Genomic DNA, 72,089 nt, shown 5'->3' with positions numbered 1-72,089 from the left:
TCCTTAATCTATTTTGAGTTCACTCCCTTTACTGCTTAATCATATAACATTATACAGATATACCATATTTTGCTTATCCATTTACCAAGTGAAAGACATTTAACTGTTTACAGGTTTGGCAACTGTGAAAAAAGCTATTGTGGAACTCTTATACAAGACTTTGTAAAAACCTGGAGTAGAATTGCTGGGTTAAATGGTAAGTGTACTTTCAATTTTGTAAGAAATTGTTAAACTGTTTTTTAAAGTGCACCACTGTGCATTCCCAATAGCAAAATACGCGAGCTCCCATTTGTTTCGATCCTCTTCAACACTCGGCTTTGGGGTCTTCTCCACTTTAGCTTTTCTATTATTTAGGGAATTGTTTCTGTTTCTGTTTTTCATTTTCATCTTCATTTTTCTAATGCAAATATCTTTTTATGTTAAAGTGCCCATTCAAATCTTCCACAAATATTTTAACTCAGATTGTATGTCTTTTATGTAGTCTGGATACAAGTGCTTTATCAGATATATTTTTCTCCCAGTCTGAACCTTGCCTTTTCAGTATTTTTAAAGAGTATCTTTGAAAGGGTAAAGTACTTTAATTTTGAAGAAAGCCCAATTATCAATTATCTCTGTTATGATTTGTTCTTTTGGTATCGTATCTAGTTTATCTTTCCCAACAAGGTCACAAAGATTTACTCCTACTTTTTCGTGCAGAAGTTTTACAGCTTTATGTTAAAATTTACATCTATGATGCATTTCCAATTAATTTTTTTTTACTATATGGTGTGAAATAAAGGTAAATATTGTTTTTATCCATATAAACATTCAATATTTTCAATAATATATGTCAAAAAGATAATCTTTTCTCTGTAAAATTACCTTAGCTCCTTTGTCAAAAATAAATTATGTGGATTTACTTCTGGTCTGTATAGCTATCCTTATACTAAAATCTCATTGTCTTGATTAGTATAATTTTATTATGCACTTTTAAGTCATGTATTTTAAGTTCTCCAAATTTGAAATTTGTCAAAATTGTTTTGGCTGTCTGCATCTTTTAAACTAATGTGAAATTTTATAATCAACTTATAAAATTATACAAAATACTCACTCTCTTGGAACTTTGACTGGAGTCTTGTTGAATCTTAAAATCACTTTGAAGATAACTGACATTTTTTCACAATAAGACTTTCAAAGAATTGACATGGTATCTCTATTTATTTAAGTCTTCTTTAAATTCTTTCAGTAATGTCTGCTGTTTTCAGTGTATGGATATTGTCATACTTCGTTAAACCTGTCCTTGTGTAGTTTGTTTTACTATGCTATTACATTTGATGTTATCATTTCTATTTTAATTTCCAATTGTTTATTGCTAGTATGTAAATACCAGAGAAGGCGATGGCACCCCACTCCAGTACTCTTGCCTGGAAAATCCCATGGACAGAGGAGCCCAGTAGGCTGCAGTCCATGGGGTCGCTAAGAGTCGGACACGACTGAGCGACTTCACTTTCACTTTTCACTTTCAGGCATTGGAGAAGGAAATGGCAACCCACTCCAGTGTTCTTGCCTGGAGAATCCCAGGGACGGGGGAGCCTGGTGGGCTGTGTCGATGGGGTTGCACAGAGTTGGACACGACTGAAGTGACTTAGCAGCAGTATGTAAATACACAATTAATTTTTGAATATTGACCTTGTACCCTAAGACATTCCTTAACTTACTTTTTAATTATATTAACTTTTAAAGTTGATTTTTTAAGATATACTAGATACAGAGTTTTTATTTTTATATACAGCTCACGGGGTCCTCACAGCTAGCACACTGGAGCGGTTCGCCATTCCCGTGGATCACGTTTTGTCAGAACTCTCCGTTATGACCCATCTGTCTTGGGTGGCCCTACGGGGCATGGTTCATAGCTTCACTGAGTTACGCGAGCCCCTTCACCACAGTGCAGGGCACATCATGCGAAACGTTGGGCTGGATGAACTACAAGCTGAAATCAAGATTGTTGGGAGAAATATCAACAACCTCAGGTAATGCAGATGATACCACTCTAATGGCAGAAAGTGAAGAAGAACTAAAGGGCCTCTTGATGAGGGTAAAGGAGGAGAGTGAAAAAAAACAGCTTAAAATTCAATATTGAAAAAACTAAGATCATGGTATCCAGTCCCATGACTTCATGGCAAATAGAAGGGGAAAGGAGGGAGTAGTGACAGATTCCCTTATCTTGTCTCTATAATCACTGCCGAAGGTGGCTGCAGCCATGAAATTAGAAGACAATTGCTCCTTGGAAGAAAAGCTATGACAAACCCAGACAGAGTGTTAAAAAGTAAAGACATCACTTTGCTGACAAAGGTCCGTATAATTAAGGCTATAGTCTTCCCAGGAGTCACATACAGATGTGAGAGCTGGACAATAGAGAAGGCAGAGTGCTGAAGAACTGATGCTTTCGAACTGTGGTGCTGGAGAAGACTCTTAAGAGTCCCTCGGAAAGCAAGGACATCAAACCAGTCCATCTTAAAGGAAATCAACCCTGAATACTCTTTGGAAGGACTGATGCTGAAGCTGAAGCTTAAATACTCTGGCCACCTGATGCAAAGAGCCAGCTCATTGGAAAAGACCCTGATGCTGGGAAAGATTGAAGGCAGAAGGAGAAGGGGACGACAGAGGATGAGATGGTTGGATGGAATCACTGATTCAATGGACATGAACTTGGGCAAACTCTGGGAGATGGTGAGGGACCGGGAAGCCTGGCGTGCTTACAGTCCATGGGGTAGCAGAGAGTCAGACACAACTTGGTGACTGAATAACAATGGATAGACAGTTAGGTTGTTTGTGAAAAAAGTCAGTTCAGCTAATTTCTTTTGAATCTGTATGGGTTAATTTTTTCCCCCTTAATGCTCTGGAAAGGGTCGCCGTGCAATACTGAATAGAAGTGGTAACAACGGTGATTAAATTGCCTTGCTGCTGAGTCACTTCAGTCGTGTCCGACTCTGTGCAATCCCATAGACGGCAGCCCACCAGGCTCCCCCATCCCTGGGATTCTCCAGGCAAGAACACTGGAGTGGGTTGCCATTTCCTTAGTCCTGACATTAAAGGGAAAATAATTATCTATCACTGCTCAGTAGAGTGTTAGCTGTAGATGTTTCAAAAATTTCCTTCTACGTATGATTAGCTACATTGCACTGATGTTGAATTTTATGAAAAACAATGTTATCTGTGCCTTTTCATTCTATTGTGTGTTTTGTTTTTTTCCTTTTAGTATCTCAATATGGTGAACTACTTTCCCTGAGCTTTGGCTGTTGAAACAAACTTGCATAACTCGGGAAGGCTCTAGTTAGTCATAGCAAATTCTCCCTTTTATGTACTGCTTATTCCCTTTGCTTACATTTTGGTGAGGACTTTCTACTTATGTTCATGAGAGGTATTGTTTTCTATAGTTTCTAGTCATGCTTCAATTTGCTTTTGGTTTTAGGATAATGCTATTCTCACAAAGCAGTAGTTAAGTGTTCTTTCCTCTTCCTTTTTCTGGAAGGGTTTGTGTAGAAGGGTTTTTATGTTTTTGTTTTTTTTCCAATGTTTGGTAGCGTTTACTAGGGACTGGAATGGGGTTTTTCTTTTTTATAATATTGTACCATGAATTCAATTTTCTCTAATTTTAATAGATAGTGGGATATCAAAGTCATACATTGAGCAAATTTTAGTACTTTATGTTTTTCAGAGTGTGTCCACTTGCAATCAAATGTCTTAGCATCCACAGTGCCCTTTGTTAATCCTCTATATATACAGCATCTGCAGTGTTGTCCTGTCTGTTCCCCAGCGGGTAATCTATGCTTTTTGGTTGCTTTTCCTTACCCGTGAGGCTAGAGGTTTATTACTTTTATTGCTCATTTCAAAGAGTCAAATTTTGTTAACTTTCTCTTTTATTTCTACCTCACTGATTTCTACTATTTTAATTTTTTTCTTTCTCTGATTAGTGTGTGTTTAATTTCTCTTATTTTTTAAGTTTCTCATGGTTGGAGAATTTTTTTTTACCACATTTATTTGTCATTTAAGTTATTTTAGATTTTGCTGCACATATTCTGAAGCTTCATTGTTTGGTGAATGCATATCTAGGATGGATATTCTATATGAAATGATTTATTTGTCATTATGAAATATCTCACTTTATACCTGACAGTATTCTCTTTTCTGAAGTCCACTTTGATATTGAAATAGTTGATTCAGATTGCTTTTGATTAGTGTTTGTATGGTATACTTTTTACTTTTTTATTTTAAAAAAGACATGAAATTTTCCTTTTTGCAGAGCATTTTAAAAATTGAGTTATAATAATTAAAATTCACCCATTTAAGTGTACATTTCTTTGAACTGTGACAGGTACACATGCCAAGTAACCACTATCAGTGTCAGATGTAGAACATCCCCATCAAAAACTGCAGGAACATCTCCAAGATCCCGTCATGGTCCTTTGCAGCAGCACCTCCCGTACCCCTAGCCCCTGGTCCACACTAGCACCTCCCGTACCCCTAGCCCCCGGTCCACACTCAGCACCTCCCATACCCCTAGCCCCCGGTCCACACTCAGCACCTCCCATACCCCTAGCCCCGGTCCACACTCAGACCTCCCGTACCCCTAGCCCCTGGTCCACACTCAGACCTCCCATACCCCTAGCCCCGGTCCACACTCAGCACCTCCCGTACCCCTAGCCCCCGGTCCACACTCAGCACCTCCCATACCCCTAGCCCTGGTCCACACTCAGCACCTCCCGTACCCCTAGCCCCGGTCCACACTCAGCACCGCCCGTACCCCTAGCCCCCGACCACACTCAGCACCTCCCGCAGCCCTAGCCCCAGTCTATACTCATCAGCCTCTGTTTGGTGATTTGCCTACTGCAGGTGTCCTATTAGAGGTATTACAGAAAACCGAGCCTTAATCTGACTTCTTTCATCTAGAGCGGAGCATCTAAAATTCACCCATGCTGTTCGCACTCTGGGTGCTTCTTGCTGAATCCCGTGCGTGCTTTGGACCTCCTCCACCAGCGTCCTTGCTGCTTCCCAGGCTGGCAACTCCCAGTTCTGTTAGACTTCCCTCTTGGGCAACCTGCTACCACCCTTTCACAGTAGTTTCACTATACCTGACGCACCATAGAAAAAGCTGCTTACTTACCTGCGTGTCCCCCTCACTAGGCTGTGTTCTGTGAGTGTAGCTCTGCTATTTGTTCATCTTTGCAACCAGAAGGCATGACTAGTGCCCGGTTGTATTAGTTACGGTGATGCTGGGCACTATTACAAATAAACCACAAAATGTCAGCACTTTAAAACAATGAAATTTTCTTTTTAACTGAATTAACAGATAATTAAGTGGGTCCCTGGCCATCAGGAAGAGGGTGTCTTTAACATGCAGCTCAGTCACTCAATTGTGTCTGACTCTTTGCCACCCCATGGACTGCAGCACGCCAGGCTTCCCTGTCCATCACCAACTCCTGGAGCTTGCTCAAACTCATGTCCATTGAGTCGGTGGTGCCATCCAACCATCTCATCTTCTGCCATCCCCTTCACCTCCTGCCTTCAATCTTTCCCAGCATCAGGGTTTTTTCCAATGAGTCAGTTCTTCTCATTGGGTGGCCAAAGTATTAGAGTTTCAGCTTCAGCATCAGTCCTTCCAATGAATATTCAGGGCTGATTTCCTTTAGGATGGACTGGTTGGATCTCCTTGCAGTCCAAGGGACTCTCAAGAGTCTTCTCCAACACCACTGTTCAGAAGCATCAATTCTTCTGCACTCAACCTTTTTTATAGTCCAACTATCACATCCATACATGACTACTTGAAAAACCATAGGACTAGACAGCCTTTTGTCGACAAAGTAATGTCTCTGCTTTTTAATATGCTGTCTAGGTTGGTTATAGGTTTTCTTCCAAGGAGCAAGCATTTTTTAATTTCATGGCTGCAGTCACCATCTGCAGTGATTTTTGAGCTCCAAAAAATAGTCTCATTGTTTCCCCATCTATTTGCCAGGAAGTGATGGGACCGGATGCCATGATCTTAGTTTTCTGAATGTTGAGTTTTAAGCCAACTTTTTCACTCTCCTCTTTCACTTTCATCAAGAGGCTCTTTAGATATTCTTTGCTTTTTGCCATAAGGGTGGTGTCATCTGTGTGTCTGAGGTGATTGATATTTCTCCTGGCAATCTTGATTCCAGCTTGTGCTTGGTCCAGCCCGGCATGTCCCATGATGCACTCTAACATTTAACATGCAGTTAATCATGTGAAGAATCAGCTCGAAGACTGAGCAGTGGGCACTCTGCCACCTCAGCTTCCTTAACACTTGGCTTCCAACGTTGCCCACAGTGTTGACGTTTGGCCATTAGAAGGAAAAAGAACACGGAGCCCCACAGGTGGGAGGTTCAGAGTAGTAAAGACTACTCCTTCCATGTTTGCTCCTGAGAACTAGCTCACACGGCCAGACCAGGGGCAGCCAAGGACTATATCCTGTTCTCAGAGTGGCCGTGTGGGGCAGCTTCTGCCACCGCGCAACCATGGAAGAAAGAGTGTAAACTGAGGCCTACGACCGTCCCTGCACCGGAAGCCCGCTGCATTCTAGCTCAGTTACTTTCTGTGTCCCAAGGCTGGGTGCCTGTTTCTGGTTCTTTCTACAGCACACAATGGCTGTGGGAGGCTTAAGTGCTGACTACCCCAGCTCTTCCTGCTGGAGGGCACGCACACTGGCTGAGGCTGCCCACATGGGGAATGAACACTCCCAGAGTCCTGAGGGGGGTGGAGCACATGTCCTGAAGCATCTGGCTTTATCCACAACCTCTCTGGTTCCCTCCCCTAGCTTCTGGCATTTCAACTTGAACTGAGTGGGAAACAGAAGCCAAGATGCTTGCTGACTTTGTGCTCCTCCTCCTCCATTTCAGCCAGAGGCCCTGCTTTCTTCCTCTTCAGGCCGAGAGGCATTTCTCTGCCTGTCTCCTTCTCCCCAGAGCATGTGTGTACCTTCCTTCCCTAATTCCATGAAAACAGAATGACATCTGGAGGACAGTCTTTGTGGAAGAGAAGAGGTTTCAAAAAGACTATCAGTGTAATATTTTCAAAATATTAATATGCAACACATGTGATAGTGTTAAATGAATTATAAAGCTTGCAAAAAATATAAGGTGGTGTAAAATTATTAACAATTCTTTGGAGAAGTGAAAGTGGAGAGAAAACATTGAAAGTGGATTTGCCTCTTGCCCAAGTCAGCTCTGGGCTCAGTCAGGATCCCAGGCTGACTGGGAGACCCCAAGCCCACTGTCCAGTGCCCTGCAAAGTGCTAAGAGTGGCCACATGTCATCTGGAGGCAGAGGCCTGTGTGCCTGTGTGGCGGTCGTCAGCATCACAGGAGCTGGGAGCTGTCTCTCTCCATTGCAAACTTGTTTACAGACTTCTCATGCCCGAGGCCTAGGGCCTGCCAGGGATAGTGCTGAATGTTTATGCTTTGAGATGTCCAAACTCAAGAGTCGGAATGAGTCTCCTTGTCCCTGTTTATCACTCAGACAAAGCAGTTCTCCCATGTCTGCCAAGTCTGAATGCAGGTCTGTCCCCAGCATCTCCTGTCTCATTGCGGAATCACCAAAGCCAAAAAGCCATAGCGAAAAAAGTGCCTAAGCAAACAGAGATTTGGGCCAAAATGCCCTCTGGAGCCAAAACTCAAGTTTCTGAAGAAATAAATTTATTTCTAAAATTAGCATCTTTCCAAATGAGATCACAGTCTGTAAAGCATTTGCGGTTGCAGTCCAAGAAAAGAGGACCAGAATGAACTTGTGTGCTCACTGAGAGGTGGTCAGCTCTTCTCAAAAGTCAACTAACGGTCCCCAGGGTCAAGGGGATTTGGAGAGACCTTCCTCACGTAATAACTTCTAAAAAAAGAAGACTCTGAAAGGTCTCAAACACATTCTCAATTAGCACGCGAGTCTGGCAGCCACCTGACTATTTAGTCATCCTTTGATTAATGAGCTCAAATACCTACCGAGTTTGAGAACGTGCCAGGCACGAGGAACGCGAAGATGAGTAAAGCGGCCCCGCTTTGGAACGTCCAGGTCTGAGGCTAAACAGAGCGATGCTTGGACGCAGTGCTGCCTGGGTCAGGGCGCCAGCTCTTTCCGGGACCAGCTTCCAGGCTCTTACGTAACACTCAAGACTGAAATCCTCATTCGGCTCAAACTCCGCAGAAACAGAGCATTTCATCCTCCCCACTCCACCCAGCAGAAGTCACAGCAGTAAACAAAGTCCAGCTGACGTCCTGCAGTTTGTTTATTTGGTGCTTTGTCTGGGTGGACATTCCTCTATTTGGGGGCACAGACAAATTTTGAAAACATTCTAGCTGGTCGAGTCAAATCCAGAGGCTGAATCTGAAGGTGGTGTGGAGCAGCCCCACCTACTGGGGGCCAGGCTGCCACAGCCCTGGGGTCGAGGCCACAGCCCGGGTCCTGGGCCCACCCAAGGACCACGAGGGCTGCTGCTGTCTCCACAGAGCCCCTAAAACCCTTGGTGGCAGCCGGTACCCTCTCACCGCCCCTCCACGCGGTTCTCAGGCTCAGAGCCTGCTTCCCCCAGCCAGGAAGCCCTCCCCTGGGAAGGTTTGTCTTCATCTACAGTCCTCAGGACGAAGTCACTCTGTCTGCTCTGGTCTGCAGCCTGAGGCCTCAGATTCTCGTCTGTCCCTCCTTAGCAGCGCCTGCTCCACACCCACGAGCCCAAACAGAGAAGGAGGACGTCCTGCACCACCCGCCATGTCATCTGTGTCCCAGCCTCTGGGGTGTTTATGGCTGGTTTTAAAACTGGGGCCACTTCCCCAGGCAGTAAGGATGGGGACCCTCTGTGTTGGGGGAGTGGTAATGACTGTCTTCCAAAAGCCTGAGAAGCTGACGCCCACCCCTGTCTTCATTCCTCTGACTAGCCCATTATAAGAACTTCAGAAGGAGTCCGAGTAACCCAGAAAACTTTGCAAATCGCCCATCACTAAGTTTTGTGACTCCTCACCTGTGTTCTGTGCTTTTTGTCTTCTGATTCCTTGCCAAAGTCTTACTGGTCATACAAGATAGATTTTACACCTAAACATAAATCTATAAGCTCTAAATCTTCTAGAAGAAAACAAAGAAAAAATGTCTTTCTGAACTTGAGGTAGGCAAAAATTTATCTAGATGTGAAACAAAAACAAAATAAAACAACAATAAAAAAATACCTATCAACCACAAAATGAAATATGATAAACTCAGCTTCATCAAAGTCAACAACTTCTGCTCATAAAAATGCACTTTAAGAGAATGAAAAGATAAAACAGACTGGAAGAAAATATTTACAATGCATATAGCTAACAAAGTACTCTAAAATATATAAGAAACTGTAATCAATCTGTAACAAAAAGACAAACAATCGGACTAAAATGAGTAAAAATTTGAGCAGACATTTCACAAAATACGGTATATGAATGGCCAGTAAGCATGTAACAACTTGCTTGTCACCATTAGTTATCAAAGACAATCAAAAATCACAATGCAGTGTCACTTCACAGCCATAACAATAGGTAATAATCTAAAAATCAAGCGTGCCTTGCGCTGAGAAGTGAGGCATCTAGAACTTTCACACATTGCTCATGAAGTGAAAGATTCTGGAGATGGTTTTAGAAGAAGGGCAGCAGTTTCTTATAAAATTAAAAGCATAACTTATCCAGTGATTTAGGCACCCCCCTGCTGGTATTGAAGAAAGAGAACTCAAAAGCTATGTCCACAACAAGACTTATTTGAATCTCACATCTTTATTCATAGTATAATATCCCATTGTATGTATGTTCTACATGTTGTTTATCTGTCATCGACTGATGGGCACATGAGTTGCTTCCACATTTTGGCTACTGTGAATAATGCTGCTATGAACATAGGTGTTCAAATAGCTGTTCTGGTCTCTGCTTTCATTTCTTTGGGCTATAACGCCAGGATTGGAACTGTTGGATCATATGATAATTCTATGTTGAATTATTTGAGGAATTGCCATATCATTTTCCATGGGGGCTTCCCAGGTGGTAAAGAATCCATCTGCCAATGCAGGAGATGCAAAAGACGTGGGTTTGATCCCCAGGTTGGAAAGATCCCCTGGAGTAGGAAATGGCAACCCACTCCAGTAGTCTTGCCTGGATAATCCCATGCACAGAGGAGCCTGGTGGCCTGCAGTCCACGGGGGCACAGAGTCAGATGCGACTGAGCGTGTGGGTGTGCACGTCATCTTCTGCAGCAGCTCACCATCTTACGTTCCCACAGTAATGCCCCAGACTTTGCATTTCTCCTCATCCTTCCCGACACTTGCATTTTCCGGTTTTTGATTATACCTATCGAAATGGTGTAAGGTGTTGTCTCACTGAGGCTTTGACTTGCACTTCCCCAGAGACTAGTGATGTTGAACATCTTTTTATGTACTTAAAGGCCATTTGTATACCTTCATTGGGGAAATTTTTATTCAAATCCTTTCTCTGTTTTTAAACTTTCTATTGTACAAGTTCTTTATATATTTTGGATATCAATTCCTTTTTAGAAAAATAATTTGCAAATATTTTCTCCCTTTCTGGGGGTTGCCTTTTTACTCTGCTGATCATGTCCTTTGATGTATATAAGTTTTTAATTTTGTCTATTTTTCTTTAGTTGCTTGTACCTTTGCTGTCCAAAGAATCATTGTCAAATCAAATGTCATGACTCTTTCTCCCTATGTTTCCCTCTGAGAGTTTTATAGTTTGGGCACTTACATTTAATATTTTGATCCATTCGGAGTTAATTTTTTTCTGTTGTATGCTGTAGGGGTCAAGCTTCATTGTTTTTTGCATGTGTATATCAGGTCTTCCCAACACAATTTGTTGAAAGAACATTCCCAACTGAATGGTCTTGACACTCTAGTTGAACAGCTCATGATTCAAAAAGAGGAATTTCTCCCATCCTCCTGTGTTGATATGCCACACAGTTTTAGATTAACTAATGCTGCTCAAGACCTTATTAGCTAGTTATAGTTAGGGTGTCGGGGTTCACTGTGGGGAATCCAAGGAAAATTGCTATATCTACATATCTGTATTTATATCTTCATTCCCTGTGTTGTTAGAATCTTCTGAACGTTTCTTATTATGTTGTATATTTTCATCAATTTCTCACATTCGAATTTCCTGCCTTCAAACATTGATCCATTTTTCCAGTTTAAAGTTCAACTAGATGAGGCAAATGAAAATTGACCATAAAGTTCCTACCCCATATTTTCAGTCTTTTGGTATCAGGAAACTCCTTGCAAACAGAAGTAAAATTAGACATAATATTTGTTTACAAACAAATTATTTGATGGAACACAGCTGTGGCAGGAAGTTGAACTGCTAACATTTTGTGTAATTTTAATTCTATTAATTCATTCAGTGTATGTCTATCAAACATGTGGTGCATGCTGGAAATGTTCTGAGGATAGAGTAGTGAAACAAAACAGACAAGTTTATGCTTTCAGGGAGATAATATTCCAGTGGGAGCCAATGTTTAATAAAAGAAGAAAGTCCCACTCTTCTGCAAGAGGAAAACATGACACTTTTGAGAAAATAAACATTTAATTTTGGCCAAACTTGCCAAGAATTTCAGTTTATGCTCATGTATTTCAGTGGACTGACTATTCAACAAGTCTTTCTAACCTCTTGAACATGCTCTTACCACAGCTACTACGAAATTAATTAACAAACTGAAAAAGCCAACTTTGTGACTGCTGAACATAAAATTTTCAATCCCCTGAGTCTTACTAGACAAAATGTGATTGAGCCACCTGTCAAGGCAAGAGTTGTGATTTTGCTTTCATCTTATTTGACAACTTTTTCAAGAGTTCAAGGCTTCCCTCGTAGCTCAGATGGTAAAGAATCTGCCTGCAGTGCAGGAGACCTGGCTTCAGTTCCTGGGTGGGGAAGATCCCCTGGAGAAGGAAATGGCAACCCACTGCAGTATCCTTGCCTGAAAAGTCCCATGGACAAAGGAGCCTGGTGGGCTGCAGTCCATGGGGTCGCAGAGAGTCAGGCACGACTGAGCGACTAACTTGCAACACTTGCACTTTCAGCTCAGTTCAGTCGCTCAGTCGTGTCCGACTCTTTGCGACCCCACGAATTGCAGCACGCCAGGCCTCCCTGTCCATCACCAACTCCCGGAGTTCACTCAGACTCATGTCATCGAGTCAGCGATGCCAGCCAGCCATCTCATCCTCTGTCGTCCAATCTCCTCCTGCCCCCAATCCCTCCCAGCGTCAGGGTCTTTTCCAGTGAGTCAACTCTTCTCATAAAGAGTTGGAGCCAAAGTATTGGAGGTTCAGCTTTAGTATCAGTCCTTCCAATGAACACCCAGGACTGATCTCCTTTAGAATGGACTGGTTGGATCTCCTTGCACTTTAAGAGCTCAAAAATTCAAAACCTTTTCACCAAATCCTTCAAGAGAATTGCCCTTTCAAGAAGATGTACCTGCCTTAATGCACAGCCCCTGTACATCATTGCTTGCCCCTGGCCCCTACACAACAGCAAACATATAGAGAGAAAACAGTGACCTTTGGAGTCAGGCCAGCCACAGTCTGAATTCCAGAGTTCTATTTATTCTGTCCCTGACGTGGGGATGATGATGTCTACCTCTTATAATTATTGTAGGAAATAAATGGGACAGATGGTGCAAGAAAAGTATCTGGCATGGTATCTTGCACACGGTAAGGGCTCAGTAAATATTACCCATCACTTTTGTATTATTACTCAGCAATGTTCATTACTCTTCTTCATATAAACAATGGGATAAGTCATGGGAATGCTAATTTCTCTATGAAGTGGGATTTTCTAAGAAGGTCTCTTTGAGAGCTTATGCAATTAGAGACAGTAGCAGAAAAGCTGAAAGAGAAATTTCCTCTCCTCTGACACTTCCAAGTAGGTGTAGAAAAATTTGGTTCTACTCTTAACTCCGTATTTTTTTCAATTAGTGTATTTCTTCATCTTTTGGCCCACCTTTTCCTTCTCCCTCCCCTCACTCAACATGTTTACACTTTGTCTCAGACAACTCTAGAACCACTTACACAGGACGTTGCGTGCTGGGATTAATTCAACACTGAGAAGTGGGACCACGGCCATCCCAGGGAGGAATCAGTTCACACCTGGCAGAAGCAGAATACAGATCCCCACAAGCGGCGGAAGGACTGATCCTGCTATTTAGCAGGAGGCTGCAAGTTCTTTCAAGATAAGCCTTTAAGAAGGGACACTCACAGCCTCTTACGGGGATTTTGGACTGCTCTCCACATGTGTGGTCATCATCACGAGTTTTAGCTGCTTGATCTGCTTAAATGATTTTGTTTACAGTTTTTCTCTGTATTTCTAATCATCGTTTAAGGGAAGAAAAAGTCACTTCTTTAAGGTAACTGGCTCTCATATTACTCTCTAGGCTTAGCTTGATTGCTGGCTATGAACACAAAAGATCCCTTTCTTTAAAAAAAAAAAAAATGTTCTTAAATATACACAGTAGAAAATGTAGATACTCATGTTCCTTCATTAACGTGAATTAGAAATAATGACTGTAAGAAAAAAGTCAGTGTAGGAATTCTTTATTTTAAAAGTTAAGAGATGTTTCCAGGAGACATCTCACTATTGACCTCGTATTTTAGTGAGAGGAATTCATTCAACTCCGTAACATTCAACTTCAATTATTAGAAACCACAGTAGGCTGGACCAGGAATTTAAAACCAGGGTCCTACTCCCATGCAGTGCCTCAGTGGCGAGTTTTTGGTTGGTTCTAGTAATTTGTTCCTGCTCTTCTTCTGAAAGATGGAAATGGGAGTTCCCTTGTGGCTCAGCTGAAAGATGGAAATAGAGCTTCAGCCACTTCACAGGTTTGCTAAGGGTCAAATCATACAATGCAGACTTCTCAAAGGAGTAAGAGAGAATGTTTGGGGGAAAATGAGTTGCTTTGTCTCCTGCTTTGATTTGTTTTTAGTTATATTGTTAGTTTAGAAATGTAAAACATCATTAAGAAAGTTCATAAATTGTGGCATTTGTCAAAGTGGCACATTGTTTTATAAGTTTGAGAAATACAGTCAGGATTTGTGTTTTGTGTAAATGTTCTTTTGCTAAAACACATAAACATTCTCTTTAGTGAATAAAACTATTTCTCAAAAATAAAGCACAATTCAAATATGTTATACTTTTAAAATTAAGGCAGGGAAGCAATCAGTTAAACTTTTTAAGATTTTGGTTGGAGTGCAAAAGCTTCTGGGTTCCCTGAGTTAAAACAAGAACTCCTTCAAACTCCTGCTGACTTGGAGTACAGGGGTAACTTTACCATATTGCGCTGTAACCTGGGTGATTCGGTGATCTGGGGAGTGAAGGGTGATTGCCCTGTGAGCAAATACGAGGTCAGAGGGCTCATCATGTGGGGTGGGTGGGGCACGTGTGTGACCGTGAGCCTGAGAACAGACGAGCACTCCAGGAGCAGTTGCTGCGGTCAGTTCCCCGCTTCCAGACCTCCGCTCCTGTCCCCTCAGACCAAAGCAATCTCCTCGCTTATTTTTATTGGATATCCATGGTTATTCGTCCCAGCCCTGTGCCTCTTCAGGAAAGACTGAGTTGAAAGGGAACCTGAGAAGCTGTGAAAGACCCTCTCCCCACTTCGCCTCGCCTGCCCACGACAGGGCCTTCCGCCTGGCCTTTGTGCCCAGCTCCTCACCCAAGAAATGCTGCGTATTCCGGGAACCGAGCCGGCCTCTGGGAACATGATTCTGAGCAAAGCAAACGAAGTTTACAATTTAGCGGGGAAATGCAATCTACTGAAAAGATGATTTTCCATAGAATGTGACGTGGATCTGCTAAAACAGAGAGAGTCTCTTTCCTCGTTGAGCGTGCTGTCAGTTCCACTACTGTTCAGATCTGCCGCTTCCCGTCCACTCCAGGCACAGCCCAAGCTCCACCTCCTGCTCACACCCACGCTCACTGGCTACTGGGAACAGCACAAAATTTTCAAGGGCATAAACAGTTGCTTAACTCATAAGTGTTTTCCAAGGTTACTTAAAAATCACATCCATAAGTGATAATGTGAGACCAGATTCTCTGCCAAATTACCAGTTCCTCAGTCACAGCCTGGACTCCATCAAACTTGCTTTATTTATTAATCACTTAACATCTGGAAGGACTTGGTTGTCCCACTGAGCTTGGACGCAGTCCACGCAGAATCATCTGACTTCTTTTAATTCCCCTGCGTGGTCTCTTGAGATGGTATTATCTCGTTCATGTCGGTGGTGCCTCATGAGTGCTGCTGATATTTCAATCTATCCTGCTTCCTTTATCATCATCAGAGAGTGGTGAAGTCATGGGAAGGGTGACATGATGATTCAGCTCAGACCAGTGCTTGGGCAGGACGAATCCTGCAGCTTCTCCGCAGTGGGACCCGCTAGTGCATTTCCCAGCTAAGTGACCTTGCCACCTTCTAGCACTTGTTCCAATTAAGAATCCACAATTATTTTTTAAACCCCAATTCTTCATATTGGTCTATTGATTTGTACGCACCACAGACAGCAGCTCTCCGGAGAAAGGTGTGCTTGTTCAAGATGAAATGGGACAGGTCCACCCAGCACAAGACAGAGTAGGAAGCCCAGCCTCCCTCGGGGCCGTCAGCTTCTCAAAAGCTGCTTTTTGTCGTCAGAGTGTCGGCAGCTTAGGACCTAAAGACTTGCAGTATCTACAAATGTTTAAGATCCAAAAGAATGAGGCCAGAAAGGATGGAATTTCAGACACCATGTCAGATGGTGCGCTTGGTGAGAAATCTTACATCTGCAAAAAGTGCTCAGACATGCAAGTAGATGGTTATTCTCACTCTACAAACAGCAAGTAAAATTGTTTATGGAGCCTCCACAGGACTTGCAGAATCAGCCCTATCTACAGGCAAATGCACAGGTACATCATTCAACCAAATGGAATTTTAAAATGTACCCATGTTCCTGCCCCTGTCCATCAGTAGAACACTGAAGTGGTGAGACTATGTGCCTTCAGACCGACAGTGAGTACGATAGCCGTCTACTGCTGGAGCAGAAATCACAAATGCACTCGATGCATTGAGCCACGGCTCCACACCGCCGCCTCCTCTACATGTGCGCTCTCTGCCGGGGCCTTTGCAGCTCCTTATGCTAGAGGCAGCTGTACTTTCCCCACATTGGTGCTGGGCTTGGCCAGTGCCTCCTGCTGGCCAGTGGGACTGCAGCAGAGATGATGGTACCAGAGGCTGGATGCGCGGCTTGTCCTCCACGCTTCGGTCATCACCACCCAGCTCACGGCAGATGGAGAGACGGCTAGAGCAGAGCTGGACCCACCTGTATCTCAGAACCCACTGAACAGCCAAGATCTATTGACTTTTAGTCAATCATATGCTACAGGAAGTGAACATTTCTGTTTCAAACACCAGTTGCTAACTGGTAAAAAGGCATATAAGTTATCGGTGGTTCTCCATAGTTTGCCTAGTTACTGAATATTGTTTTCTAAATTTGCTGCAATTATGTCAATAAATAAGATGCTACTGTGAGTTTAAGTGACTTGAAACTGAGACAGTCACTGAAAAACAGTAGAGGTTTTCCTTGTGCTGCTCCCGAGGGCCCTGCTGTATTCTAGAACTCAACCTTTGAACACGTGTGAAACTCCAGATGTTTTTACTATTTCCATATTTATAGTATTTTCTCAGATTCGATAGCCATGGTCATAAATTAGTTTCACTATTTTTAAGCCCGAAACATGTACCCATTCTTTAACTTTGATTCCAAGAGGTATTTTTAGTGCTCACTTAAGAGGCAGAGGAACAGGTGGAAGTGGTCTTTCAGAGAAAGACTAGAACCCTAATAAAGATTTTCAAAAACACCTCAGGCTTACACTCAACATCTTATAGAACTTACTGCCTCTCTCAACACCAACAACAGTTAAATGCAATTTCTAAGAGCTACAGATATAATTGCAATAAAACTATGAGCTATCTAGGAATAAATCTAACAAATTATGTGTAAAATTCTTATGGAAAAAATGATATAATTTAATCAAAATTCATTAAAAGGACCCCAAAATGCATTATGTTCATGGATATGAAGGCAAAATCATTAACTTTCCCATAAAAATAAATTATAAATTTAATTCAATACCAATCACAATCCTGAGAGGGTTTTTTCTTTTTGGTGGTCTTTAGTAAATCAGTTCTAAAATGTATATGAAGGAAGAGAAGACCCAGTGTAGTCAAGACAAAGGCCTCCAAAGGCTAAGAATGTCACCACATGCAAGAGCATCACACAGAACCGCAGAGAGGCACTCAGTGTGTGCATTTCCTGGTCTTGAAAAGCCAGCATTAAATCAGTTCAGTTCAGTCGCTCAGTCATGTCCGACTGTTTGCAACCCCATGAATCGCAGCACACCAGGCCTCCCTGTCCATCACCAACTCCCGGAGTTCACTCAGACTCATGTCCATCAAGTCAGTGATGCCATCCAGCCATCTCATCTTCTGTCGTCTCCTTCTCCTCCTGCCCCCAATTCCTCCCAGCATCAGAGTCTTTTCTAATGAGTCAACTCTTCACATGAGGTGGCCAAAGTACTGGAGTTTCAGCTTTAGCATCATTCCTTCCAAAGAAATCCCAGGGCTGATCTCCTTCAGAATGGACTGGTTGGATCTCCTTGCAGTCCAAGGGACTCTCAGGAGTCTTCTCCAACACCACAGTTCAAAAGCATCAATTCTTCGGCGCTCAGCCTTCTTCACAGTCCAGCTCTCACATCCATACACGACCACTGGAGAAACCATAGCCTTGACCAGACAGACCTTTGTTGGCAAAGTAATGTCTCTGCTTTTCAATATGCTATCTAGGTTGGTCATAACTTTTCTTCCAAAGAGTAAGCATCTTTTAATTTCATGGCTGCAGTCACCATCTGCTGTGATTTTGGAGCCCAAAAAAATAAAGTCTGACACTGTTTTCCACTGTTTCCCCATCTATTTCCCATGAAGTGATGGGACCAGATGCCATGATCTTAGTTTTCTGAATGTTGAGTTTTAAGCCAACTTTTTCACTCTCCACTTTCACTTTCATCAAGAGGCTTTTTAGTTCCTCTTCACTTTCTGCCATAAGGGTGGTGTCATCTGCATATCTGAGGTTATTGATATTTCTCCTGGCAATCTTGATTCCAGCTTGTGTTTCTTCCAGTCCAGCATTTCTCATGATGTAGTCTGCATAGAAGTTAAATAAGCAGGGTGACAATATACAGCCTTAACGTACTCCTTTTCCTATTTGGAACCAGTCTGTTGTTCCATGTCCAGTTCAAATTGTTACTTCCTGACCTGCATACAAATTTCTCAAGAGGCAGGTCAGGTGGTCTGGTATTCCCATCTCTTTCAGAATTTTCCACAGTTTGTTGTGATCCACACAGTCAAAGGCTTTGGCATAGTCAATAAAGCAGAAATAGATGTTTTTCTGGAACTCTCTTGCTTTTTGGAAGATCCAGCGGATGTTGGCAATTTGGTCTCTGGTTCTTCTGCCTTTTCTAAAACCAGCTTGAACATCTGGAGGTTCACGGTTCACGTATTGCTGAAGCCTGGCTTGGAGAATTTTGAGCATTACTTTACTAGCATGTGAGATGAGTGCAATAATTTGATCCAAACACCATCAGCAACTTAATCCACCCCCACCATGATTAGAAGCAGGAAACCCCATGTGTTACGGCCTTCATTCTGTTTGCACTTACCTATGGGGTAGCTGGGGCTCAGAAGACAGCTATCATTACAAATATGAAGGCCCATCACATGGAAGAAGCCCACCCACAGAACCTGGAGCGAGGAAGGACTTTCTAATATCAGACTTCACACAGCAGAGGTGCAGCCTGTGCGTAAGAAGGCTGCCCGCCACAGACAACCTCTCATCCCCTCTCCATCCACTCACTAAGCAACCCATTCAACAGCTGCCCACTGAGCGCCTTCTGCACTGCTGTAGGCCGCAGAGATACGCTACGGAGCAGAAGAGCTGTGATCTGCACACACGCAGCTCACGGTCTAGACAGCAGGAGAGACACAGACACTGGTCACGTTTTGTCATTTTGTGAGAATGTAGTTACATATGCACATATTTATATATACACATGCACGTAGCTCTCTATATTATTTTACACTTGTGTGTGTTATTGCTGCTCAGTCTCTAGGTCGTGTCTGACTCTGTGACCCCATGAGCTGCAGCACTCAGTTCTGGCTTCCCTGTCCTTCACCATCTCCTGGAGCTTGCTCAAACTCATGTGCACTGAAAAAGTGATGCCATCCAACCATCTCATCCTCTGCTGCCCTCTTCTCCTCCTGCCCTCAGTCTTTCCCAGACTTATGGAATGTATAATGTGAAATGTGCTACATAGTTTAATTACATACGTACTTAAATAATTAGAGGTGTAATTTCAGAATGTGCATAGCAGTGTATGTGTTTGGAGAAGGGCCCGGGGATGGTTTTCTAAATACACTTTAGCCGATGCTCTCACCATGTCCGCACCTGCAGTGGGTATGTCAGAAGTCCTTAGACAGAAGCCAGCTCACTAGGAAACAGGTGCAGAGTGGTTCCACAAGCAAGAAACGAGGACTTGGGGACCCTGGCTGCCCCAACATCGCCCTTGGCTGCTGGTGGGCACCTAAATCCACCCTCCAGGATGCCTCAGCCCCTGGGCATGAAGGCAGGAGAAAGCGGAGCTGATAGGAAGATAGGTTCAGCAAGTGGAAAGTTTATGGTCATAAAAAAGCAATTTTGGAAAATTCTCTGGCAATCCAGTGGTCAGGACTTGGCACTTTCACCACGGTCACCTGGGATTGATCCCTGGTCAAGAAATTCAGGTCCCATAAAGCCACGTGGCACAGACAAAAACAAACAAAGCAGTTTTCCCTCATCGAGGGCGATATCGCCCTTATACTGTTTGAGATTTTATAAAATACAGCATTCATCTGTTATTTGTATGCTCATAATGAAATAATTAATGAAATAAAGATAATACTATTGTGGCCAATCTTCTATTTGCACGTGCACATGTATCGAGGAGCCTGCTGGGCTGACGAGAGTCAGACGCAACCGAAGCGGCTGAGAACGCAGGCATACGTAACATAAACAACCATGTGCTCGGATACTCAGTCGCGTTCGACCCTTTGCCACCCCATGGGATGTAGCCCACCAGGCTCCTCTGTCCATGGGATTCTCCAGGCAAGAATGCTGGAGTGAGTTGCCATGTCCTTCTCCAGGGGATCTTCTCTACCCAGGGACTGAACCTGGGTCTCAGGCATTGTAGGCAGATTCTTTACCAACTGAGCCACCAGGGAAGATAATATTCATAAAGCATCATAAATATTTATAAATAATACATAGAGAATATATTTTTTCAGTTCAGACTTTCCTAGAATAACAATGCATTCTCCAGTGAATATGAAAATGCTAGCTTACTAGAATTTTTGTTCCTAATTATTTACAAATCAGAATCCATAATGTATTTCAAAATTTAAATTCTAATTCTCTATTTACTTTAATGCTTACTTCAATACCAGAGAGGAATTTAGAGGAAATTAGAAAAAGTCCCTAAAACTAAGCCCTTCAAGGCTTTTCTTTTGACTGGTTTAAATGTGACTTTCAGGTTGAAAATACCTGTTTCCTGGACTACCTACCATTTGCAGTCCCAGCGAAATGGCAATCAGACTGGATCTTGCTTTGGATTTGAAGCTTTTGGTCTGAGTATGGAAGATCTTAGGGCTGAAAGACATACTCTTCAACACAGGTACACAGAATTACACAATTTAACACTGCAAAGATCACTGTTTAAAAACAAAACTTGAGAAACATTTTTGGTTATGTCAGAGTATTAACTACATTTATAATCTTCAAAAAGCTTCAAAAGTACTGAGTGGAAGCAGAACATGAGTCATATAATTTACCAGGTGGGCTCACAGTTGAGCATAATGTGCTAATAGTAGGGGAAAGGGGGAGACACACATTCAGAATTTTTAAAAATTTGCCTCGACAGTGCTTGGTATTGTTCACGCCCGAAACCCCAGAGGAATGAAAGCTGTTGCCGGCATTGCAGTCCCTCGGGGTATCACTTCCTCACTGTGTATCTGAAAGAAACGTCGGAAGCTGGGAAGGATGGCTGCAGAGATATTAAAGAGAAACCCAGGTGGAGAACAAGGTGGGCGGGGAAGACCCTCTCCTCTGCCCAGAATCCAGACTGAGACTCCGCCTCCGGGGGCAGGCGCCCTCCCTTCCTCCGGGCTGACATCTGCCAGGGCAGATTGAGGCTCCTCAGAGTCTTCCCTCAGGAAGTGCCAGCGGTCACCCCCTGTGGGATCAGTGAGAACAAACAGGGTCCTGCCTTGAGTGTATTTGCCTTTTCCTTCTTCCCCATGTGTTTAGACCTCCAGTAAGCTTGGTTGGATTATCAAAATGAAAGATCTTGGAAATTAGTTTAGTTTTGGACATGAGTGATTTCTCTGAAAGAGCATTCCTGCTAAATTGGCTAGTTAGGGAGTATATTACATTCACTTTTCCTAGGCCACTGGGCATGCCTAAACAACATAAAATAGCAGAATTTTTAATGGGAAAGAACACTATATAACTCTCCTGTGGAGGTCAAGTTCTATCCAAATGCTTGGGAAGGGTCAATCAGTGCAAGTGAACTTATGCCTCATCAGATGCCTGTGGACAGTCCTGAATGGGCTGGATGTCACCATGGTAATGGGATGCTGTGCATCTGATTTGTAAGAGAGCTCATCTACTCTATCTCATGAAACAGTAAACACACCTGAAAAGTTAATTCAGGACAGAACTGACAAAGACTTACACAATTCTTATTGTTTTGCAAGTTAAGCTCCTAAGAATTATAAATTGTATTTATATTAAAATAGAATTTAGTGACCATTTAGTAGCAAATAACTTTTCATGAAATTATGTGAGATCTCTTCTTTAATGTCTTATAGCCCTTCTGGCACAATGGCCTAAAGATTCTTCTAAAACCATTCAGAAATGCTTTTAGTCTGGGTGCCAAAAACTATTCACAATGTGGATAAAGTAAAGTGGTCATTTTATAGACACCATGCAAATGTGAGGCAGTGTTTCCGTCCACAAGGACACTGTGATGCTTTAGATTCTTGAGGGGTCTCTGGCTAAGGGAAATCACAATTTTAACTTGGAATAACTGGGGAAGCCCCAGTGTTTGTTCAGAATATTTTGAAATGAGTAAAACATTCAAGTATGCAATTCAGTGATGGGATTGGTAGTTGGGGCTTTGGAAAGCTACTTTTATAACAATGCTCTGTTTATAGTAAGTTTTATAATTATTTCTATGCAAATTATAGAACCGTGAACTTCCAGATGTTTAAGCTGGTTTTAGAAAACACAGAGGAACCAGAGATCGAATTGCCAACATCCACTGATTCATCGAAAAAGCAAGAGAGTTCCAGAAAAACATCTATTTCTGCTTTATTGACTATGCCAAAGCTTTTGACTATGTGGATCACAACAAACTATGGAAAATTCTGAAGAGATGGGAATATCAGACCACCTGACCTGCCTGTTGAGAAATCTATATGCAGGTCAGGAAGGAACAGTTGGAACTGGACATGGAACAACATACTGGTTCCAAATAGGAAAAGGAGTACGTCAAGGCTGTATATTGTCACCCTGCTTATTCAACTTATATGCAGAGTACATCATGAGAAACACTGGGCTGGAATAAGCACAAGCTGGAATCAAGATTGCCGGGAGAAATACCAATAACCTCAGATATGCAGATGACACCACCCTTATGGCAGAAAGGGAAGAAGAACTAAAGAGCCTCTTGATGAAAGTCAAAGAGTAGAGTGAAAAAGTTGGTTTAAAGCTCAACATTCAGAAAACTAAGATCATGGCATCTGGTCCCATCACTTCATGGCAAATAGTTGGGGAAACAGTGTCAGACTTTATTTTTGGGGGCTCCAAAATCACTACAGATAGTGACTGCAGCCATAAAATTAAAAGATGCTTACTTCTTGGAAGGAAAGTTATGACCAACCTAGACAGAATATTAAAAAGCAGAGACACTACTTTGCCAACAAAGGTCCATCTAGTCTATCTAGTATTCATGTATGGATGTGAGAGTTGGACTCTAAAGAAAGCTGAGTGCCAAAGAATTGATGCTTTTGAACTGTGGTGTTGGAGAAAACTCTCGAGAGTCCCTTGGACGGCAAGGAGATCCAACCAGTCCATCCTGAAAGAAATCAGTCCTGAATATTCATTGGAAGGACCGATGCTGAAGCTGAAACTCCAATACTTTGGCCACCTGATGCGAAGAATGACTCATTTGAAAAGACCCTGATGCTGGAAAAGATTGAAGGCAGGAGGAGAAGGGGATAACAGGGGATGAGATGGTTGGATGGCATCACGGACTCGATGGACATGAGTTTGGGTGAACTCCGGGAGTCGGTGATGGACAGGGAGGTCTGGCCTGCTGTAGTCCGTGGGGTGGCAAAGAGTTGGACACAACTGAGCGACTGAACTGAACTGATGCAAATTATTTCTAAATAATGAAGAACATTAAGTTCATTGTGTAGCAATAATGAAATGACTGCTAAGATTCCATATATACGAATTATTTTAAAAGAAAGCAAGTCAGACACCATGGTGTCAGATATCCCTGGATAGAATAAAGACTACCTCTGGGTGACTGCAGTTCCACAACAGGGGGTTGGAAAGGACTGCATTTCATGACAGAGCGTCTGTTTAGACTGCGTTGGTCAAGTTGTCTTCTTCCATCACACAAGCAGGTTCTGCACAGAGTCGCTGGGCGCACGGACAGGAGGACTGGGCCAAGCCCTCGAGTGTATACGGCAGGCCGTGTACACTTTAAGTGTCAGTTTTTCTGCAGATAAAATAAGGGGCAGAGCAAGTGGTTTATAAGTTCCCTTTCTAGCAAAAAATAAAAATAAAAAAAATTGTCCAAGGAATCAAGTTATTATTTTCCTACCAATATATAAATACCATATATTCAGTAGGCATTAAACACAATATCTTGTAAAGAAAAGTCCGGAGGAAGCAGATTTCTTCACAATATATAGATTTTCAAACAAATAACAATGAAATAATGAATACTCAGGAATTAAACAGGCTAAGGAAATACTAGGTACCTGTAACCTAAGATGATATACAAAGAATTTCTGTTTGACTGGGAAATTGATCTACCAAAGTCCTTGGGTCTATTCCAACATAAGATTTCATGATTTTGAGTTTCATTCAACAATGCTACAGACTGTGATCCTAATCTCCAAACTCTAGTTTTTACAAGATACCAAGAGAAAGGGCTATAGAGCCTGTAGCCCAGCAGGCTTCTCTGTCCATAGAATTCTTCAGGCAAGATACTGGAGCACGTAGCCATTCCCTTCTTCAGAGGATCTTCCCGACCCAGGGATTCAACCCAAGCATCCTGCACTGCAAGCTGATTCTTTACCATCTGAGCCACCACAGAAGCCCCATAATTGACATAAAATAAATACACATATTAAATATGTACAAGTTAATGTTTTAACATCTGTATTCACTCAGGAAAGCACCACTCATTATTATAATAAATGTGTCCATCAGTTCCAAAAGTGTCTTCCTGCTGGCTTTTAATCTCTTCCCCGGTGGCCCTCCCCTCCTCCAGTACCCAGGCAACCACTTTCATCACAATTGAGTAGTTTTCATTTTCTAGAATTTTATATCAGTTGAATCATCCAGTGTGTGCACTTTTTGTCTGGATTGTTTCATCAGCCTGATTATATCAGGACATCATTTTACCAGCATGTATCAGCCCTCTTTCATCTTTATTGCTGAGTAGCGTCCCCTTGTGTGACTGTATCACAGTTCATCCATTCACTCATAGTGTTTGCTTCCAGTTCTGGCTATGACGTATGAAGCTGTCCTGAGCATTCGTGTACGACTTTGTGTTGACATATGCTTTTATTTTTCCTTGTAAACTCCTAGGAGTAGAATGATTGAACACACTGGAGTTGTATGCTCATCTTTTAGAAACTCTGCAAATTGTCTTCCAAAGCAGCTGTGCCATTTTGCCCTCCCCTTCCGCCTGCCCACCCCCCGGGTGAGCGTTGCGGTTGTCCGCAGCCTCACTGACACTTGCTACGGCTGATCTTTTTATCTGTAGCCAACCTTCTGTGGTTTAACTTTGTGTTTAACTGATAAATAATGGTGTTGAATGTGCTTTCATGTGTTTACTTGCCACTCTTATCTCTTCTGTGGTTCAAATCTTTCGTCCATTTTGTAGTTGGTGGTTTTGTTTTTTTTATTATTGAGCTTTGAATGTTCATTATATAGCCTAGATACAAGTTCATGACTTGCAAATAATTTCTCCCTGGCTTCTATTTTTATTCTCCTAATAATCCTTCAAACAGCAGCAATGTTTTATGTTAATTAGCTTAAATTTATCCACTTTTTTCTTTAATGGACCATGCTTTTGATATCATACCTAAGAACCTTAGGTCAAACAAGATCTTTCCTTTATTTTTTTCTAGAGTTATTTTGTTTAAAAGGTTTAAAATAATATTTCTTCCTGAAATAGTTGATAGAAATCACCAAAAAAGCCATCTGAGCTTGGTGGTTCCATTGTGAGAAGGTTTTGTTTGCTTGTTCACTAAAAATTCAGTTTCATCAGTAGGTACATTATTCAGAACTGTTCAGGTAATCTACTTCTTTTTTGTCATCCAAAGAATCCATCCTTTGGGGGGAAATTTGTGCCTTTTATCTAAGTTGTACAATTTATTGGCATAAAGTAATGCAAAAAGCCTCCCTATTTTCCTTTTATCATCAGTACAGTCTGCCTGTCGCTTGTCTCATTCCCGACGCTGGTAGTCTGCATCTGCAGCCTTTTCTCTTGCTCGGTACGGCTCGCTTATCTAGCCACTAAGGCAAGCACTCAGCCCCATCTCCTTAACCCCGGGGACACCCTGCTTCTGCCTGGTTCCCCTCCCTGCCTGCCGGTGGGTGATCTGGGGCAACTTATGTTTGTTTCTCGTCTTTCAGTGCTCACTGTCCTTCAGTGCTTGTTTCCAGTGTCTTGAAATTATTGTTTCATATATTTTGGCTGCTTTTTGGTTGTTTCAGACTTAATGGTAAATATAACCTCTGTTATTTCACCTTGTCAAGAACCAGGAGTCTCTTCAATGCATGCATTTTTGAGACCCATATATGTTGAAAGGGCCTTTTGTAACCATTAATATTTAACTTGGTAAATTGTAGGAATTATATATTATATCTCTATTAATCAGGACAATTCCATTTGGGAGATGAAAGTCTCAGTGCCTATTTTATATATGTGTGTGTGTGTGTGTGTGTGTATATATATATATATATATATATATGATTAGGAAAAGAAAGTTTTATTCAACATGTGTAGTAAATTATTTTTTTTGAAACATGACTACTGAAAGATAATTGTATGTTCAAAGTACTGCAATTGTTGATGCCCTGACTTTTAGCACATTGTCCAGTTTCTTTAAGAAGTATAGAACAGTGGAAGGATCTACGTGGGTGCTGCTTGCTGCAGGCTTAGGGGAGTTGCCATGCCTACAACATGGCAGACACCACAGGATAAGCAGAGAAACTCTTGGATGAAGCCATACAGGCTGTGAAGGTCCAATCATTCCAGATGAAGAGATTTCTGGACAAGAACAAGCTTATATATGCTCCAAAGCATGCTTCTAATATGCTTGGTGAACTCTGGACTTCTATATTATCACCAAAGAGCTACTATGAACTTCATATGGCTATTTCTGATGAACTGCACTACTTGGAAGTTTACCTGACAGATGAGTTTGCTAAAGGAAGAAAAGTGGCAGACCTCTATGAATTTGTACAGTATGCTGGAAACATTATCCCAAGGCTTTATCTGTTGATCATAGCTGGAATTGAAAGGTTGTTGCTGAACCATGAAAGGCACCAGGATTCTTGGCCTCCAGAGGAGAAGAACTCAGTCCAGGGCCCAGAGATGAGTCTTGATCACTCAGAGCTTTTGTGTAATAAAGTTTTGTTAAAGTATAAAGGAGATAGAGAAAGCTTCTGACATAGACATCAAAAGGGGGCAGAAAGAGTGCCCCCCTGCTAGGGTTAGCAATGGAGTTGTATACTTTTTAAATTAGTTATTACAATGAATCAAAAGAATGTCTGGAGGTTGTAAAGATCTTACTAGACCCACCCCTATAATTTACATTTTTAAGATAAAGGATTAGCCAGAAGGTTTTCAGGAAGGAGAAACTGTCCTCAAGCAGGATACATTGTTGTTATATAATCCTTAGTACATAGTTTAAACTGAGTTGTTTGTTGTTTAATCATCAGTTCCAGGCTTAAAGATCAAAACGTTGCATGTGACTAAGACTAAGGAATGTAGAGGGAAAAAAACATTTTCCTTTCCTCCTCCTTGAGAATTCCAGACCCCTATCTCCTCCTTGAGAACTCCAGACCTCTCTCTCCTTGGGGACCCCAGACTTCTTATCAACCTGCCTAGGAATTGACTCTCTCAGAATTGTATATGTTAAGTCATTTCCTCAGTCCAGGAAAGATATTTTGAAAGATTTGGTAGAAATGTGCCCTGTTGTGCAACACCCCCTGAGAGGTCTATTTCTTTGAAATCATCTACTTCAGTGCAGCACGAATATCTTACCTGAAGCAGGAGAGCCAACAGATGAAGCGGGTAATATCAGTGACCCCATGGATCCCATGCAAAGATACTCAACTTTGCAGAAATGAACAAGCTATGGGGTTGAATGCAGCATCAGCGACAGAACTGAGATACAGAAAAAAGAGAACAAGAAAGACAAGAACTGAGAATTTTAGCAGGAAGAAATTTGGTGCACCTTAGTCAGCTGGAAGGTGTAAATGTGGAATGTTACAGATTATTTTGACCAGCATATTGGAGCAAGTGGTGAACTGCAGAGATGCTTTGGCTCTTATGGGGTACATTATTCAGGTTTCCCCCTGAAGAATTCCACCTTCAAACTTTGAATCCTTTTCTTTGGGCTTGTGCTGAGTTACACCAATATGTAAATGTGAAAAAAATAATCATTTCTTTAATTGATAGATTCGCTTTATTTGCTCACCATGAAGATGGACCTGGAATCCCAACAGATATTAAACTTTTTGACATACTCTCACAGTAGGTGGCTACAGTATTACAGTCTAGACAAGACATGCCTCCAGAGGACGTTGCATCTTTACAAGTCTCTCTTATTAATCTTACTATGAAGTGTTATCCTGACCTTGTGGACTATTTTGATAAAGTTCTAGAAGCAACAGGGGAAATATTTAATAAACTCAACCATGAATATATTGCTACCAGTACTGCAGTTTCACCATAAGCTCACCAGACTTTTGAAGATACCCCTTGACACAACAATATTTTAACAGCCTTGAAGTTAAAATATTTTCACCCACTCTTTGAGAACTTTGACAATGAGTCCAGAAAGAGCATGAGTTGTTATGTGCTTAGTAATGTTCTGGATTATAACACCAAAATTGTGTCTCAAGACCAGGTGGAGTCCATAATGAATCTGATATCTACAGTGATTCAGGGTCAGCCAGACCAGCCTGTAGAAGACCCTGACCCAGAGGGCTTTGCTGATAAGTAGAGCCTTGTAGAGAACATTTCGTGCAAAGTAGGGAATATTTCATGCAAAGATGGGCACAATAAAGGACAGAAATGATATGGACCTAACAGAAGCAGATGATATTAAGAAGAGCTGGCAAGAATACACAGAAGTACTATACAAAAAACATCTTCATGACCCAGATAATCACAATGATGTCATCACTCACCTGGAGCCAGACATCCTGGAGTGTGAAGTAAAGTGGGCCTTAGGAAGCATCACTACAAACAAAGCTAGTGAAGGTGATGGAATCCTAAAAGATGATGCTGTGAAAGTGCTGCACTCACTATGCCAGCAAATTTGGAAAACTCAGCAGTGGCCACAGGACTGGAAAAGGTCAGTTTTCTTTCCAATCCCAAAGAACACCAATGCCAAAGAATGTTCAAACTACCACACATTTGTACTCATCTCACATGCTAGCAAAGTAATGCTCAAAATTCTCCAAGCCAGGCTTCAACAGTACGTGAACTGTGAGCTTCCAGATGTTCAAGATGGTTTTAGAAAAGGCAGAGAAACCAGAGATAAAATTGCCAACATCTGTTGGATCATCAAAAAAGCACAAGCATTCCAGAAAAACATCTACTTCTGCTTTATTGACTACGCCAAAGCCTTTGACTGTGTGGATCACAACAAACTGGAAAATTCTTAAAGAGATGGGAATACCAGACCACCTTACCTGCCTCCTGAGAAATCTGTATGCAGATCAAGAAGCAGCAGTTAGAATAAGACATGGAACAACAAACTGTTTCCAAATTGGGAAAGGAGTACATCGAGGCTGTATATGGTCACCCTACTTATTTAACTTATATGCAGAATACATCATACAAAATGCCAGGCTGGATGAAGCACAAGCTGGAATCAAGATTGCCGGGAGAAATATCAGTAACCTCAGATATGCAGAACACCACCCTTAAAAGCTAAGAAGAACTAAAGAGCCTCTTGATGAAAGTGAAAGAGGAGAGTGAAAAAGCTGGCTCAAAACTCAATATTCAAAAAACTAAGATCATGGCATCCAGTCCCATCACTTTATAGCAAATAGAGGGGGAAACAATGGAAACAGTGACAGACTTAATTTTCTTGGGCTCCAAAATCACTGCAGATGGTGACTTCAGCCATAAAATTAAAAGATGCTTGCTCCTTGGAAGAAAAGTTATGACCAACCTAGACAGCATATTCAAAAGCAGAGACATTACTTTGCCGACAAAGGTCAATCTAGTCAAAGCTATGGTTTTTTCCGGTAGTCATGTATGGATGTGAGAGTTGCACTATAAAGAAAGCTGAGCACTGAAGAATTGATGCTTTTGAACTGTGGTGTTGGAGAAGACTCTTGAGAGTCCCTTGTACTTCAAGGAAATAAAACCAGTCAATCTTAAAAGAAATCAACCCTGAATATTCTTTGGAAGGACTGATGGTGGACCTGAAACTCTAATACTTTGGCCACCTGATGCCAAGAGCCAGCTCACTGGAAAACATGCTGGAGAAGATAGAAGGCAGGAGGAGAAGGGGCAACAGAGGGTGAGACGGTCGGATGGCACGACCGACTCGATGGACATGAGTTTGAGCAAGCTCTGGGAGGTGGTGAAGGACAGGGAAGCCGGAGTCGCAAAGAGCTGGACAGGACTGAGTGATTGAACAACAATAGTTGTGTTACTCACTGCTGTTTCAGGTGTGTAGTTAGTTTTATGTGTCAACTTGGCTCAGCCATAGTAACCACATATTTGGCCAAACATCAGCACAGATGTTGCTCTGAAGGTATTTTTAGATGAGATTTACATTTGAATCGCAGACTTTAAGTAAAGCAGATTGCTCTCCAGAATGTGGGTGGTCTCACTCCCTCAGTTAAAGTCTTCAGAGAAAGATACTCAGGTTCTCCTAGGAAGAAATTCTGCCTCCAAATGGACTTGAGACTAACTGCAGCACCAGCTTGGTCTGACTATCCAGCTGGCTAATCTGACCTGACCTGCAGAATCAGACTCCACAGAACCACAGCCTTGTGACCCAGTTTCTTCCCTATCTGTCTATCACCTGTGTATCTTGGGTTTTTTTCCTCTGGAGAACCCTGACTAATACAGGTGCTTTAGACTTTCTTTTCTCAGAATGTAAGCTATTTAACTCCATGATTAGAACCATACCTTGTTAGTAGCATATTATTAGGTAATTTAACATGTGACAATTCACTGAGCGAAAGACTGTGGTCTATACGTCTATGTGTTTAAGGTCTATCGCACTGTCTGACACTCTAAGTATTTGCTGAATGAATGCATATCTTATAATCAGATGGCTGATTAATAATAGTTGAGAGAAAATGTAAATTCAAATGTTTAAACCTGTTGAGAGATGCCCAGATGAGCACAGCCATCCAGGCTGTGTGCAACAAATTTAGTGTCGACGATCTACAAAGTTTTAAAAGAAACCCAACATGGATTTTGACTTAATATTCTTTCCAAAAATAGATATTTACAGGAAGAAGATGAAGATATTAAAATTCAAAGTAGGTAGTTGTAAGGAAAATATTTTCTGTGCACAAACATAGTAAATCTACAATATTTCTTATTAATAAGAGATTTTAAATATTAAAAATATTATTTCAATACAAATATGAATAGATTTGTAACTTTTTATTTCTTATCCAAAATTATGACTATTCAGAGTATACTATTAGCATCTTGAAACTGACACTGTAGAAAGTATTGCCATTATTTTTCAGCACTCAAAAGTAGAAGTAGAGACTGAATCCTAGGGGACTTTATTATAGTTTAGTCACATATAGCACTCAGAATATAAAGAGTAAATCTCATAAGTAAGTATTCTTAAAAACCAAATGAACTCTTAAGTTGTATTTTGATGTGATACTTTCTTTTTACATTAACAGATTTTAATATGTATCTACAGCAAAGAGGAAACTCATCCCATTTGGTAGGTGAGGTACCCAACAGAAAGAGAAATAGGCTTTACAACTTTCACCCATTACTGCAGAGAGAGAATTTGTGGTGACTCTCATATAAATTAAGATATATCAAGTAATGTTCAACTCTTAAAGAAAATTGGAAGTCTCTATATCATTTATATGTGATTCTGTATAGGAAGTGCATAGGAAGCCCCTTGGGAAAAAAGCTATGACAAACCTAGATGGTGTATTAAAAAGCAGAGACATTACTTTGTCAACAAAGGTCCATATAGTCAAAGCTATGGTTTTTCCAGTAGTCATGTATGGATGTATGGAGTCACATATGGAGGAGGAAATGGCAACCCACTCCAGTATTCTTACCTGGAGAATCCCATGGACAGAGAAGCCTGGCTGACTACAGTCTATGGGGTTGCAAGAGTCAAACACGACTTAGCAACTAAACCACCACCATGTGTGAATGTGAGAGTTGGACCATAAAGAAGGCTGAACAGCAAAGCATTGATGCTTTTGAACTGTGGTGTTGGAGAAGACTCTTGAGAGTCCCTTGGACTGCAAGGAGATCCAACCAGTCCATCCTAAAGGAGATCAGTCCTGAGTGTTCATTGGAAGGACTGATGCTGAAGCTGAGGCTCCAGTACTTTGACCACCTAATGTGAAAAGCTGACTCATTGTAAAAGACCTTGATTCTCAGAAAGATTGAAGGCGGGAAGAGAAAGGGATGAGAGGATGAGATGGTTGGATGGCATCACCGACTCAGTGGACATGAGTTTGAGCAAGCTCCGGGAGTTGGTGATGGACAGGGAAGCCAGGCGTGCTGCAGTCCATGGGGTTGCAGAGTCAGACACGACTGAGTGACTGAACAATAATGATAGGAAATGTGCTTCTTGAATCTCCAAAGTTCTTACTTATCTGCACATAAACTTACCTGCTTATGTGCAAGCAGTAATTCACTACATATTTGAATATTGTGCTAAAACTATTAGAGCTTATAAGAAGTAGCCTCTTTGTAACCTTGACAACTTCTCTTTGATAGGATTTCTTTGTTTAAATTAGAAAACAGCAGGCATTGACTATTATGCAGTTGTCAAGACTTAAAACTAAAATTACATATTGTGCATCAAGTGAATTAGGAGGAAACATTGCCAGATATCTATAATTTTTCCATCCCCCAGCAAGACTCATAATTTTGTAGTTCTTTCAGATTCAGAGGGAACGGGTAATGCTTAAATTCATAATTCTATAAGAGGAATGTAGAGGAGAATGTCTTACAATCATTAAAAATGAAAAGTCTAAATATTATACCAAGATTAAGTTACAATGGAAAAACTAATAAATGTGACAAAGAAACTAGTGACATGCACTTGATACAAGAAAAATATGAGAAAAAGTGCAGCCTATATGCGGAGAAGGCAATGGCACCCCACTCCAGTACTCTTGCCTGGAAAATCCCATGGACGGAGGAGCCTGGTAGGCTGCAGTCCATGGGGTCGCTGAGGGTCGGACACAACTGAGTGACTTCACTTTCACTTTTCACTTTCATGCATTGGAGAAGGAAATGGCAACCCACTCCAGTATTCTTGCCTGGAGAAACCCAGGGACGGGGGAGCCTGGTGGGCTGCCATCTATGGGGTCACACAGAGTCGGACATGACTGAAGCAACTTAGCAGCAGCAGCAGCAGCCTGTATGACAGTCAAAGATGTAAAATTAATAATTTAAGAATCTTTACAAATGAGTAAAACAATATGATGAGTAAGATAAAAATGGCAGCAAATATGAATGAATAATTAGAAAAAGAAACACTGATCAGTGAACATGGAAAAAAAGTGCCAACTTTATTTCAACCAAATAAGTGAATTTGAGCTAATAATATATTATTTTATAACTTTCAGATTGGCAAAGACTAAAGAGTAAGACAATACCCAGAGCTGATGGTGATCTGATGAAATAGGTGCTCTATTAATGGGGTGTATATTTTACATTGATAGTCATTATGGAAGATATCAATAACCTCAGATATGCAGATGACACCACCCTAATGGCAGAATGTGAAGCAAAACTGAAGAGCCTCTTGATGAAAGAGAAAGAGGAGAGTGAAAAAGTTGGCTTAAAGCTCAACATTCAAAAAACTAAGATCATGGCATCTGGTCCCATCACTTCATGGCAAATAGATGGGGAAACGGTGGAGACAGTGACAGACTTTATTTTCTTGGGCTCCAAAATTACTGTGGGTACTGATTTCAGCCATGAAATTAAAAAACGCTTGCTCCTTGGAAGAAAAACTATGACAAACCTAGACAGTGTATTAAAAAGCAGAGACATTATTTTGCCAACAAAGTTCAGTCTAGTCAAAGCTATGGCTTTTCCAGTGGTCACGTATGGATGTGAGAGTTGGGCCATAAAGAAGACTGAGCGCCAAAGAATTGACACTTAGAAACTGTGGTGTTGCAGAAAACTCTTGAGAATGCCCTGGGCAGCAAAGAGATTGAACCAGTCCATCTTAAAGGAAATCAGTCCTGAATATTCATTGGAGGAGCTGATGTTGAAGCTGAATCTCCAACACTTTGGCCACCTGATGGGAAGAAGTGACTCATTTGAAAAGACCCTGACGTTGGGAAAGATTGAAGGTAGGAGGAGAAGGGGACGACAGAGGATGAGATGGTTGGATGGCATCACCAACTCAATGGACATGAGTTTGAGCAAACTCCAGGAGATAGTTAAGGACAGGGAGGCCTGGCGTGCTGCAGTCTGTGGGGTTGCAAAGAGTCAGACACAACTGAGCGACTGAACAGCAACAGCATGGAAGATAAACTTGCAACATTCTTGTTTACTGAGATGCAATTATCATATAACATCTACTATTTTATTTATTATCCTAAAATTTCTTATTGCTGGAAGACTAGATCCCCAGACTTGTTGACTGTCATGCAGAGTAGAGTGAGGACTGAGAGCGCCCTGACGAGCCGAGTCCGTGGGCCTGAGTGAGCACTGAAGGCTGCAGTTGGGTCTTTTTTCTCCACTGTGTTCTGTATGGTTGAGGTTTTGGTCAAGAACTTAGATAAATTGTTCTCGGTTTTCTACAGTTTGTAGAGAAAGACAATATTTGTGTCTCCTTTGAATTATAGAATCTCAGGTCAGATATACTTTCCAGACTTAATTCCATTCTTAAAATCTAAAATTCACACTTTTAAAGTGTGCGGTTCACTCAGCTGAAGTACATTTGCATGGTTTTGCCACTGTCAGCACTTCTAACCAGGCAGGTTGCATCACGGCCCCCAGAGAAATCCCTAAGCCTCGGCACACGCTCCCCACTCCCTCCCCCACCTCCAGCTCCTGGAACCACTGTTCTGCTTTCTGTCTCTGAGGATCTGCCTTTTCTGGACGAGGAAAATGGAATCACGGAATATGTGGTCCTTTGTGTCTGACTTCTCAGCATAAAGTTTTCACGGTCCATCTGTGTAGTATGTCAGGACTTCCTTCTTTTGTCTAGCCATATAAAAATTCCATTATATGAATAGACGGCATTTTATTTATCCATCCATCTCTTGATGGACATTTGAGTTGTTTTTACATTTTGGCAGTTGTGTAAGATCCCCTGGAGAAGGGAAAGGCTGCCCACTCCAGTATTCTGGCCTGGAGAATTCCAGTCCATGGGGTCACAAAGAGTCGGACGCGACCGAGCAACTTCCACTTCCACTTATAGAGCTATGAGGCTTCCCAAGTGACACCCGTGGTGAAGAACCTGCCTGCTCACACAGGAGATGAAAGAGACGTGGGTTCAATCCCTGGGTGGGGAAGATTCCCTGGAGTGGGAAATGGCAACCCACTCTGGTACTCTTGCCTGGAAAATTCCATGGGCAGAGGAGCCTGGTGGGCTACAGTCCATGATGTTGCCAAGAGTTGGACACGGAAGCACCTGAGCACACATAGAGCTATAATGAACACCAACCCTTGCTTGAATTCCTGCTTTTGGCTCTTCCCCTGAAGAGTCTTTCAGTACTTTGAATATGTCGTCCCACTGTTCTGTGGCCGATATGGTTTCTGATGAAAAATCAGCTTTACTATTATTGTGGATACATTGTTCACAATGAGTCCCTTCTGTCCTGCTGCCTCCAATATTCTCTGTGACTTTTGATAGTTTTACCTTTTTAGGTGTAAATCACCTCAAATTTTTCTTTCTTGGAATTTATTTGTGCTTTATAGATGTGTAGACTAATGTTTTTCATCAAATTTGGGACGTTTGGGACATTACTTCCTTAAATTTTCTCTCTACCCCTTTCTGTCTCGCCTCTCCTTGAGGCTTCTATCATGTATATGTTGGGGTTTATTTTTCTTTCTTTCTGTTTCCTTGTTTTTCTCACTTGAGTAAGTGAGACTAGATCGTCTCACTTGACTTATCTTCAAGTTCTCTGTCTCTTTCTTCTGCCAGCCCAAACTGTTGTTGAGCTCCTGCATTGAATTTTTCCATTTTAGTCCTATTTCTCAACTTTATAAGTTCTCTTTGGTACTGTTGTATAACTATGATCTGTTATTAATATTATCTATTTTGTGTAACCTCACTCTTACGCTCTTCTTTAGTTCTTTAGACTCCAAGCCAGGCATAATATTAGTTCCTAGACATAGTCACTGCAACTAATTTAATGTCTTTGCCTGTTGAATTCAATGTCTCAGATTACTCAGGGAGAATTTATACTGGCAATTCTTTTCTGTTTTGGGCCAAACTTTCCTGTTTTTGGATATCCCAAAATTTTTGTTGAAAACTATTTTTGCTGTTTTTTTTCCTAACAAAATATGGCAGTTCAGGAAGTGAGACCATTCCACTGCTCCAAAGGAGTCCTTGTTTTGCTTGTTGTTACTGTTGTTTTTGACTTTCCTAAATTCATCATCTGGGCTTCCCTTGTGTCTCAGCTGGTAAAGAATCTGCCTGCAATGTGGGAGACCTGGGTTCGATCCCTGAGTTGGGAAGATCCCCTGGTGAAGGGAACAGCTACCCTTTCCAGTGTTCTGGCCTGGAGAATTCCCTGGACAAAGAAGCCTGGCACGTTACAGTCCATGGGGTCGCAAAGAGTCAGACATGCCCAAGCAACTTCCACTTGCAAATTCATTACGTAAGTCCATTCTCTGTTACATGTGGGCACTGACGTCTCTGTTTGCTGCTAATGACAGAGCTGAAATTTCCCAGACAGTCTCGAGCAGTAGGTCTCCCGGCCTTTGCTGTGGGCCTTGTGTGTGCTGTGCTGATGCCCTGGCAGGCGGATTACAACATGGGCTCACCCATCACCTCCTGCCCATGGAGGAGGCGGCCATGAAGTGAGAGAACTGGGCCTGCCCAGGCTTTTCCTGGGCATTGTGTGGGTGACATGCTGTATTCCCAGGATGTGTTGGAGCTTTCCAAAACCCCTGTGGACACATTATTCCTTAGACTTTCCTTCTGTTGTTTTGGTCATTCTCTTGTTTGCCCAAATGCTATTGCTGCTCCGTGTGGCTGTTATATTAAATAATTGCCACTGACTTTTTCCAACAAACCCCCCAGGGAAGGACTGTTTACACTGAGTAAGCTCTGAGTCAGGTCAAATAAAGACAAGTCCTTGAGTGGAGGTTTCCAGAGAACTGCCAGGCTTGCCAAATAGTGTGCTGATCTGGGCACAGGGTCTGGGGAGCTTCAAAGACTTCTGGGCCCTCTGGTAGCTACACAGCTGCCCTCACTGTGAGGCTGGAGGTTTCAACATCACAGCCAAGCTGGGGCAGAAGGGCCAGAACGGGGAAAGTTACAGCGCCACAAAGATCTCACCAAGACACAGCCATTTTTCTTGAGTAAAAATTCCTTGTTGGTGCACTGGAATGACCCTGAAGGATGGGATGGGGAGGGAGGTGGGAGGGGGGTTCAGGACGGAGAACACATGGACACCCATGGCTGACTCATGCCAATGTATGGCAAAAACCACTACAATATTGTAAATTAATTATCCTCCAGTTAAAAATAATTAATTAATTTTTTAAAATTCCTTGTGTCGCTGCAAGGCTCTAGTTAATTTCTAAACTGCTGAAAAAGTTTATTTTGACAATTTTGCCAGTGTTCTCATTGTTTTTATGGAAGAACAGATTTTCAAGGCCTTTACTCCACCATTCTGGGAGCATTGTTTAATCCACATGTGTGAATTTTAAACTAATGCACACTTACCTGGTGAAAAGCGGTTACCTACTACAATGTGTGTAGTTAGGACCACTAAACTTGTAGAAAAGTAGCAAAAACAGAAGTCCTGAAGAAGCAGGAAAACAAAGAAGCTATCAACTGGACGAACACCCCCTCCGCACGCTGAGCCTCATCACTCAGGTTGTAAGAGTGAGTCCCACGATGCGAGCCAGGCACGGACGGCGCACAGTCCAGGGCCCGTCTGCAGCCGGTGCCAGAGGTGTGCGGAAGCACCTCCTCATAGATGTGTGCCAGCTTTCTTTGTTTGAGATATCATAGCTAAAGCTGCATTTAAAAAACAGGATTTGTTTTGGGAAAATATGAAAACTGAAACGCACCACCTGTCAGGAGTCTGGCAGCTTCAGGGTGTGAAGTTGTACACTAGTGTGCCTCCAGTCCCTCATCATCCGACTTTAATGCAGTTTCCTTTACCTTCCATCCGAGAATATGGCACGAATTACCCTCTTCACTGGGCTGTAAGAGGCTAAAGTGATGTAAAAAGTGATTTTCTCTTTGAGAAGTCACGGGGCACAGCATCCCACACTTCTCCCAAGTGCTGGGCCCAGTCAGCACCTCTGTGTCTGCAGAAAGAGGGGTCAGTTTTGTTGGGACCGGAGGTGAAGAGAAAGAGCCGATTTAACTCCTACAGCTGACAGATGATCGTGGAAAATGCACCTCTCTGAAGACTTCCAGGAGATTATTTTCACCCTGGAGGTGGAATCAGAGACAGAGGCCCTTATGCTGGTCACAGAAGCTAGAGCCCCAACCCCCTGAAACAAATGTTCACCCCAGAGGGGCCCCCACTTCCCAGGCTTTCCCAACCCCCAGGCGGTGGGGTTGGGGCATGGAGCACATGCTCTGTGAGGGTCCGCGGGCCCCCACTCAGCCTCCTGAGAGTGCAGACGATGGCTTGCTTGTGGTCCCTCCGGAACAATCAGCAGGTTTCCCAGTGCTGTCAGCCACCAGCAATAGCAGATGCCTGGCAGAGTGACTTCAAATGGACCACGGATCATGAACTTTTTCTAAGGTTTAAAACCATGGATCTCCAGGAATATCTTGATAATTAAATAGAAAATAGGATGTAAACGTCTATGGGCTTTCGTGTCCTCATCTTCTCCAAAGAAGGGTGAATCAGAGACAGGCCAAAGGTCCATGCACAGCTATCCATGACTAACGAAGCCTACTTGTCCCCCCAGAACAGGACTGTTCCAATAGCAACAGCCCAAAGCAGTCTGGGGCTTCCAGGATAACACAGGCCTGATGCCACCTGAGTGACAGAGACTTCCTTTATCAACAGTTAGACTTCTGCGACAATGGGTCCACTCCCACCTTTGCATTTCAGACCAGGGACACTCTTTTAACTGCTGGTCCATCGCTACCACTGCACACGCAGACAGGAACCACTCCTCGGAGAGTACAGGCTTGCAGGTTTGGAAAATGCAGCCTGCATTTCATTCCTGCTCACTTCAAAGATGAAAAGACCACTGCGACACCTGGAGGCCCCATGATGTTACATTTAGGTCTTTCATTTCCATGCACCTTCAACTCTCCATGGATAATAGTTCTTCAAAAAGCCAACTCCCCACTTAAATTAGTCACGATGCAGGGATAATAGTTTTCCTTTTTTGTTCTTCAGAGAGAATAATTCTACCCTTGGCCAGTTCAAGAGTAAGAATTTCCTCCAAAGATGCCAGCTATTAGCTTTTTGAGTCTAGATTGACTTCGAATTGAGCCTATCCTCAGACATATATCAACTTAGAATTAATAATAGAAAACACTTCTGAGTTCTTGTGCAATCATTGCTCCTGAGTTGTGTACCCAGGTCTAACTGACTAAGGACTACTAAATCCAAGGAGAATCCCATCTTTTAAATGTCTGAAAAAGATTGTTAATGTTGTAACCATTGATAGTTACACTCAGCTTCCTTCGAAGCAAAGATAAGGAATACAGAGAGGAAAAGTCATACTTCAAGGTCATACTCCATCTTTCTCACTTTCCGTTAACTGGTTCAAGAAAGTGTCTCAAGGTCAACCTAATCTTTAGATTGAAAACAGACACCTGGGGACAAAATGGCAATTTAAGTTGTATATGAAATATTATCTCATGGTGGATCTGAGCCCCACATTGCACACGCCCTTGCAGATAGTAATTATGTCACCAAAAGATGACACTTTCCTCACATACACTGATACAAATCCTGCATTGAAACCACTTCTGGTCTGCACCTGGCGATTCAAGGCCCCATGAAGTGTGGCCCAGTCCTGCCACTGCCACCTGCCACTGGCCAGGAGAGTCCACTGGCTCCTGGAGAGTCCCCTCCAGTCTTCCCGAGGCAGGCGGTCTCCAGGCCCACCATCTGGAGTCACTGCCTCTCCTTTCTGCACCCCTAGTTCTAATTCCTAAAACCAGGCAGTCATGTTCAGCACAAGGATTTTAGGGTCTAATCTTCAAGGCTTGTGTCGGTTCCAGCTTCATTTGAGGAAATGGGAAGAAACCAATTTTATCCAGTTTTCAAGGGTGTGGTTGGGGGTGAGAGGTGAAAATAGTGGGGGAGACCATCCAACGAAAGCTGGGGATAGAGGAAAGGTGGAAACTGAGGATAGAGGCAGGTGTGAAGGACCTTCAAGTCCAGCAGGACCTCTGAACTCAGGCAGAAGCTGTGAACCCAAGCATAACTGCCTAACGCAGCAGAAGCTCAGCTGAACTTGGCCCTTACTGGGCACATGTAGAGCTCTTGAGCAGGAGTGTGGCAGCAGATGGAATACTTCTTGATTTCTCAATGATGCAGCATTGACCCCTGACTTAACTAGACTGGAGCCGAGGGCCTGGGGTGGCAAATACAGAGGCCAGAACCAAGGGAGGCTAATGCACAACGAGAATATGGTCAGCCTGTTAGAGAACACTTGTTCAGAATAGCTGCCTTTAACTGATGTTTGCACGTCTCCATCCATGATTATTTCAGTTAAGAAATTAGAAAGAATTTCTGTTGGTTCTGAGAGACATGAGAATACTTTGCTCAAGGCAGCTGTGTAGTTCTGCCTGTAGTTCCCCGGGCAACAGAGCAGTAACACCAGCTAAACTTGGATCATGTTGATTGTTACCCAGAGCAGCCAGAATTAGACGGAGGCCAACGGGGATACAAGCTGTAGGCTGAGGAGTAGCCAAGGTTGACATCAGAAGAGCATCGCTAGCCATGACATCCAGGGGCCAGGGGACGTGTATGTGGGGGAGCTTGGAGCCCAGACCCACGGCATGAACGCAGAGCAGAATACGCAGTCCAGACACTTCTGCAGCAGATGATAGCGATCAAGCTAAATCCAGTTGATCCGAGCTGAGATTGAGATGCACAGAGCTGAGAAGTCTGGCAGCATGAGAGATTGTGGGTGACGACGAAATCAAGCCTCAGTCTGTCTGTCCCCCGTTCTCTTCTGCTGTCTTAGCTCCGCCCTCAGCTCAGGCTCACAGACACTGTCTAAACACCTGTGGCAGAAACTAGGAGTGTCCCCTGGCCTGTGGGCCGGTGCAGAGTCAGGAGGGAGGTCTCCTGGGTCCCCCAGCACCACGTGCTCCCAGCCTGGGGGATGCAACCCTTGAATGGCAAGGGCTGGGTCCCCTCAGTCCTGGAATTTGCAGAGAATAGATGTTTTCCCAAAGGCAGTCAGGGTCTGACACCCTCGAAAGGGATGAATGCTGGACAGTCAAAAATAAGAGAATGCCCACAACAGGAAAAGTGGTCCCTGTGGCGAATACAGTTACCAGTGGTGTCAGCTCAGGCCTCAGGCAAAGAGCCACGTGCTTAAGGTCCGGAGGGCGTTGGAGATTTCAGAGAAGAGGGAGATACTTGCTCTTCATGGTTTCCTGTAGACTGCGAGTAGAGGATGAAGCCAAATCACAACCCTCCGCAGTCTCCTGTCCCTTCGAGCCCTCTGGTTTTTCTACCCTGGCCCATCTGTGAAATAGATTTAAACCAAACTAACCATACTTTCTCGGGGCCAAATTAATTAATCTTCTCTTCTGGGATCAACATCTGGAAATATGCAAAAACGGAGAGGTGGACTGTTAAAGTTCACTTGTAGCCCCTTTTGATGTCTTTTAAAACACATACTTAGAATAAAGCTTTTTCTATCAACAATGCTTTGCTGCCAAATCATAGTGTATAGTTTAATCTTAATATCACTTACATTCACTTACATTCTGAAAAACGAAGTAAACAAGCTTGGAAAATGTATTCTGAGTGAGTCCAGAGTCACTGAAGTCTCTTACTACCATTCAAATTTTGGAGCGGAGGCCCTAATTTTCCTTGCTTTTGTTCACTATTTTATAGTAATCAAATATTAAACTGACATTTGGAGTTACACATGCAAAAGCAGAAACAACGCACCTCTCCAGGGAGAGGTCGGGAGTGTCAGCTTTGTGGTGAAGAAGCCAGTGAGACTCGGCAGGACGTTGAGCTCTGGGTGCCCAGTGAGGGCACAGAACGGCCAGCAGTAAAGGGATTTAGGGCATTAAGGGGAAGACGTGGGGAAATACGGTATGTGAATTTCCACAATGTGGAAGGAGGACTGTGTCTATTCTAGAGGCCCCAGGGTTAAATTAGGACTGTTAAGAGAAAATTCAAGAAGGAATTTTGGCTCACTCAGAACTATCAAAAGGGTCACCTTTGGTTGAAAGGCATCAGATGTTTCTCGGCACAGAAGTGTTCAAGAGGAACCTGGATGAGCACTGAGCAATTCTGATTCCTCTGCTGTATGAAACTGTTCTCCCCCTGTGTGGGGGACCCTGTCCTTCTAAAGGACTTACTTGGCCAACCAGATCCAACCTCTGTTTCTCTATGAGCTCCTTCCCACCAGGATTCAAGTTTCTCTCACCCTAAAAACAAACAGAAACCCAAACCCTGATGTTGCTCAGGCCTCGCGTCTCCTCCAGCTGCTGATACTCCCGCCAAGGGTCATGAAAACATCCTCCAGACTCAGTCTGCATTACGGCATCTTGAATGCACCTCCTGAACCAGTTGGCCTGGCCTGTGTTTGTACCCCTCCTTTGAGTCCGACCTTGCCAGGGATGTGGAGGACGGTTTCATGCTGGCAAATCCAGTGGACACACCTCAGTCTCTGGGGTGAATGAACTCCTGGCAGCTTCCACAGCCCACACACTGCTGGTGTGCTCACCACTTGCCTGACCAGGACTCCGGGTCTCCACTGTCACCTCTTCCTGCTTTAGAGCAGAAAAATCAGCATCTTCACGAGCATCCCCAGGGTTCCGGACGTCAGGAATGCAGGACCCTCGGAGAAGCGCCGCCTCAAGCAGTGCTGCCCGGCCTCTTTCCTGACCCTACTTCAGTGACAGAGCCCGCTCGCTGGTCCCAGAATTGCAGTTCGTCACCCGTTCCGCTGTGTGCAACCTGGGATGCTACTCTCATCTGGCTGTTTCTTCCCACCCCTGACAGCACCATCTTCTCGCCAGGACGGCTGCATGGTCCCATCTGGTTCCCCTTCCCCAGGGCCCCTATTTCCCTGCACAGAGTGCACATTCTCGGTCTTGCCCCCAGGCCCCTCCCGCCTTCTCCCCCCCACCCACGTCCCAGCATCACGGCTGCTTCCAGCTCTCAGATCCCCCCTCCTCCTCCAGGCTGCAGCAGGGCCCTGCTGCTGTCTGCAACAATCTTGTCTAAGTCCCTATCGTTGCTTGGGTCTCAGCTTAATGCTGGCTCTTCTAGAAGGCTTTCCCCAGACCCCAGGTCCTGAGATTGCTATTTATCCTCCCTGATTAACTGCAAACCCTTTGAGGATTTAGCTGGTGTCTATTCTCATGACAGAATTTGTAGTATAGATTCAAATTTCAGAGGCTCTTTGGAGATCAAATACGGGAAAAGCACCAGTGTTTGCAATTGTCTGATGTGGCCTTGGGCAAGTGCGTGCCTGTGTGGCTCCGTCCTTGTTCCATCCAGATACACAGACCATCAGATGGCGTCTGGGTAGCCGGCGGCACCTCCAGGACTCCAGGGAGCATTGAAAGGCCTGGGAGCACAAATCTTTTACTCTGGATTCTCTCAAGTCACTGCATGTCAGAATCCCCGTAACTCTTAAAGAAAGAAACTAGTAAGAAAATTGGAATTGAACCCAGTCCCTCAGAGATGATGGTCTAACTGGAAGTGCCTTAAAGACACTCTGTAAGGAAGTCCCTTAAAGAGAGAAAATTTATCATAAACCCACAGGAGAGGTGACCCATGCCCAGCTCCATGGAGCCTTCATTTTGCATCATCTTTCTGTACAACAGGCTGGGGATGCCAGCATCCCTGGCTGGACAGGTGACCCTCTGCAAGTGCCCTGAGGTCTTTATGTGCAAATGTGGCCCGTCTGCTATTGGTGGTGTGGTCACGCGTGGCTCGCGGCCCTGAGGGCTGGGAGCCCCGGTGGCCTCCCCGTTAGCGGACGTGAGCGCAGCACACACATCCCAGCCTGCGGGCGGATGAGGATGAACTCCACAGTTTGTCCCTAGGCCTGGTTCCCAAGGACATCCAAGGAGAAATGTGCTGCTGGTCAAGCACTTTATGAGAAGAGGCACTCAGAGAAGGGACATTAATAAACTTGTTGGAATGGGTGTGGGGGCTGCTTTCAAACTGTCATTTTTAAAAAGCAGATGTCTAAACCAGTGCAGTTCAATGGAGAAAATTCTGGCCTGGCTGCTGGCCCCTGCTTTAACACAGGTTGTGTGACATTAGAAAGTTTCTTGCCCTCTCTGTCCCCAAACCTGTGCAAGAAGGAGGCTTGCTCTCACCAGGGCGCCTCCCAGCTCTAAAAAAAAGAGGCAGTCTTTCCCGCCTTCCATACACAGGAATTCTAGAACCATTCTTTTAAAACTCTTATATTAAGTGTGCTTCTTTACCTTCCTTCTTGCCTATCACCTTTGAACACACATAAAAGCCAGATCCAAATCCTGACATTGCTGAAGGTCTAATTACAGATTCTTGTTCCAGTTTTGTAGTTCACTGCAAAACAAGCATTTAGGAGGGATAAAATAACCCTCAGATCATCCCAGCTCCCTCCAGCCTCCCAGGCTTTCTTCCGGGGTCTGTTGGTGGGAGGGTATGGAGCCGGTCTCCAGGGCACAACAGGGAGTTACAGGAGTTCTTGATCTTGTGATGCGGCTGTGGCTGCCCCCATCTCCAGCACAGATGCTTCTGTGTTTCCTCCTGCAGTATTTGATGAGCTTGTTTGCAGGACTAAATGATTGCCAGTCCTCTCAAAGGTCAGATTTATGAATAATATTACTTAATGCTTGTACACAGATGACACCACCCTTATGGCAGAAAGTGAGGAAGAGCTAAAAAGCCTCTTGATGCAAGTGAAAGAGGAGAGTGGAAAAGTTAGCATAAAACTCAACATTCAGAAAACTAAGGTCATCGCATCCAGTCCCATCACTTCATGGTAAATATATGGGGAAACAATGAAAACAGTGACAGACTTTATTTTCTTGGGCTGCAAAATCACTGCAGATGGTGACTACAGCCATGATATTAAAAGACCCTTGCTTCTTGGAAGAAAAGCTATGACAAACCTAGACAGCATATTAAAAAGCAGAGACACCACTTTGCTGACAAAGGTCTATCTAGTCAAGGCTATGGTTTTTCCAGTAGTCATATGAATGTGAGAGTTGGACCATAAAGAAAGCTGAGCATTAAAGAATTGATGCTTTTGAACTGTGGTGTTAGAGAAGACTCTTGAGAGTCCCTTGAACAGCAATATCCAACCAGTCCATCCTAAAGGAAATCAGTCCTGAATATTCATTGAAAGGACTGATGCTGAAGCTGAAGCTCCAATACTTAGGTCACCTGATGTGAAGAGCTGCCTCATTGGAAAAGACTCTGATGCTGGGAAAGATTGAAGGCAGGAAGAGAAAGGGATGACAGAGGATCAGATGGTTGGATGGCATCACTGACTCAATGGACATGAGTTTGGGTAAACTCCGGGAGTTGGTGATGGACAGGGAGGCCTGGCGTGCTGCAGTCCATGAGGTCGCAAAGAGTCGGACACAACTGAGTCACTGAACTGACTGTATAATGGACACAGTGGTGTGAACTTGAAATTCGTGTAGAATTTACATCAATGGTGAAGGGGCTTCTTCCCCTCTCACATGGCCCTCCCGGACCCCCGGCGGCCCTCCCGCCCCTTTTGGCCCAGCTGCTCCTCTGTGGCACAGGCTCTCTGCAGCCACTCTGGGTCCCCTTCACCACTCTCATCTGCCCCCTCTCCACCAGAGACCTGAGCACTGTGACCTTGGCCTCTCCTGCTGACCCAGAGGGGGCTGTGGCCACCCCGGCTGGGTCCTCCAGCCACTGGCCTGTCAAGAAATATACCGTGAAGTGTTTTAGCGAGGCTCCAGTCAGTCAGTGTAAGTCAGGTGCCGAAACTCTTCTTCTTACATCTCTGGTAATTCTCGGCAAGCAGTTTATTTTCATGTCATCTGCGTCTCTCTTAAAAGTCAGGTAAGCCTCATTCCTTTAAAATAAAGTTCTGTGTGGTTGGACTGATAAGCCAGAAGTTCCCTGAATTGTTTTATAGCTAAATTGTTAGCTATTAGGCCTGGCTCCCTTATTGGCACCCAAAGGATATTTTCCACATTCTTAAGTCTTGCATCAAGAGGTCCAGATTGTGGACCTGCTCACTTCACAGGACTGTTGGCCCGGATACGTGCTTAGGGCTCAGGGCTCGCCATGGGGACCCCCAAGTGCTTCCCAACCAACCTGTGGGAGACTTGATTATATTCTTAGTTTCCAAGACATTCAGAGCAACACTGTTATAAAAGACAATGAAAACAAATTACCAGAAAAATCAAAAGCATACACAAGCAAGTCCAGGTTTTTATTAGCTAGAAGAGGCATAAAGTAATATTGCAATCAACCTAATCAGAGAAAGTATAGTGTAGATAAACTACCAAAAATATACAAGTAGTTCATTGCAAAGTGGATGCACTTATACATGTGTAACTCTCTGTCATTTCTCAACCAGAGCTAAACAAAAATTTATGAAAAAGCAATTGACCATGAGCATGCTTGGAAAGGATGCTGCAACACCAACATTTAAAGCCTTTCACGTGAATAAAAAGGCTTCTTGCCTTGTTTATCTAACCTAAGCACGGAGACACGAATTCGGGAAGTGAACACCCTAACTGCCGTCGAGCTTGGCCTTTAGAAACACTGAAGCAGCTGACAGGGGTGTGGATGGTGCGGGAAGAGACACAGATCATCCCAGCTGCTGCTGCTGCTAAGTCTCATCAGTCGTGTCCAACTCTGTGTGACCCCGTGGAAGGCAGCCCACCAGGCTCCCCTGTCCCTGGGATTCTCCAGGAAAAACACTGGAGTGGGTTGCCATTTCCTTCTCCAGATCGTCCCAGCAGGCCTATGCTGTTCCTCCTAACCTACCCACAGCAAAGCAGGCCACTTGGCAGCGGCAGCACCGGCCACACCCTCTGCAAACCTGCCACTCTCCACACGGTCCACACGAGGCTGAGACGCTGTGGGCCGAGTTGAGGCCCTGCCGCTTGGAGCCGCGTGCGGCGGTCCCCACCTGGCCAAGGAGGCGGGCTGAGACGGGGGGCCCGCAGCCACGGGCTACGAAGCCTTCGCCCAGCTTCTGCCTTCCTCTGTCTGACTTAGAGACTAAACCACCACCGTTAGTGACAGAGGTCATTTCTCTGTAAAGTACTTGAGAGTGTCATGTTTAGACTAAAATTTCCACATGAACTATTCATGGAAACCCATGTCTATCACAGAAGTGCTATGAGGGAGCAGACTGTGTGAATTTTTCTACTGATTTATTACCTTATGAAAGTTTCCAGAAATACACTGTGAAAGTACCATTTCCTAGTTCCGTTAAAGCGAATCCTGGGCAAGCAGCCAAGATGAAAACCTTTAACCTTTTCAAGGATTTCATAGCCACCTACACCCAAGGAGCAAGGCAGAGAACTCGTGTCTCTGCAGGTGGAACCTGCAACTTTAAGCCCTCCCAAAAGGAGATAAAGTTGTTTAGAAAAACAGCTTCTCTGGAATTTGACCCGAGTGAGCATGTGTCTCAGGGCTGGTCCTCAGCAAAACAGCAGAGCCAAGTTTATACTCACCTCACACTGTCCTGCTCACACTTTTCTGCTTTTCACTGTTTTCCCACTTTTCAGTGAACTTTGCCCTGCTTGACTACTTCAATCACATGATCACCTTTTCCTGTTTTTTTTTTCTTCTAATTGAACCTTCAGTTTCTAACATATTCTCGTTATTGTTTATGCAATGCCTACTTTTTAAAATTAATTTACTTAAATAATTTAGCAAACGTCCAGAAAAGTACTACCCAAAATAAAAATGCAGACTTGATAAAACAACTACCTCAGCCTTAACAGCCCCCAGTCCACTCTCCCCTTAGGTGTCATCTTGTGCTACTTGCCTTTCTGTGCATGTGTTTCTAGCCTATATACGTGTGGCTTTGGTTTTACTTATTTTTAATTCTTTGGGGATTTTCATTTAGCACTCAAAACCAAATTGCTGAAATTCATACATCTGCGGTTCCTAATTTCAGTTCAGTTCAGTCATTCAGTTGTGTCCGACTTTTTGTGACCCCATGGACTGCAGCATGCCAGGCTTCCCTGTCCATCACCAACTCCCGGAGCTTGCTCAAACTTATGTCCATCGAGTAGGTGATGCCATCGAACCATCTCATCCTCTGTCATCCCCTTCTCCTCCCACCTTCAATCTTTTCCAGCATCAGGATCTTTTCCAATGAGTCAGTTCTTCGCATCAGAGGGCCAAAGTATTGGAGCTTCAGCTTCAGCATCAGTCCTTCCAATGAATATTCAGGATGGATTTTTTAGGATTCACTGGTTTGATCTCCTTGCTCTCCAAGGGACTCTCAAGAGTCTTCTCCAACACCACAGTTCAAAAGCATCAATTCTTCAGCTCTCAGCTTTCTTTATAGTCCAACTCTCATATCCATACATGAAAGCTGGAAAAACCATAGCTTTGACTAGATGGACCTTTGTTGGCAAAGTGATGTCTCTGCTTTTTAATATGCTGTCTAGGTTTGTCATAGCTTTTCTTCCAAGGAGTAAGCGTCTTTTAATTTCATGGCTGCGGTCACCATCTGCAGTGATTTTGGAGCCCAAGAAAATAAAGTCTGTCACTGTTTCCATTGTTTCCCCATCTATTTGCCATGAAGTGATAGGACCAGAGGCCATGTTCTTTGTTTTTTGAATGTTGAGTTTTAAGCCAACTTTTTCACTCTCCTCTTTCACTTTCATCAAGAGGCTCTTCAGTTTTTCTTCACATTCTGCCTTTAGGGTGGTGTCATCTGCTCATCTGAGGTTATTGATATTTCTCCCAGCAATCTTGATTCCAGGTTGTGCTTCATCCAGCCCAGCATTTTGCCTAATTTAGGGTGTTAAAAATAATTCACGGTTTGGATATATGACAATTTACCTATTCTCCTGTTGGTGGTCATTCCAGATTTCTGCTATCACATTAAGCATTCCCATTCATGTCTTTTGTGTACATTTCTGTGACGTGCTGCTGCTTTTGGACATAACTAGTCCTTTTCTTATTGATTTAAAACAGTGTTTGGGCCACTGGATTTCCACTTCTGAGAAGGGGTGGTCACTCCCTCTCTGGGTGTAGATGTAGTTCCAAGGTGTAGCTTCTCAGAGTTCTGCTCTCTGCTAGTGAGTAAACTCACAAGAGAAGGGAGAGGATAAAATGAAAAAAAAAGCAGTTCTTGGAATTCCAGATACTAATCCTTTGTTGATTATATGATCCACATATCTGCTCCCATTGTATGATGTTTTCAATTTCCTTAAGGTAACTTGAGTTGCTGTTATCAACAACACCTTTGGGATTATTTAAGAATTCTTTTGCTGGATGTCCAGGATGACATTTCCAGATGCCCAGGTCTGGAAGATACTCATCTATATCTTCTACTGGTGTCACCCTGCTTTTTCACTTTTTCCATAAAAATTAACAGTACCATCACATGCACAATTTCAGTTATTTTTCAAGTTGTGCACAGAAGCAACTGACATGTTAGCTTTGCCAAGGTCACTGGCTTTTAAAGCATTTTTCCTACGTGTGGAATGAAAGGTCTGGATCAGATCGTGTGGTTTGAGGCATCAAGTCTACGGTGAGGCTGTGTGTCAAGGGGCTCCTTGCAACACTCTTCTGTCTGCTTGGGGAATGAGACTGATCCTTAGAATGGGCATTCTCGAAACGCACAGGAACTCAGGCTCCCATGGTGTCTTGGGAACACTTGACATGGACTTTGTTTCCCTTGTACTAGAAACCTTCTTCTTAGAATTACTAAAACTGAATAATTTTGAAACATCTTACCCTCACTGCTCACATGCCAAAGTCAGCAAACTCCTTTTTGCTATGAAAAGCTTTCTAAAATATCAGAAACAAGGCATTATATTGATTCATCCCAAAGCAAAATTGCTCTACATAGATGCACACCCAGACTTTTATAGTAAGTTGATTACAGCATGCAGGCAACTTGCCCTGTGATTTAACAGGAATGATTTTGGTTTCAGTTAGCCAAAGCTTTCCATTCCAAAAACAACACACATATTACATTACTCATGTCAACCAGAAAAAAATAAAATAAAGGAAAAGAGTCCAATTTAGCATCTGAATCATCCAAATTCAATGACTGCAAAGTGAGAGCAGATGTGTTGCACCTGGGAAAAGTATTCCTCAACCAGCAAACCAGGAAATTCCAGGCTGTGTCAATATCTACAAGAGGTAAGCAGCAGTTCAAACAACCGTGCTTGCCAGATCTCAGAAACACTCCTCCTCTCCCAAATAATTTCACGTTGTTTGAAGTAGAACATAAATGGAAAAGTGTACAAAACACAGATGTGCAGTTCAGGCAAGCATCCCCCACGTGGAAACCAGGCGGTTGCCCCATCCTTGCCCCGGCGACTGCCCCTGCCCTGTTCCCGCAAGGCAGCTGCTCCGGTCCGAGAGCAGCATTGCCTGGCTGCTAACCCTGTGGAACGGACCCCGTGCATTCCTTTGGGTCTGGCTTCTTGGCTGGCCTGACTAGCGTCTGCTGTGATGATGCACTCAGATGCGCGTCCTGCTTCGCCTCTCCCAGCCGCTGGGAGTGCTGTCGGCAGAGGACCCCCAGCCACGATCTGCGCAGGGCTGGCCTGGAACACCCGGGGCACCTCACAACCCCTGATGGATCCAGATGGGGGTAAAAGTCCCACACGAGGGGCCGCTGCAAAGGGCCATCCCAGCCACAGCGTCTTCTGTGTGGTCAGCCGAGGCCTCTTGAGACTGTGTCCCAGCTCAGATTTGCCCTCTGCCCGCTCCTGCCATAGAGGAGGTGCAAACGCCCTAACTGCCTTAGAGATGGTGAAGGAGCGATGGGTGGGCTAGGAGAGCTGGGCTTGCTCGAATGGAAAAGCGCCCAGAGGACACCCCACTGACCAAAGCGCAGCGGAATTTGCTGGTGGAAGAGAGAGTGGTGGCCCTCTGAGCAGGCTGGGCTGATGAGAGCAGACACAGCTGAACTGGGCTCTCCGACAGCAGTGGGGTCACCGGACCCTAATACTGCAGGCCAGGAGGCTTACACCACCCTCAGGAGCCAAGGGCAGTGCTCGGAATCTGCGAGCAGGAGGGGCAGTCGGGGGAGCCCGACTCACAGCGGGATTGTGGCAGAGGAGGGTCCTCACGCGCAAAATAGACGGACAGTCAGCAAAGGGTTAAGCAGAGGCACTGTGAGTTCAAGTCAAGCATGTCCATGACCCCGGTGAACACTTTTGAACCACAGTTTGGGGACCCCAAACCCCACTATAAGAAGGAGTCACCAGTCCTCCAGTAGGAAGGAATCGGATACACTGTCGCAGGAGAACATGGTTCTGATTTTCTTAGTCCTTGCCTCGAAGGAGCTTCAGCCCGGTGCGCAGGTAAACCGTTCAGGAGGGAAGGACGAACAACGCAAATCCTTCAGACTGTTGAACGTGGCAGTCCAAGTTGACGGACTGCCTGCTGCTTCTTAAATGAGCTTTGGTAGTTTGTGTCTTTTAAGAAATTGGTCTATTTAGCCTAATTGTCAAATGTATCGGCATAGAGATGTTTATAGTAGTCCCTTATTTTCCTTTTAATGTCTTTAGGTTCTTTAGAAATATCCTTTTATTAAGTTTTGATAATGATGATTTGTGTCTTATTATTTGTGGAACAGTTCAGCTAGAGGTTTATCTATTGCAGTGACCTTTTGCAAAGTATAAGCTTTTGAGTTCAGTGATTTTCTGTATTGTTTTTGTTTTCAATATTACTGATTTTTGTTTTCATATTTTTCCTTTGTCTTCCTTTGTGTTTAATGTTCTCTTTTCCTAGATGAATTTTTTCTATTTTTCTAATAAGATGTTAAATATATATATAGATATTTAATGCTGGAAAATTTCCCTCTAGCACTCACTTTAGCCAGATCCTATAAGTTTTTACATGTCTTATTTTTATTTTCATTTAGTTCAAAATATTTTCCAATTAAAATATGTTAATTAAGCTTAGCTTATTGAACTATATTCTAATATTTTTAGGTTGCTTCTTCTATCAGGAACTGAGAGAGGTACTTGAAAACTTACTAATATTATTACAGGTTTTAGGGCTTTTTCTTTTGTAGTTCTGTAGTTTTTCCTTATATATTTTGAATCTATGTTATTTGGGGCATTCATATTTGTAATTACTAGAGTGAACCAGCGAACTATATTTTTACATAAGAGGTCTAGGGCTTCCCGGTGGCTCTGTGGTAAAGAATCCACCTGCCGGTGCTGGAAACGTGCACTCCATCCCAGATCCGGGAAACTCCCACATGCCACAGAGCAGCCAAGCCCATTCGCCACAGGTGCTGAGCCTGCGCTCGCAGCCCAGGAGCCCCAACTACTGCAACTCGTGGGCCCTGCAGCCCCGTGCTCTGCTGCAAGGGAACCACCACAGGAGACGCCCGAGCAGCGCAGTGAAGAGCAGCCACCTCACCGCTGCTAGAGAAAAGCCTGTGCAGCAACCGAGACCCAGCAGAGCCAAAAGTGAAGACATGAATAAACAAATAAAATGATTTAAGAAAGAAATCCATCTCCTTATCACAAGAAACGCATTTTTCCGTAAAGTCCGCACTGATATACAGCTACATCATCTTTCTTTTGGTTTAGGTTTGCATCAAATTCTTTCCTATCCTGTCACTTTCAACCTGCATTATCTTTACATTTTGTATATGTCTCTTGGGAGAAGCATGTAAGTTTGGGGTTTTAACTTTATTTTATAATTAAATATTTGTTCTATTTACATGTAATTATTGATATACTTTATTTGACTTACTAATTGCTTTCAACTTGTCACATATGATTTATATTCTTCTTTTTCTCTATTCATGTTCCATAAGATTATTTTTTTGTTCTTTACCTTTATCCTTTTAACTATTAGTAATTATAGATTCTATTACAATTCTCTTTCTGATTATACTTGAGACTACCACCACCATCTTTTAGTTAGAAAATTCAAATTTAAATTAGTATATTTCCTCTTAAAATTTGAAGGAATTTTGAATAATTTTACTTCATTTGCCACCTCACAAATCATATGCTGTTCATATCATATATTTTTTTGAAACTCTCCATACATTATTGCTGTTGTTGTTATTTTTAAAATCATCTTCATGCAGATTTACCACACATATACACTCTTTTTCACTGTTCTTTATTCTCCCCTGAAGTTCTGAGTTGCTATTAGCTAGTATCACTGTACTTCTACTTAAAATATTTAAACAGACTTTATATATTTCCTTTAGCGAATTAGCTCTTCTTGTAAAAAATCTCTCAAATTTGTTCGTCAAAGAAGTTTTAATATTTAAATTTCTTTATTATTAAATAATATTTTGCTGAATATAAAATTTCAGCTTGGTATTTTTATTTCTTTTCACATTTAGCAATAACATTGTATTTTGTTCTGGACTTTTTTTTCCCCTGAGGGATAAAGTATCTTCTAATTATCATTCCATTTAATATTGTCTCAGTAGTTGACTGCTTGAAAGACTTTTTGCTGTTGCTCTGTTTGTTGCTACCAACCCACCTCCCATCATCCCTCTTATGCATGCGTGCTCAGTCGTGTGACCCCCAAGGACTGCAGCTGGCCAGGCTCTTCTGTCTATGAAATTTTCCAGGCAAGAATACTGGAGACTTTTTTTCTTAACATTAGTTTCGATGATCTGCTGGATCATCGAAAAAGCAAGAGAGTTCCAGAAAAACATCTATTTTTGCTTCATTGACTATGCCAAAGCTTTTGACTGTGTGGATCACAACAAACTGGGGAAAATTCTTAAAGAGATGGGAATACCAGACCACCTTACCTTCCTCCTGAGAAATCTGTATGCAGATCAGGCAGCAACAGTTAGAACTGGACATGGAACAGCAGGCTGGTTCCAAATAGGAAAAGGAGTATGTCAAGGCTGTATATTGTCACCCTGCTTATTTAACATATATGCAGAGTACATCATGAGAAATGCTGGGCTGGAAGAAGCACAAGCTGGAATCAAGATTTCCAGGAGAAATATCAATAACCTCAGATGAGCAGATGACACCATCCTTAAGGCAGAACGTGAAGAACAAAGAGCCTCTTGATGAAAGTGAAAGAGGAGAGTGAAAAAGTTGGCTTAAAGCTCAACATTCAGAAAACTAAGATCATGGTATCTGGTCCAATCACTTCATGGCAAATAGATGGGGAAACAATGGAAACAGCGGCAGACTTCATTTTTGGGGGCTCCAAAATCACTGCAGATGGTGACTGCAGCCATGAAATTAAAAAATGCTTACTCCTTGGAAGAAAAGTTATGACCAACATAGCATATTAAAAAGCAGAGATATTACTTTGCCATCAAAGGTTTGACTAGTCAAAGCTGTGGTTTTTCCAGTAGTTATATATGGATGTGAGAGTTGGACTGTGAAGAAAGCTGAGCACTAAAGAATTGATGCTTTTGAACTGTGGTGTTGGAGAAGACTCTTGAGAGTCCCTTGGACAGCAAGGAGATCCAACCAGTCCATCCTAAAGGAAATCAGTCCTGAGTGTTCATTGGAAGGACTGATGCTGAAACTGAAACTCCAATCCTTTGGCCACCTGATGGGAAGAACTGACTCATCTGAAAAGACCCTGATGCTGGGAAAGATGGAAGGCAGGAGGAGAAGGGGATAACAGAAGATGCGATGGTTGGATGGCATCATCGACTCAATGGACATGAGTTTGAGTAAACTCCGGAAGTTGGCGATGGACGGGGAGGCCTGGCGTGTTGCAGTCCATGAGGTCGCAAAGAGTTGGACATGACTGAGAGACTGAACTAAATTGATCTGAACATATTTTGAAAATTCTTAGCAATATTTTTTAGATTCTCTTTTTGCTTCATCCTCTCTCCACTCTCCCTCCACAATTACAATTATAGCCATGTTAGATCTTTATTGTTGTTATTATTTCCCTTATGACTCTTAATCTTTTTTCTATATTCCATATTTTTTTTGTTTTTTCTATTTTTTTTTCTAAAATATCACTCAATTCCATAATTGTCTCTTTAGCTCTGTCTTTATTATTAATAATCTCATCCATTAATTTCTTAGTTTGGGTTATAGTACTTTTTAGTTCTAGAATTTCCTTTTGGTTATGTCTTATTTCCATTTCTCTGCCAAAATATCAACCTTGTCTTTTATTATCATTTTATTATGAGGTGGCTGTTTTAAAGTCGTGCATCTCTAGTTATTGTGTATTATCTCTTTCATTTTTTCAATCACATTATTTGTCTCCTTGAGACAAGATTATTATTTTTTTTGAGACAAGTTTATTTTTTATGGATGTGTATTTTATATGGGAAAAAAACAGAATGCTTAAGGCCTAGGATGAAACATATCTTGGGAGAATTTTTCTTTATTTTTAGCAGTCAGCTAGATTAAGAGCTGTAACAATTCCAGAGCACCTTAATGTATTTCAAAGGATTGAGAGGATTTGAATCTGTCCTCAGCCCTTTTTCTCTCATTTTCTTGGCAGACACTATATTCCAGTTTTCACCCCTCTTTCTCTTAAAGGCTCTGCTAAGCTTCGAAGTCTTTCATTTGCCTTTGCCGTCTCAGAATCAGGAAAATGTTCCTATAGAAAAAGTATCACTGGATTACCTCCTTTTTCCGGGTCTTGGCCCCATATCTTTGGCTCTCTGAGGCTTTCAAGCAAGTTTTTTTTTTTTTCTAATTTACTGTAAAAATAAGTGGAAGTCAAGCAAGTATTTTTATCTTTGTCCAGATTTTCTAGTTGTTGTCAGGAGACTTTTCATTATTACCTAGCCTACCACTAACAAAAGTGGAATTCCCCCAAAATAACTTTTAAATGTAACTTGGGAAACTTCCAAATGTATTGCATGTGATTGTATTAGTTATAAGATTCTGAATTAGCCACATTGCAGTGTTGAAAAAATACAACTTTTGCCCTTTGTGACAGAGACAATCAATATTCATTTGCCCTTTAATTTCCATGGATAGAACATCTGTCTCTTTTGATGGTTATATGGCCACCTAAAATATAACCTAATTTTTCAAGTCTTTCTCAGAGGTAGGTGTGCTTGAGTACTGTTTGGTCAATGGGACATGTGTGTGATTTCCAGGCAGTGTCCTGAAAGGAAAGGACACATACTTTTCCATTTCTGCTCCTGTGCTACTATCTAGACTGGAGAAGCAATGGCTGGAGCTCCTTTCAGCCACCTTAGACTCTGGAGTGGCCTTGGCAGTGGAGTCCTCCAGGACAGCACAGCAGAATGAGAGGCGCCTGGCTCCGTGTCCCTGTGACCATCATGGCAACATTCAGTTGTCCACTTCTGGACTCCTGGGATGTTGCAGAGCAGTAAAGAGCTGTCTTACTTAAGCCTCTCTTGCTTTCTGTAACTTGTGCCTAAAATGCCCCAGGGAGGTTATCTACATGCATTAATTAAAAGAATACCTAACAAAAGATGGGACTTGGTGATTACCAAATAAATGACATAAATCATAAGCAATATTAAAATTCACAGGAGGCAATTAGGGGCCTGTGAGTTACTTGAAGTTTTAGTGAGAGATGAAGAATTTCAGCTTCACCTTGAATGAGGGATAGGATTTACATATGCAAAAAAAAGAGGGAATGAAGCAATGAGCAGATTAAAGACATATTCACGACCAGGTATCTGACTAAAGTGGCAGAACAAGCAGCAGAATTCTAGCTGAGGACCAGCGGGGGAATGTGGCTGGAAGACTTGGTTGGTATGTGACTGGACAGGCCCTTGAAAAGAAGGCAAAATGACTGGATTCTAGTTGCTGAAAACTTACAAAGAATGAACCTGATAAACATTTAATTATTCTGATAATTGAAGTCAGATAATTGAATGGGTAGCCTTTCCTTTCTTCAAGGGATCTTCCTAACCCAGGGATCGAACCCAGGTCTTCCACAGTGCAGGTGGATTCTTTACCAGCTGAGCCACAAGGGAATCCTGAGAACACTGGAACGGGTAGCCTATCCCTTCTCTGGCGGGTCTTCCTGACCCAGGAATAGAACCAGGGTCTCCTGCATTGCAGGCGGATTCTTTACCAACTGAGCTATCAGAGAAGACCCTACAAAGAATGATAAGTATTTAATTATTCTGATAATTGAAGTCATCCAAGGACTGGTCCAAGCCATGAGTTGCCACCTGAGTCACCTTATACTAGTGTGCTCTGCATTAACACACTTGTCAAGAGTTTGAGAACTGAGATGAAGGATTTCCAGATCATGGTGTGGAAAACCACTCAAAAAAATCCCTCAGAACTGGAAAACAAGAAAAACAGTCAGTGGAATCTTTGCCATTGGGAAGTCAGAAACCAAACCAAAGTGTTTGATGCAGAGGAAAATTATGATTTAAACATTTTTTGTACCCTTCCAACAGGTTTTATCATTACATTGCCAGATGGGGAAAGTATCTGTTAGAAAAGTTTGCATTTTTTCCAGGAAGGAAACTTCATGAAGGGAAACCTGGCTTGAGAGATGCAGGCAGAAAATGCTCTGCTTATAAATTTTACTCTGAAGCATAATCTCCCATTACTAGAGGTAACTGTGGAAACGGGGCCAGAAGAAAGCCAACTCTCCGTATAAAATATGCTGAAGCTTTTCCACAGAAAAGTCTCTTGCAGACACTTTAAAAAAAATGACTACGAAAAAGTGGTATGTTTGTTGTCATAAAAAAAATATGAAAAAACGCTGGTATGTGTGAAATGGCCTATTTTGGAAATTATCACCACACAGACAATGCTATCATCTCAACTAATTAGCTTTTCCTCTTTCTCCTCAGTGACTGCCTTATGGTTGTACACACAACCTGCGGGGTTTGTGTGTTGTGGAATTTGTGTGAAGGAAGAGAACAGACGCAACAGTTATTTTCATGGAATTTTTGACAAGTACACCAAAAGATGAAAATGCTCACTTGGGTGATGAAGGGAATGTAATTTTGAACTTTGTTATGAAAAGCACTGCCTTTGTAGGTAAACATTAATACCCCATCTTAAATTTACTGTCAACTTCTTCAATAAAGCCAGCCAAAGTAACTTGAGACAGAGCCCATTTCCCCCAGAACCCTCCCCTTCTCTTGCTCCAGAGTTTAACTGAGCACACAGCTGCCCAGTGGGCCTGCGCGCGCAGCTGGGGCTGTTTGAGGGCCGCTGGCTGGTGCTGGCGAGCAGAGGTGATGCAGACACCTGGTCCTGGGGGCTTCGTCCGCCCCGCCCCGCCCCGCCCCCGGGCAGCTAGTCCAGTGGCTGCGGGAACAAAGGCTCCAGGCTTCCCCCTGTCTGAGCCCCGCCTCATTTAACTGCCATTGGTCCTTCCAGGCTCTGAGGCCCTGGAAGCTTAGTGTGTGGTGGGAGCAGGACTCCCCCGACCCTTCATGGAAGGAGGCCCTGGGCTTAAACCAGAGCCCGCCCTCCTGTGGCTGTAGCCTTTTCCCTGGATACATGGGAGTTTCCAGAGTTATAACGGGGGAGAGCCTGGAGACTGAAATGGAGAGGAGGGCTAAATTGGGCCTAACGCAGTAGAAAATGGCTTCAGTTACTAAACATTACTAATATTAGTTATTTTCATAATAATTTTTTTCAGTTGTAAGTACCTGCTATGTTCTACATCAGTGCTCCCCAACATTTTTGGCACCAGGAACTGGTTTTGAGGGAGACAGTTTTCCAACGAACTGGGTTGGTAGGGGTGGCTTCGGGACGGCTCAAGGGCATTGCATGTATTATGCATTTTATTTCTGTTATTGTTACATCAGCTCCAACTCAGATCATCCGGCATTAGATCCCAGAGGTTGGGGACCGCTGTTCTAGGTCTGATGTTGAACACTGGATATAAAAAGACGATTTCTGTACAGATCTGACCTCAAAATAGTAATGAAGATGGTTCATTCCAAGGAAAGAGCGGCTCAAGGAGAGCAGTGACCCAGTCTGTCTTGGGTGGGGTAAGCTCATGGACTCCTCAGGCTGTAGTCCTTAGCATATAGGTTTTGAAAGAGGAGGAGGTGTTCGCTTGGCAGGCGAGGAACCCATTCCTGTTGTGTAAGTTGTGAATCCTGGGCTCAGCTAAGACTGAGGCTCAGAGAAAGGCAGGGTCCTCGCATGTGCCACTGAGTTTGGATTTTATCCTGAAGGTGATTAAAGCTGCTGTAGGATTTAAGTTGAGGAGCGGGAGGACAAGAGCTTTGCTTTGGGAAGCACATCCAGGTACAGAGTGGGGAATGGTTTAGAACCTGAAAACCAGGCAGGGAGCTCTGCTCTCAGAGTCTAGGGAGATTAGAGACGAGGGTCCCTGCGGCAAGGCTGAGACCATGAGGACAGACAGGCGGGGCTGGCAACACTTGTGCGTGATGGGAGACGGGGTGGGCAGGCTGGAGTCCTGGTGCCCAGAACGCAGGTGAGGAATCATCCTTGGATGAGTTGGGGCCCAAGACATCCCAGGGAGAATCAGAGTGATAGCAGGTGCCAGCTGGTCCGTACAGGCTCTGCTCTGAGTGCCCTGCATCCTTCAGCGTCACAGTCCGGCCCCACCCGGTGCTCTTACACCCTAATTTCAGGTCAAAACTGAGGCGGGGGATGGGTCCTCGCAGAACTGCAGCGTGAACATGGGCTCTGAGGGCGGTCTCGCCCTTGATCGGCACACACTTCACCTCTCTACTGAGCAGCACAGGGTTCAGTCTGCTGCCCCGTGAGAAGTCTGACCTGCGGTGCAGACTTCAACATCCCTGAGCTACAAACCGCCACTGAAGTCACAGGAGTCCCAAGTGAATTCCTACATGTCCGGTCCCCCGGAGACCCAGGGACGAGGCACAGCGCCTCCCCTCAAGTAGCTCAGATCAAGTGGCTTAATTGGGGAAAATGACCTTACAGTAGTTCAGGAAATACGTACACGATTAAAAGAAGCATAGGGAGAAAGAACGTGTAGGGAACTAATTTAGAGGAAGAAGGGGGTTGCAAAGAGAAGCCTGGAAACAGGGACCCTTGAGGAGACACCAGCAGGGAAGGAATCCTTGGGATGAGTGAGAACCAGCCCAGGAGGAGGGTGAGGCTCAGGCACGAAGGGCAAAGAGCTGCTGCAGAATGTCTGTCCCCCTCCTCATCCGACTGTGGAAATCTCACCCTCGTTGGGACGGCGTGTGGGACCGACTAGCCCAGGAGGACAGAGCCTCGTGGTGGGAACGGTGCCTTCCAGAAGGACCCAAGAGCTCCTGGCTCCTGCCTCCACATGAGGACACAGGGAAGATACCTCTGCAAGCCAGGAAGCAGGTCCTCGCCAGACACGTCAGCATTCAGACCTGTAAGAAACAAATGTGTGTTGTTAAGCCACCGAGCCCAGGGTTTGTTGTTGCAGCAAGAAAAGGAACCAACATGGTGGGGAGGGCGGTGGTGCCCCCAGGCCAGGCGCCCGCAGAGCTAAGCTGACCACGTCTGAGCATTGCGGCCGGACCGCGGGAGGTCACGGAGGAACCTACGAGGCTGTCTTGGGGGCTTGTTGACTTTGGCAAGAAAACCACAGGAAAAACTTTGGAGGAAACACACGTGTGACAAGGGGAAGAGAAAGTTTGGTTCCTCTGGGGAGCTCTGCTGAGAAGCAGCGAGAAAGGGTAGCAAGCAACCAGGCTGAGAGGACAGTTGAGAGTGTTTCACGTGCGTTTGACTTCCTATTTATCCCCCGGATGTAAATCATTTGAGCACGTTAACAGCCTGAGGTAACAGGCGAACAATGAAAGAATGCTGAAGCCTCGGGAGAGATGAGTGAAACCACAGAAGAGGAGGGAAGGGAGCCAGCAGGGAGGGAAGGTAAGGAGGAGTCAAGATGCTCAGCTGAGCTCCTGTGCCCCCCGCCCTCCATGGTCCTCTGAGAGACTCGCTCATCGGCCAACTTGAAATCCTGGGTGTTTACAGCCCTTTGGAGAATTGTAAGAGTGGGAAAATGTGGAAAGTAGAAAAAGCTGTAACAATTGCTGTCCCTTCAAGTTTGGTATCTGTGACCTCTTTCAAGTTTACCGTTGCTCATGAGATGGAATGGGTTCACATAGATACTAAAGAGCAGTTCATGTATTAATCTGTTTTGGCTGCAAAAATTCAAAAGCAAATGAGGCCTTTGTGAAAATCTTCCTCTTTCAAAACCAAACCAATACTTGCTCTGTGTGTTCCTTGTTAGAGGAAGGAGGCTTGGGCACCCTCTGCCGCAAAGCTTCGACAGAGCAGGGGCAGTGTGGTCGGAAGACACGGCGAAGCTGGTGCTGAAGGCACAGCAGGGTCTCGACAACAACCGGGTCTGGTTGGCCGAGCAGCCCTTGTATTTCATTCAGTTTTCCTGACAGATTTGTGGTTGTCTGTTCTCATTTTATTTCAGCCCGTATGCTTTAAATAGATGAGTTTTGCTTCTCTTCTACATGTCCAGCTAAATGAATTCTATTTTTCTCCAAGTGAAAACGTACTGGTGATCAGAGTATGTCTGTTCTAGACGGAGTTCATTGCTGAGAGATTCCTTGGGTGGTCTCACCTCGGAGTCTTCAAATGCTGTCCAGGTGAGAGAGGGGATTCCTACTGAGGGGTCTCTGAGCTGCTCTTCAGTCAGGTTTTATGGGTTGTTTCTCTTAAATGACTGGAGAACAAGAGGTCCTGGTTTAACAAAACAAAATATTATATAAGGACCACTTGTCTCTTTGATTTTATGTTAGCAATGTCCCTATTTTCTGATTCAGCCATATAGTAAGTTTTCCTTTCAGAAAAAAAGTGTTTTCTGTTTGCTATACAACATTGCGTGTGTAGTCAAAGATGACATACGTGCACTGAAAACTGTCTTAAGAGGACAGATGTCATGTTAAGTATTCTTAAAGTCACTCAGTCGTGTCCGACTTATTGTGAGCCCATGGGCTGTAGTCCACCAGGCTCCTCTGTCCATGGGATTTTCCAGGCAAGAATACTGGAGTAGGTTACCATTTCCTTCTCCAGGGGATCTTCCTGACCCAGGGATTGAACCCAGGTCTCCCACATTGTGGGCAGACGCTTTACTGTCTGAGCCACAGGGACCTATTATCTAAGTATTCTTACCACAATAAAATTTTTAAATTTTATATGGTATTTTTTCAACTCAACAGGAATTTCTATCCTTCTCTGTCTTTAAATTTTTTCAGATTAAACTCAGCAGCAACACATAAATTAGTTTTAGCTTTCTTTTATATTCTTAAATCTAAACTTTTTCCAAGCTTTAAACCTTTTTACTGTATTGGAGTATAGTCCATGTAGTTGAAGCTATGGTTTTTCCAGTAGTCATGTATGGATGTGAGAGTTGGACCATAAAAAAGGTTGAGTGCCAAAGAATTGATGCTTTTGAAATGTGGTGCTGGAGAAGACTCTTGAGAGTCCCTTGGACTGCGAGGAGATCCAACCAGTCAACCCTAAAGGAGATCAACACTGAATACTCACTGGAAGGACTGGTGCTGAAGCTGAAGCTCCACTATTTTGGCCACCTGATGTGAGGAGCTGACTCACTGGAAAAGAACTTGATGTTAGGAAAGATTGAAGGCAGGAGGAGAAGGGGGTGACAGAGGATGAGACAGTTGGATGGCATCACAGACTCAATGGGCATGAGTTTGAACAAACTCTGAGAATGGTGAAGGACAGGGAAGGCTGGCATGCTGCAGTCCATGGAGTTGCAAAGAGTCGGACATGACTTAACAACTGAACAACAACAATAGCCGATTGACATTGTTGTGGTGGTCTCAGGTGAACATCGAAGGGTCTCAGCCACACACATATGTGCATCCAGTCCCCCTCGAAGCCCGCTCCCATCCAGGCTGGCACACAGCGTTGAGCAGAGCTCCATATGCTACACAATGGATCCTTGTTGGTTACCCATTTTGAATTTAGCTGTGTGTGCATGACCGTACCAGTCTCCTAACTATCCCTTCCCCTTGGCAATCATAAGTTCATTTTCTAAGTCTTTGAGTCTTTCTGTTTTATAAGTAAGTTCATTTGTATCATTTCTTCTTAGATTCCATATATAAGGGATGTCATACAGTATTTCTCCTCTGTCTGACTTACTTAACTCAGTATGACACTCTCTAGGTCCATCCATGTTGCTACAAATGAAATTATTTCGTTCTTGTTAACAGCTGAGTAATGTTCTGTCATATATATATATACCACATCTTCTTTATCCAGTCCTCTGTTGATGGACATTTAGGTGGCTCCCATGTCTTAGCTACTGTAAACAGTGCCGCAGTGAACATTGGAGTGCATGTATCCTTTTGGATCATGTTTTTCTCCAGATAGATGCCCAGGAGTTGAATTATAGGGTCATATGGTAGCTCCACTTTTCATTTTTCAAGGAATCTCCTTACTGTCCTGTGGCCACGTCACCCTGACTTAATTCTCACAAACACACACCATTATGAGAGACAGCTCGGGGAGAACTCGTGAAAGAGCAACTCCCTGAGAAAATGCTGAGTACGGACTTACTGAGAACTTATCTGACATTCAGTAACAGAGCTCAGCAAAGCAATAGTAAAGCTTTGAAGATAAGGAAGTCTGTTCTGTATGCAGAACATCTGCTGAGGCTGATGTCTCAGCCAAGGTATCTATCTTAAGAGCATGAGAAAGGGCAGATAAGGAAAGGGGAAGACAGAACAGTCCCCTTGAGAAACTAGCAGCTTTTGTATTCCCACACCATTCTCCAGAGCGGCTGTGCCAGTTTGCATTCCCACCAACAGTGCAGGAGGGTCTCCTTCTCTCTGCACCCTCTCCAGCATTTGTTGTTCGTGGCTTTTTTGATGAAAGCCCTTCTGACTGGTGTGAGGTGACGTGTCAGTGAAGCTCTATTCTGCATTTCTCTAATAACTAGCAAGGTTGAACTGCTTTGCAAGCGCCTACTGGCCATCTGTATGTTCTTTTGGAGAAAAGTCTTATTCAGGTCTTATTCTGCCTATCTTTCTTTATCTAACAAGGTCTATATCCTGACTTCATTTTAAAGCTAGTTTTGCTGAACATTTTTTAGTTTCCATACTTTGAATGTGTCATTTTGCCTCCTCTGGCCTCAACTGTTTCTGAAGAGATGTTAGCATTATCTGAATGTTTCAGGGTGAGTAGACTTTCTGACAGAGAAGGCGATGGCAACCCACTCCAGTGTTCTTGCCTGGAGAATCCCAGGGACGGGGGAGCCTGGTGGGCTGCCGTCTATGGGGTCGCACAGAGTCGGACACGACTGACGTGACTTAGCAGCAGCAGCAGACTTTCTAAGGCTGCTTTCAAGTTTGAGGCTGTCTTGGGCTGCCAACATCTTGGCTGTGATATAGCTACACACGGATTTCTTCGTTTTTATCCTTTCTTTGCCTTTAATTTTTCTGACAGGTAGATCAATATTTTTCATCATGTTTGGGAAGCTATTAGTTCTCTCTCTGAACAATATCCCACTTTCTTCCTCTTCTCCTCTACTTCTCCCATTGCCCTTATGCTATGCGCCTAGCCAAGCCCCAAATGCCTCTTCATCCCCGCTCCGCGTGATCGCTCCTGGTCTTCCTTCTGCCAGTGCAGACCTACTGGTGAGCCTTTAGGGATGTTCTCATTTGGTTATTATCACTTTCATCTCCAACATTTTCACTTTATTCTTTTCAATGACTTCTCTTGATTCATATTCTCTGTTTAATGAGACATTGTCATCCTGCTTGAGTTTCTTAGGCAGGGTTCCATTTGGTTCTTTGCACATCTTTCTTGCAGCTGCATTGAAGTCTCTAAGTCTACACTCTGGGCCCCTCAAAGGCAGTTTCTCTTGCGTGCTTTTCTTCTCTTGCCCTGTGTATGGACCACACTTTCCCGTCCATTGCATATCTCAGAATTTTTGGTTAAAAACAGAGGATCTCAGATAATACACTGTAGCGACCACACACTGACTCACCTCCGGGTGGTGTTTGCTTGGCGGTTTGTCTTGTTCTTGGCTGAGCCAGTTCTCTAAAGTCTGTCTCCCCACCAGCTTGCCCCTGTACATCGAGTGCAACCCCTAGTACCTCCAGCCGGATTTCCGCATCTTCTAGTCTGGCTGCGTAAGTTTCCCCTCTGGGTCAGCCCAGGTCACCTTCTGGTCAACGGCTGTGTTTAAGTCAGTGACATTTTTCACCCTTTAACACATTACATGACGGGCTCAGAGGCAGCTAATGCCGCTCACTAGGCTCACCTGTTCTCCTCCTGTTCATCCAGAGAGCAGCAGCCTGCGCCTTTCCTTGCTGACCTCTCCTGAGGGACACGGTGGGAGGTGTGAATGGTCTTCCAGGCCACCAGGCGTGCCTTGCTGTTCCTCACAGGCCGGGCTGCCTAGGAGTTACCCCTGGGTCAGAGCAACTTGGTCAGTTTTGGTCACAAGGCCCACGTCCCGGTGTGACTCCTGCCCTGGTGACGGTCTGTGTGTGGCCGGGAAATGCGTTCATGTCTGCTGCTCGCGACACGGGCTGCTTGCCGGCACCCAGCCTCGCCCCTTCCCTCCGGGTCGTCTGAGAAGCTTCTGGAGGCTCTGCTGCCTTGCTCACACTGTGGAGCTACCAGCCCCCTGGTAGCTTCCCCCTGCCCAGACCCCCATGGCTACTGACTCCGCTTTGGCGAGGGGCCCTCCAGGCTCCTGTGCTGTGTGGGCGGGACTCCTCCGCATCGTGCCCTGCCTTCCGCCAGTCCCACTGCACCAGCGCAGGGGTGGAGAGCCGACCTCTCTTCCTGCAGCGTCACCCATGCTCTGCAAGTGGGAGCCTAGAGGTGAACGAGGGAGCTGGGGTGTGGACCCCGGGCTCAGCCTGCTGTGCCGGGGAAGGCTTCCCTCCTCCAGATGGGAGCCGAGGGGGAGAGGCTTCTGCAACGCGGTGCAGGAGGAGGTGCCGGGCGAGGGCAGCTCATCCTCCCAGGGAGGGAAACACAGCCCTGCCTGAGAAGTGGGGGCGAGGGTGCCTGTGTGGTCGGCTGCCCCTGCCAAGGACGCAGCCTCCACAAGACAGGGCCTGAGGACGGAGAGTGATCCACCTGCTCGTGGTTCAAATGTCCTTACGTTAACATGGTAAGAAACAGGCAGAGAAACTGTAAGTCACTCTGGCCACTGCCCGGTGAGGCTCAGTCAGAAATCATGATAGTAAGCCACTACAGACACTTAAATCTCAGCAGCGCGTGTTTTTGCAGAGCTTTAGCAGACTAGTCCCACTTCCCTCAGTTTCCTCACCAGGAGTTTGCCTGGTGGCTCAGATGGTAAAATCGTCTGCTTGCAATGCTGGAGACTTGGGTTCGATCCCTGGGTCAGGAAGATCCCCTGGAGAAGGAAACAGCACCCCACTCCAGTACTGTTGCCTGGAAAATTCCATGGATGGAGGAACCTCGCAGGCTACAATCCATGGGGTCGCAAAGAGTCGCACATACTAAGCGACTCCGCTTTAATTTTTAGTAGTCTAGTCTCAATTCCCTCAATTTCCTGAGGAGGTGAGAGCTTTGACGGGACCCCGGAGAGACAAGCGGGAACATGCAGGGCAGGGTGGGCTTCCCCTGGGGACACCCCGAGGCCCCAGGCGGCTCAGCCCACACAGGGGTCCCAGGCAGCTCTGAGAAGAAAGGCACAGAGCCAGAAGTCATGATGACCTGCTCAAAAGTGCGCCCACAACTGACTCCAATAAATCAAGAGGCTCCTGCTTTCTTGGATGAAAAATCTGCAAATGTTGTGAAGCTAGAATTTCTTCTGTCTGGAAAATAAAATCATAAATCCTGGTTGTGCATGTCAGTTCACCCAAAGGAAGTTCAGAAGCACTTTCTTTGGCTTGGTGTGTAGCAGCTTCTGGCTTAGACGAGGCTTCCAGAAATGCACTGCTTTTCAGGGAAGATGGAACCCAGCAGAGCCAAGCCCCTTGCTCTGTTGACGAGGCCCAGAGAGGTGAAATAATTTTCTGTGGTCTTCCAGGCGTGCGGGCCTGTCCAGCTCTGGTCGTTTTATCTGATGGACGAGGAGCCGGGGGGCACTGCTTCCCACAAGTGCAACTCGGCCAACAGGCCTGAAAGCCGAGACAGTTGCCCTGCAGCAGAGACCATGTCGACTCACATCTGCCCTGCAGCAGAGACCGTGTCGACTCACATCTGCCCTGCAGCAGAGACCGTGTCGACTCACATCTGCCCTGCAGCAGAGACCGTGTCAGACTCAGCCAGGCTGGTCGGGAGGAGGTTTAAGATCAGAGTGAAATCTTGAAGCTTAACATGTGAGCAAGACTACTGTACTTGCCTGCTCGGGCTTTAAGTTTTAAAACTCACTGCTCTAGGTTAAAGCCTTGAAAGCTGGTATTAAACTGTGACCACCATTAAGAGCTTGATGTTAAAGATTTTGTTGGATTGAAGCTTGCTCAGTTGAGGGATGCTTGGGAAAGGCTCAGCATAAGGAAGATCCAGGGAGAAGTCCTGGAGCAGGTGGCGAGGATGCAGGTAGGGAGACAGAGCAGGGCTGTCAACAGGAGCCAGACCCGCGTCCGCAGCTGCTGACTCCCACCTGTTCTTGCTCTGTGCTGGACCGTTCTTACTTATGCTTCATTTTGTTTAACCTTCACAGCAGCCTATGTCAATGATATTATTATTGTCTTTCATTCTGCAGCCCAGGACCTCTGCCTTGTAAATGGCAAAGCACAGGGACCAGATATTATTGGATAAACTCAGGTTATGTTCTGGGCCAAAAGGCATGCTCCACTCCATCGCCAAGGCAGGCAAATGCAATGATTCTCCACAATGCCAATTCCTCAGACTATCATCTCCCAGGGGAAAATCTTTATAAATGGCTCACAATGGCACTGAAACTCACAGCCAAGTCACAGCCAATGCCATAAGAAAGGCCATGTGCAAATCCATCTCAATCGCTAGGAAAATAGACTTAAGTGCCAGGCTTAGCATCAGATCCTTGGTTTCATTTAGGGGATGGAAGGGAGCTTTATGTGCTCCCTCTAAGTTGGTCCCAGGACGTGACGAGTCCGTTTGGGAACAGGCAGCAGTGCCAACAGCTGCGTCACTGCGGTCTCAGCCCCTCAGACGTCGTCTGGAAACTGGCCTGAGGGAGGAAGACTTGAGCGGCGCTTGTGCTCCTGGCCTTCGCCCTTGGTCCATCCCTGCCAGGCGTCCTGCAGTGGGGCTGTGTTCTACACATGGCAGGTATGTGCAGCCTGAGCTGAGTTCTGGTTGTAAGAGCAAACAGAAAAAAATTCTTTTTAATTTTCAAAATGTTTCCCTCTCCTGGAAATAAATAAAACTCGAGCCTGGGAGAAGGTCTTCACTGAGTCTTAATGGTTTCAGCTTGTCGTGCAAGGCACTGGGAACTGAGTGGAAGGAAGACCCCAAGGGGGAAAAAGACCACCCTACCACCCCCAGTGAGTGAGATGTCCAGGAAAGGACTTCATTTGCACCGAACTCTCTTTTTTACATCAAGGATAGAGAAATAGTGCCTGAAATATCTGAGTAACTATCTCCACTTGATTTTAGTTTCAAACACCTAATCTGTGACCAAAGGAAAAATGATGAAGAGAAAGGAGTCAATCTGGGTGATCAGCTGGTGTCTGAACACAGGTGCATCGGAAACGCTCCTGTGACCTCAGTACCTCTCCCCGGATACGCCCACCCCAGGCAACTCCAAGCCTCCACCGGAGACCTCAAGGCAGCCCCAGCGGCACAGGAGAACTGAAGGATGGAGGCCTTGGCTTTCATGCCCCTGGGATGGGGCAATTCTGGGGCACACCCCAGACGTTCACCACAATAATCTGCTTATTAATGACCTTCTCTTCCCCGTGTCTCTTCCCTGTAACCCCATCAACAACTCAGGGGCCACCTCCCAAACAAACTGGCTGCTCAGAGTTAGCTGCAGAGTTATTTGTGACAGAGAGAAAAAGCTATAATTTCCTACTGATGAACCAAGAAATGTATTGTTAAGAAACAGTGCTTGCTATTTTCTTCAAGGACTGTTTTTTGTGGGTTTTTTTTTTAACCCAAAGCTTTTAATTTTTAAAAAACTTATTTTTAATTGGAGGATAGTTGCTTTACACCACTGTGTTGGCTTATGCCATGCAACAGCGCGAATGAGCCTTGAGTGTACACCTCCCTCCCTTTTGGACCTCCCCCGCCCTCACACCTCTAGGTTGTCGCAGAGCTGAGTTGAGCTTTGTGTCTACAGAGCAGCCTCCCGCTGGCTGTCTCCTTTACACACGGTGGTGTGTGTCTGTCAACACTATTCTCACAATTCAGCTCACCCTCTCCTTCTCCTGCCGTGTCCACAGTCTGCTCTCTCTGTCTGTGTCTCTACTCCTGCCCTGCAAATGGCTTCATCAGTACCAACTATTTTTTGATTGGCTTTTGTAGCATTTTCACTGTCACTCAGAGCCATGTGAATGTATGCAAGTGAAAGTGAAGTCGCTCAGTCGTGTCCGACTCTTTGCGACCCCATGGACTGCAGCCCACCAGGCTCCTCCGTCCACGGGATTTTCCAGGCAAGAACACTGGAGTGGGTTGCCATTTCCTCCTCCAATGCAGGAAAGTGAAAAGCGAAAGTGAAGTCTCTCAGTCGTGTCCGACTCCTAGCGACCCCATGGACTGCAGCCCACCAGGCTCCTCCGTCCACGGGATTTTCCAGGCAAGAGCACTGGAGGGGGTTGCCATTTCCTTCTCCAGGGGATCTCCCCGACCCAGGGATTGAACCCAGGTCTCCCATATTATAGGCAGACGCTTTACCATCTGAGCCACCAAGAATATATAAAACATAAACATATATTAAAAATCCAATTAACTGACCAAAAAGTATTCAAGAAGTTAAATGTTAGAGTTCTCAGTCCTTCTCCAGGTGGCCTTGAGTGGACCCCATGATCTGGGAGATGAAGCCACTTTTGTTTGGCAATAAAAGAAAAATCCCTGCTTCAAACTTATGGGGAAAACTGATGCACATAAGTTGAGCAAATCTTAAATACATGACTCGATGAATTTTACACACACACATCCCCCTGGATCCAACTACCAGATCAACACACAGATCCTTTCTGACATTCCTGACCCTCAAAGGGTCTGCGCTCTGGCCTCTGTTGCCACGGTGAGCGCTATCTGTTTTCACAGACCTGGTGTCTCTGGGCTCATCCTTGGTGGGCAGTCTGGGGTCTGCTTTCCTCCCCGTTTGTCACATTGTGTATGTCAGCCGTCTCTCCTCTTTGCTGCTGTAGATTATCCCAGGGCACAACAGTAGCACAGGTTACCTCTCTCTTCTATTATTCATGAATACGAGATTGCTTTTAATTTGGGGATGCTATTAAAAGACCGCTAAGAGTATTGTACATGTGCAGCGGTGGACACACACACACACACACACATTCATCTCGGATGTCACCATGGATGGAGCCAATGGGTTATGCACAGACGTGGTTTTGGTCTTCAGTAGCTACTCCAAATGGTTTTCCCAGTGGCTTGTACCAACTTACACTCTTACCAACAAACACTGTGAGTTCCATACCCCACCTCCTTGCTAAGACTTGGTTCTGTTGGTGTTTTTAATTTCAGCCATTTCTTTGAGTATATAGAACATTTCTTTGATAAATAATGATGAGTAAGTAGTTTAATCACACTTCCATATGCTTATTAGCCACTTGGGTATCCTCTTTTGAAAGCAAGTGAAGAACACGTGGCTTTAATTCTAAATAAAATAGTATTATATAACATTATGCTGTGTTCAGTTGCTAAGTCGTGTCTGACTCTTTGTGACCGCATGGGCCGTGGTGTGCCGGGCTTCCATTTCTTTACCATCTCCAAGATTTTGCTCAAACTCATGTCCATCTTGTCTCAGATCACTTCATGAAATTAAAAGATGCTTGCTCCTTGGAAGAAAAGCTATGACAAACTACACAATGCATTAAAAAGCAGAGACATCACTTTGCCAACAAAGATATGGTTTTTGCAGTAGTCTAGGTTTGTCAAAGCTTTTCTTCTGAGGAACAAGCATCTTTTAATTTCTGCAGTCACCATCTGCATTGATTTCAAAGCCCAAGAAAATGAAATCTGACACTGTTTCCACCTTTTCCCTATGTATTTGCCATGAAGTGATGGGACCAGACGGCATGATCTTAGTTTTTTGAATGTTAAGTTTTAAGCCAGCTTTTTCACTCTCCTCTTTCACCTTCATCAATAGGCTCTTTAGTTCCTCTTCACATTCTGCCTTTAAAGTGGTATCATTATGCCCTCAACAAAAATGGTCCATGAAAAATAATAGATGTCAAACACATCTCATTTTCAAAATTTACCTGAAAGTTTCAAAAATGAATTTCCTTGCTGAAGAATGTCACCCTGAAAGTTCTTAGGGTAATAACCTGACAGTGAGCCGTCCTGTGTCCGAATGATCATAAATGCTGAACCGCTGAAAGCCCCCCTTGAGAGCTTGCATGGAAAGGGCTCAGCCTGGCCTGACAGCACAGTCTTGGCTCCGGTCGTCTGCGGTCCTGTCAGCACATGGCTGTGGTAGATCACGTGGGTGTGCAGGGCGCAGGGTCTCTCTTGTGGAGGAGTTCACAGCTTGTGGCTGCCGCACTTGACTTACAGACATGGGGCCTCTGCTTCCCTCCCGCCTCACCTGTCTCTCAGAAAACGGCTTCTGTTCCAATTTCCAGAGCACCTTGCTGTCCAAACACAACCTCCCTGTGATGCAGTGTATTCCTGCAGTGACCTGTGGGACAGGCGCCAGGCCTGACGTGGATTCTCCCCTCGGTGAAGCAAAGAGAAACAAAGAGCAGGCTCCTG

At 44.0% G+C, this 72,089-nt stretch overlaps 1 pseudogene; it reads left to right on the top strand.

Moving 5' to 3' along the window:
• The first annotated feature begins 26,585 nt into the window (after window positions 1-26,585).
• LOC102415664 lies at window positions 26,586-28,646 on the top strand (annotated as a pseudogene).
• The last annotated feature ends 43,443 nt before the right edge of the window (window positions 28,647-72,089 follow it).

The sequence above is a fragment of the Bubalus bubalis genome, chromosome 8 (assembly GCF_019923935.1).
Source record: "Bubalus bubalis isolate 160015118507 breed Murrah chromosome 8, NDDB_SH_1, whole genome shotgun sequence".
Classification (NCBI taxonomy): domain Eukaryota; kingdom Metazoa; phylum Chordata; class Mammalia; order Artiodactyla; family Bovidae; genus Bubalus; species Bubalus bubalis.
Note: the sequence above shows the minus strand (reverse complement) of the source record. Positions and strands in the feature narration are given on the sequence as shown.